This window comes from Nymphaea colorata, chromosome 11 (genome assembly GCF_008831285.2).
Source record: "Nymphaea colorata isolate Beijing-Zhang1983 chromosome 11, ASM883128v2, whole genome shotgun sequence".
NCBI lineage: Eukaryota > Viridiplantae > Streptophyta > Magnoliopsida > Nymphaeales > Nymphaeaceae > Nymphaea > Nymphaea colorata.
Window position 1 is genome coordinate 18749822 of NC_045148.1, and position 68756 is coordinate 18818577.

Here is a 68756-nt window from a genome sequence, read left to right on the forward strand (position 1 = left end):
AGAGAAACAAAGAAACTACTTCAAGACTCAGCTACCATTCAGCTTAGAGATGCCAATGGATCATATATTCGATCAAAATGCTTTGGAAAATTTTGGATATAGAAAATTTTTAACATCCAATTTACAAATCAAATTGAATCATTAGGATTTAAGAAATGACATCCAATCAGATTAGCTTTTGAACAAATATTTGCTCGGATGAAGTTCAGGTTTGAATTTGGATTCACTTTCAAATAGATACTCTACATCAGATTCAATTTCTAAGAGGCTAAATGGAGGACTAGAAGCTAAGCCAGGTTTGCAGAAGAGCTTATAGTCCTCTGTTGAAAGAGCATAGTCTTGGCATAAAGGATCTAAATGCATATTATGCAAAAGAGCGAAATTACTTTCCCAAGCACACAAGGCAAGAATTGTTTTGCAATTTAATCTGTATTGGAGTACTTCTTACTTGTCTTAATTAAGCTTAACCATGCACCTGATCTACTATATATGGTAAATTTAATAAAGATCAACTTCTGGACTCAGTGGCAGAAAAAAAAAGTAGGAGGAGCCATTGATCTTTTCTGCTACTCGGGCTTGTGCTATGCATTATGTATAGGAATGTTTAACGAGTCGAGCCAACTCGGGCTCAACTCGAACTCACTCGGTTAAGCTCAACTTGTAAGTTAAGTGGTGTTGGAGCTTAACTGATAACTGTAAACAAGTTGAGTTTGGTTGGATGAACTCAACTCAACTATCGCGATTACACTCGTTTAACAGTAATACTTATTTTTGTAATTTCAACCTCTTAAAATGGCTTAAATAAAATTGTAGAAATTTTAAGCATAAAATATATATTAAAGGACAAGCTTAAATGAGCCGAGCTCAAGCTTGGACTTGGTTAGGCAAGTCGAGCTCAAGCTGATCTCATAAAACTCAAGTCGTGCTCGAGTTGAACTCGAGCCGGGTTATATGTGAGTTGAGTCGAGTTTGATGTGGCCAAGCTTGAGCTCGAGTTCAGCTCTCTCGTTGTACATTCCTAGTTTTGTATATTTAAAAAAAAAAATTCAACCTCATGGGGAATCGCTTAGCTGATCAAGCTGGTAGTCTAGTGAAAACCCGATCATCAGTTCAATGACAATAACAACTCGAGTTGGACATGGTACCGAGTTAAAGGTGCATTGTCCTTATCTCTAAACCCCCCGACCAAGCCCTAGACTTCGGAAGCAGAGGGGTTCGGCCCTCCTCTAGAAGATTGGGTATATATCATGTGGGTCGATTTAATCATGGTTCATTAGGTTAAATATAAGTATATAATAAAAAATGGCTAAGTACTTGGATTAGTGTGTATATAGAACTGTATTTATAGTTATTAATCCACTAAAAAGAGAAAAAAAAATCCTTAAGACCCAGTTGACCTGTCAAATGTGGGAATTACTTGGAAAAGACTTTAATTAGCCATCCAATCAACCCCTATTGAAAATGAAATCTCACATGTATGATGAAAATCTCCAATTTATTAATCCTAATCCTTAAATATTTAACATGATAACAACTAATTTGGATGTTTAACAAAATTGAACGCTCTTTTAATATCAAAACTAATTTTAATTTGAGACAGCTATTATAGATATCGTCTTTATTGACCTTAATTATGTGCCATGTGAATAACATGTTATTCAACTTGGCTCCGCTTCATAGAGTAGTCACTAAATAGAAATATGTACATTTTAAGCTATGTCAAGATTAGGAAGCAATCGAATTTAATTTGGATCATGAAATACAGGAATTGGATCCAACTGGTTTTGATTCAGCCAACAGAAAAAGGAAGCAAAATGCCTAATAAAGTCCTCAGCTATAGTAATTTTCATCTTTCATTCTAGGATTATGTGTAATTCCTTGCTAGGGTACATAGTTTAAGGCTCATCTTAGTTTTTTTTTTTTATTTAAATATGGGTTTGAGTAACAATTATTATTCATTTTTATTTGGGTAATTCACTATACAGAAAAGATAATTTTTAATTGATTAAGGATCAGATGCAAAAAAAAAAATGACAAGATATATTCAATTAAAAAAATAAAAATTGTCCATGGCAATCGTTTATCATTTTTTTTTTACAGCTCAATCATAAGTAAGGAACCATCTAAAAACAACATGACATTAGAAAGTTAAAAAAAATAATAAAATAGTTTCTATACAAGTGAAGTAATTCTTATACCTTGAATTAAAATATTTCAAAGCAAATAAGCAACTAATTAATATGATAAGTCGTTTGTCTTAAAAACAATATGTTATGATTATTATATTTTTGTTTCAACGTGTAAATCAGCGGTCGCTTCTCTGTCTTTTCTATTTCCTGTTGTTCTTTTTTATTATTCCTGTTCATCGCTTTGTACTTGTTTTTTTCTTTTTCAGGCAACAGAGGAGATAGTGCACCTTACGACCGAATTCCTTAAAAAAAAAAAAAAAGTTAGACATGGGAAAATTTTAACTTTCCACTAAGAAATAAGATGAGATTCAGATTTAAAAAGTAACATCCAATTGGAATTAGTCTCAGTTTCAAATAAGCATCCAATCATATTCAGATTTTGATTTGAGTTCAGAATCGGTTTTAAATAATTATTATATGTTCAATATTCATATATTTTGAAAGTCAGCCCTTGACATATCAAAATGCAGTTTGAATTTGGATGTATATCTAAAAGTAGAGTTTTGATTAAGATTGTGAATTCAAAAATGGGATTGGATACGGTTATAGACTAATCCAAACATAATTATGGTTAAATTTATTGATTAAGTTATTTTCTTTTAATTAAATTATTCCAATATATTTAAAAAAAAAAGACTTTCAGAGTCAAGTAATTTGCAAATGACGTAACTCTGCTAGGAAAAGTACTTAGGCAAGCTACCAAGAATCCTAATAATAGGAATAGTGTATATTTGACTTAAATGTGAGTATCAAGGTTAAATGAAAATGAGAATATTTTTCCAAAAAAGGAGTCTAATCTTTGTTTATTGCTTAAGTAAATGACCATCTTCAAAATTTAAGTTTAGGTGCCTGGTTTTTTAAAGTAATCCCCAAATCCGAAGTTTAATTTACAGTTACAATACTTAAGCAAACTTACTTTTAGAGGTAGTTTCGCACCAATGACACTATGTGATTCTCCTTTCAACCTATTAAGTATTGAAACATATTCATAAAATACCATAACATAAACTTAACAAAATGTTCTTGCACCTAATTTTTGAAATAGATTCATAAAATGTTCTTGTAGAATGATATTCTATTAAATTAAGTATTAAATTAAAAAATTATCAAAAATTGACACGTGTATTTTTGTAGGGAGCGTAAGCTGATGCTATATGCAAAAAATTCTAAAAAGAAAAAAACAAATGACCAAAAGGATAAGATCAACACACAGGCAAGCAGGTGCAGTATGCCGTACAACTTTTTTTTTTATTATAATACAAAAATGTGAAAAGTTGACAGTTTTTCAACCACCAAATCAAGTTTTTTTTTTTTTTTAAATGTTTCGGGCACGTGTTACACCTGAAAGTTGTGTTTGTAGGTTTGAATTGAAAGCTGCATTAAAAAGTGTTTTGAGAGATACAGAAAAATTCATAAAAAACATTAAAATTCGAGTGTTTTGAGAGATAAAAAAAAATTTATAAAAAACATTAAATTTATGCTACATGTTAAAAACTATGAATTCTTGGTTTATCATTAATTTATTTTTAAAATAATTTAAAATACTTATTTTAAAATTAAAAAAGATAAAAAATATATATAAACATATGTTTTACTATCATTGTGCCTGGGTCAATAGCAAATCCCCATCCATCTTTTAAAAGGTTATAAAATAAGGTACCCAACTTTTTTTTTTCAAATTAGTGCTTCTTGATAAAAGAAAACATTAAAAATAAACATGCAAATGGGAAAATATCTCCTTTAAATAGAAGTTATCTCAAAAAATGCTTGTGGACGACAGCAAGGATGAAGTTACATTTTGCATCTTTTATATGCTTATTTTAGCATTTTTTTTTATTGAGAGGCAGCTGTTTGACAAATAAAGAATTTGGTGATGTGTTGCTTTTATTGTGCTTAACCAGCGACACAAAGACCCGTTAAAATAGGAAAATTTTATGTAGTAAATAGATAAAGAAGGAAATGATACTTTACCACAGTAAATAAATAATGAGTGGCGTGTTGTGGGGATTTGACGTTTGTCCTAACCTTCTATTTTCCTACGCTTAGTTTGGCATTATGTCAGTAAAAGACAAAAGAAGCAGATGGCCGTTGCTTTTCTAAAAGAAAAAACATGTTGCCTACGAAAAAGAGATAAATCACTACTACACACGCTAAAGATTTAAAATCTTTGCATATTTTGCAAGAAACTGTATATTTTGGTTTTGTATCATCATGAAATCATCCACATCATAATCCACATCATAATCTGTGGCTCTGAGATTTCCTTTTAACAAGTTAGTATACATATTAAGAGGTTGTTTGGCAACAGGAACATTTTATAAGTATCTTATGAATCTGCTTCAAAGATTGGGCTAGATACGTGGAACATTTGTTCTATAGTATTCCAACATTACTAAATCTATCCAAATTTGTTGCAGAAGATTCATAAGACACTCGTAAAGTGTCATTGCTGCCGAACAATCCTTAATGAAGGTTTTTTTATTCATTAATTTTTTAGAAAAAATAAAGAAAAACACCAATTTGCTTAATGAGCCGCAAAAAGTTGGGAAGGCAGAAAGAAATTTTAAGTGCATAAAAATTAATTCCTAAAAAGTCTAACTTTATCTTCTTGATTACTTATTATCATAGTCATGTACCTGAAGAAAATTCCTTATGCGGTGTTCTGTATGTGCTAACTCAGACAAGTGCACATGTTGTTGCCCAAGACCCAAAAAAGACGCAACTTCAATCGATAAATATAGCCAACTTCAGCATCAATGTGACCGTTCAACGAAAAAAAAAAAAAGGGAAGAATTTGTTCATTTTTTCCAGACAAGTCAAGGGTGACAGAAAACAAAAACGGTTTTCTGCCACAACCGGTTCACATATCCACCCACGGATTGAGATATAAATGGGACTCCAAAAGAATAACTTTAGGTAATAATCAATTTGGATTCCACCTACTAAAGAAATTTATGTTTGTCACGTAAGGTACGACCATGAAAAGAAAAATAAGTTTCAATTAATGTCGCGGAATATTTCTCTACTAGGAAATGTGGAGTAATGTACATAGTTTTAGTAAAGATGCGTGTAAAAATCTTCCCTGGTTGCTAACTTTAGAATTCTGATGAGATCTGCTGGTAAGTTACTAACTGGGGAGAAGAACAAGTTTCCACCACTTAATGATGTGATGTGCAGAAAAGAACTAAAAAGAAGCCCCATCAACTCAAAGAGAATATTCTAATTCTAATTGATATGTGTAGCTAGAAGATACAAGCAAAGAATCTCTTAATCAGCCACTTCTAAGATTGCTTGTGAGATCTCCAAAATTCTCCAAACAATTATATTGAAACGCCACTTGTGACAGATGTTAAGCTCCCTACCTCCATCCATCCGGGGAGTTCTCAAAACACCAAATCTCGAAACGATATATTTCCAATATGGTCGAAAGTTTCAGCTTCCAATATGCAAAAGGAAGATCGGGGTGCAAAAGAAGTAGACGTCCGCTTTCTCGGATGTTCACATACATATTCAAACATGAACGAAGAAAAGTAATCTGAATCCGATGCTTTAAATTTACAACTGAATATGAATCTGTCTTTCAAGCAGAAGCCGAACTGCATTACGAGAACATGTTAAGGACCAACGTTCAAAATGGATGAATATTAAATATAGGATATTTGTTTAGTCTAAATCACATCAAAATTTTAATATCAGTGTATATAGAAAGAAATGCATTGTGATAAGTTCGAATTTGAATTGACCCACATATGATGTGAACCTGTTGTATATTCAGACTGCATATTGGTTGTCGAATTTGTGCAGGTTCTAATACGTATATATATATATATATATATATATATATATATATATATATATATATATATATATATATATATATATATATGTGTGTGTGTGTGTGTGTGTGTGTGTGTGTGGCAATGGAAAAAAAATCATGGGTATAGATCCAAACTGTAATATGTTCAGATTTACATCGTGAACGAATTCATCGGCATGGGAAATAGGGCTAAATTAGCGTCACTAATAGCGGCTATTTTGTTCATTTCATCTTATCAGTAATGTCTATTTTTACGGACGCTTTTACATCTCATCAATGAATGCATCAGCGACATTTACTACACTGATGTTTTGTTTGGCGTCAATAGCAACGTCAAAAAATTTTTGCTGACATTTTTTTCGCATAAAAAAAGACTTCTATCTATGTTGTAATATGAATCCGATTGAAAGTCATTTCTTGGATCCAAGTCTGATCTAATTTTTTAAAACTTGGATGTTAAATTTTTTTCACGCCAGGTTTTTATGAAGCCACTAAGATGTCCAAAGCAAATTAGGATTTTTTTTTTCTTCATACCCGATTATTACGAAGTAATATTTTGCCGGATGTCGGATCAAAATTAGAGTTATTGACATTCCTACAAAGAATTTATATTAATTTGAGCCTTTTCATAATAGGAATCTACCAAAATTTTTTGGATCAACAACACGAGGCCTAAGCCAAATATGATCTTTCCTGCTGGATACCTCCAACATGGACACGGAACATGGACGGAACCAGAAACTTTTCATGAGGAGAGGGCCAAGGCCCCTGCCAGCCCCTGACCTCCAGCGATCCCCAGATACCCAAAGTTCGAATTACACCAGCACAATGGCATGTATATGATCAGAAACAAGAGAGAGAGAGACAAATAGAGAGAGAGAGAGAGAGACCCCATCCACTTAGCCACCTAGAGGCACCCCTTACCCTAAGCCAACAGCTCTCAAATACCATAAGGAGAATTTAAACTCAAATTCTCACAAAGAGAGAGATTGAACAAAATATTCTGCGTACTTGGAGTGAAGAACATTTTTCCTTCAAATGCAAAACTGAAGTCAACTTGGAAGCTTGTAAGAAGAAAATTAAGAAAAAGGATCTCATCCACCAATAGTATGCAGGAATTTAAAACGAAACAGGTTAAAACGGAAGAGATTGTAAGCATACTATAGAAAGAGGCTCGACAGAAATCTCTCAGGTTGGATGGAAGCACTTTCTGAGCTCATTTTCAAAGACCAATCTGATCATTTTAATTAGTAAGTGCACACTTTTCATCGAGGCAGTAATGGCGTAAAATTGGGGAAGATGCATTACTGTGTTGGCAAAGGAGTTGAGGGAAATTTACTGCATGGCGGTGTTTCATGAATCTACTTTAATATTTGGAATAAATTTATAAAACACTAACATGACGTTCTTTTAAGTCTTATGTATGGTAAGATTTCATGGACAAAATAAGAGGAAGCCGACATTGAAACATGAGCTCTTAGCAAATCGTCAGCTACATTGGGCAACGCCTTCAAGGTAATATACTTGTCCAATCTAATAATAGATGATGATGAAAGTTTTGGTTTCTACACTTCATGGTGGTCCGAATGAGAGGTTAACAAATCACTACCCAAGAAGAAGAAGAAAAAAAAGGCCTGAAAGCCTCTCATTCTCCCTACCTCTAGACTGCAAAGACATTAATAATAGTATTAGTACACCCTTAAGTTTAGGTATCGCATTCCACCACCTTAAAACATAGAGGCATAGTGCCCATATAAATTGAACGAGAGTCCTGAAATTTTATATGCTCTTACCCCAACCACCTAATGCTATGCTCCTTGACGTTTTGCTTCTAGACTTTCGAAAGTCACTTATCTAAAGTGGAAATTACAAACCAGTTTCAAGGAGTTGGATCCTCTAGACCGCTCTCTTTCTCTCTCTCTTCAGGAGCACCTTCTCATTGTGAGTTTGTGGCACGTCTTGTGCAAGGAAATGTTCACTTTGTTATTCGGCTATAGCGCCGTCCTTCGTCTACTACTGGGTGACTCTGCCACCCCGTCTATTTGCTCTCTCTCAATCCCTCTTATTATGTTTTATTGCGCTGCAAATTTATATATTTAATTCTTTTATTTTGGTTTTGGGGTTTGTTGTTAGGGGACTTCTTGTCCCCAAATTTTATTATATATACTTTCATTTTATCGGCTCTCTCTCTTTGTTTGAATTTCGTAATCCTAATTGTAGCACCTATTGATCTTGACAATGTTAATCCTACTACTACCATGGCCGCAGCACCTATTGATATTGATCTTGACAATGTTAATCCTACTACCATGGCCGCATAGTCACAAAGGTTGATTCTTGCATTCAAATGACCCTTTTACCTTTCGGCCTCCCAATTTTAAGAAGGCTCTGACGGTGAATTTATTGATATTAAACAGATGCTTCCTGACGACTGCCAAGATAAAGGCCCACGGATATTATTGCCTTTAAATTCACCTTACAACATGACTTACATTTAAAATCAAATAGGACAAGCTTTTGAAATAGTGGACATTAATAGTTTGGATTTATAAATAACTAAATTAGTTCTATGTCGCCATTAAGGACCCTATCGCCATGGCTTCTAAAGCCCGCGCATCCTGTAGTTATAACTGTTGTATATATAGATCAAATATCAAAATTTAAAAATGTGTAGATGCTTCATTTTGGAATACTTAAGAAGAGAATGAACTGAGCTGCTTGATTCCTTCTTCCTTCTACCTCCTGTTCTTGGAGTCTAAGATTGCTTTTAAGTTTTGAGTGGAATATGGTACACTTGTCAACTAAAGTGTTGTCATCTTACCGTTTAAGTCCAAATGAGTAAAGTTAAATGGAATCAAACTAAAAGCTGGACTTTCGTCAGTTTGCTAACTTGACGACCAGCTACACTACAACCCTTGAAGCTTTTTAAAAAACAACAATCACCCAAACATGCCTTAAGTGCCCTTTTAGTGTTAAAAGTGCTGCTACTTAAAAGGCTTTTTTTAATTTTTCTCATTTTTTTCTATTTTATATATATATATATATATATATATATTCACACACTTTGAAAGAGCTGAATGAACTGGAGTCTTTTTGTTTTATAGCACCATAAAAATCCACACGCTAACGGTTGATGGTGAAAGAACAAGTCAGCTAAAAAAACTGTAATTGGGAACTGCAAAGTGATCTTGTTCGTCCATTTTTGCCTTTTGTTCTTTTTTGGTGTCTCAAATCCCTCCATACATGTGCTGAACCTCCATTCTCTTGAAATGGAAGGGCAAAGGCCCCCACCAGCATCATACTTGTTCCTTCACAAGGTTGTTTTCTCAGCCACCGAGTGACATGATCACATGCATGCTATTCTCGTTTCTGTTGCTATTCTCTCCAATTCTTTCTATCCTGTCTTTTATGCAATATAACCAAAAAGAAAAAAAAAAAGTTTAGTTTGAAATTCCCAGTCCATATTTTGGGTTGCAATTCTTCTCAGGATACGATGGTTAATTAGCATAGCACATATTAATTGCATGAAATCATGGGTATTTATTCATATAAAATTTAAAATTAGTCTGTTACCTCTATGGCCAGATGTTTATTTTTTATGTTGTGTTGTTATAAGCCGTTACAAAGGATGCATTTGCCATCACAAATTTGAATGATGGAATGTACATTATGTGAGTGATACAAAATAAAAGACAATTGTTCGGTCATGGCAGATTTTAATTTTCCTATATATACATATATATATATACATGTGTGTATAAAAAAATGAGGGAATAGCACCGACATAGAGTGCCATCCAATTGAAAAATCGGACTCATTGCTCTTTGCAAACTTAAATTTTAGCAATGTTGTAAATATGAGTACACCTTAGCCTTAAGAGGATTTGGCACATTCACTCAAGGCAGCCTATTGCTAGCTTGAGCCACAACTTTACGATAATGTGGTGGGACCAATGTACTAGCTGATATGCATTGGGAATGTTGTATACTGAAAAGTATAAACACAATCCTAAAAGGTAGGAAGAATCATAACATCATAGAATCTTATAAAATATAGACACTGGTGAACCTTTGGTGGCCCTAGCCAACTGCTATATCAACTAAATTAACTTAGCACCAACTATAGTTTAACAAAATGAAAAAGGAAAATTTGCTTTATTTTTTTTGTAAAAAAAAAATAACCCATAAGAGACGATGTGTGTTGGCATTATTTTTTAAGTTTTAAACGCAAGTTTGATGACGAATATCTACTTCTGAAAATTTTATTTTAAGTTTTTTTTTTTTTTGAACGTTGAGACAAGGTTGGCAGTTTTTGGTGATGAGGAACCCGCAGTTGTCAGTGAGGGCATTCCATGGCCGACATGTGTCTTATAAAAAGATAATGAATCTGCCATAAGCTATTATTAGTATTAGTATTGGCATTATAATGAGGGTGGTTGGGTTTCCGAACCGTGGGAGTCACGTGGGACAAGATTCCCTCGCTGTAAAGTCCCCGCCCGACGACAAGCGCGAAAGCAAAGGCACCTCCTCAAGGACAATCCCTTTATTGCACCCACAGCGAATTCTGGAAAGCAGGAAAAGCCGCTCTGGTTTTGTCCCGCCATGATTCTTCGCAAACCCATCAAATCCCTGAATTCTTTTCACAGAACAACAACAATATATACATATATACAAGAGAGAGATGAAAGACGGGGGAACGGGACGCTGAGTATTTGTCTCTCTCTCTCGCCACTGCACATTGTTTTACTCGTCTTCATGCCCTCTGTGTTGTTCTTTAGCTACTCACTTGAGAGAGAGAGAGAGAGGACAGGGGTGGTAATGGGACCATCTAGAGATAGAAAGAGGAACCATTGTAGATAGCAGAGAGAAAGTGACAAAGTTGGGTCCATTTATATATATATATATATATATATGGAGAGAGAGAGAAAGAGAAAGGTGGGACAGTGGCCTTTAAAAGGGCAGTAGCTATCGAGGGTACGACCTGTCTCGATAACAAAGCTGGCCAACCGAAGCCGTGTTACGGTGGGCGCCGCAACTTTCAAAGGACGCGAGACCAGGATGACTACCAACCATGGTAGAGTGCAAAGGAATTCAGATTTCTTTCTTTTTTTTTGGACTACTTGCCTTCATCCAACTTCGATCATTCGGGTTTGACAAGAGAAGACCGAACCTGAATAGTTAGGTGGAGTTGCATTTTAAGATATTGCGTCTGAATCTAGTGGAGTTGCCCTCCCATCCTGAACTTGAGAACATTTGGTCAGTTGGATAGAGAAGGGACAGAAGAAGGTGCAACCAGTCACCTTACTTTGTAAGTCATCCGTGCTTGTGAAGGCACAAATGGAACTCAAATTCCTGGAGCAGGAGGGACACACTTGATATGTAGACTGTAGAGTGCAATCCGTTTTACCTAACTCGATCTTTAGTCCCATTTCTCCGCTGGTTGATCCGAGCTTGGCCCTTTTCCACCCTACTCTTGGGAACCTTATCCGCTTAACAGTCAAATGGTCATGAGAGTTGACATTAAAGTAAAGATCCAAGTGGGGTCCGAGCTGCTTGAACAAGTTCATCGGCATGGACCAACGGACCTTTGGCAATCTTCTCTGTCTAATTGATGAGAGAACATGTTCGGATTAGAAGCGGTGCCACTAAAGCACCCCATGAACTGTCAATCTCAATCGGCAATAGTACTAAGCCACGAACAGTGGACCTACTATGAGGTTGGTGCAACGGACAGAGCCGGAGCTAGTAGACAGTCAGTCTTTGTTTCGAATTATGAGGGCGCGGCAGCTTTCTGTGCTGCAAAGAGCATGGCACTAATATGCAAGTTCAAGAGAAAGGGTGGGGTTTCGGCCCTCTGCTTGCTTACCCAATTGACCTCTCAAACTATTTCCTCTTCAAAAAATGTCCTCTTACTCTTCACCTCTACATCCATCTTTTCTGGCAGCTTTAAGTCCTGCTGCATGTTATTGCGACTTGAAAGAACCTAGCTTTATTCGTTGATCAGATCAGGTTGGTGAGTTGCATCACGTCTGTATATTTTATCGGCCGCACTCTTTCTCTCCTCTTCTATTTATTAGGATGAGCTACCATTCACCATCTCCTTTTCTTTTTTATAACAGTCAGTTTGTGCACCTCGCTTGGTACCCTGCTTAAAACTTCTAATTGAAGGAGGTTAAGAATTCAATGTTGGAAGCGCACTGCTCAACAAAATTCCCAGAAAGCTCTAAACAATGCAACTTTGTCATCCAATAAATTGTGTGGCCAGACTCAAATGGTTTCTGAATCTTGTGCACAATCACCACATAATTGAAGGGGAAGAGCACGTAGTAAGTACTTGGTTAAACATCAACAGGAATTGGTGGCAGAACCAATCTTTTAACCTGATTAATTGATGAAGAAGGAAGAAGGTACTCGTCCTGGCTTTGGGACTTCAAACCTAAAACATGCTTCGGGAATATAAAGAATGAAAGCCAAAGGGCGCAAAAAGGACAGGTCTGACTGGAAATCGAGCAGTATCAAACCCGAGCCCAAATTGGCATTCAGGCTGAACCAGTAGCAGAGCCAGAAAAATTTTCTGGAAGGGCACTCATTCACAGATTTCTATATCCAAAGGGACATTACGTATATAATAGAACAAGATTTTGAAAATGTTAATATAAAAATAAAGAAACATTGAAGGCCAGCCCATGTGTGGCTCCGCCTCTGGGCTGAACCCATATGGTCTGTGTGGAACCAAATATGGTTTGTGAGTTTCGGGGCTGAGAACATCCACCCTGAATTCAAATTAAAATCTAAAATTTTCGATGTCAATACGTTTAAAGGAAAGATAGAAAGATTTACCCAGGCATGGGTGGGGTATGATCTATGTAGGTTTTGTAGAATATGGTTCTTGTTTTGACCTAAAAACCTAGGGCTAGTCCCAGTACTCAAAAGTATGGCTGGCCTCAAATCCACAAGTACGGTGCAAGTCCTGCCATTGACACCCTTGAATCTTTACGAGTAATGTATGCAGCAGGAACTTCACATTCAGACCTTTTTTTCAGGTTTAGATGCGTTTTTTACAACACCCAAAGAATTGATGGCATATAATAAGATATCAACTAAGGTAAAGCCTTTTTTTAATGAATAAATACAAAATAGTACTACACAACACGTCTGAGCACGCAATTTGAGATGTCTAATTCTATCTGTGACCTAAATTGTCAGATACCTACCAATTCAATGTTGGGATAACCACGACTTATTTTATCTTTTTTCTGCATTGAATATTTAACAGAGTTTTACCTAGAAATAGAGGGAGCTGGTCCAATTCTTTGGATTCAACTTGTGAAGATTGAGTCTCTCTCTAAATATATGTATGTGTTTGTGTGTGTGTGTGCTTCTTTTGCTGAAGAAACAGCTTTGACTAATGTTGGGAAATGTTTAATAACACTAAGACGTACGATGAATCTGCCAGTTGCTTGTAAGTCAATGATGAATTTGAAAAAAAAAAACGTCAACAAGACCAAATACTCAGTATTTTCAAACGTCAGCAGAATGAAGATAACACAGACTAATAATATGATTAGAACTTGTCATGGGTCATCTGATCGCAGGTGAAACTTATCCAGGACCGTTTCACTTGTATAGTTGATATTCTATATAGAGGTATGAGATTGAAAGTCTTTACTTATCGTCATTTGAGGTAAATTGGGATAAGGAAACAAGTTTAGGGTAATGTATTCATCGGTTAGATAGATCTTTAGACGTAGACAATTTTCTTGACCTTAACAGCATCCTTATGATGTCAGATTATTATCAAGACATTTAGAGTTTCTTAGATTGTATTCTGTCGACCTTTTCTTTGCACTGCTACAATTCTCTAATATACATGCCTATCTAGCTTTCCATGCAAAAAATCTTTATTGAGTTTTCCAAATTATGTGAAGCGCTACTATTGAAAGACAAGCATTTGATCTAGTGAATTGGATCAAGCAGGATACCTTGTGTCAAATCTACGCTTGGCTTGACCCGACTAACTCAATGTCCAGGAGGACTCAGACCCACTTTAAGTCAATTCCGATCTAGCATTAGAGTTCAGCTTATAATTCAAAGTTGTTGCTTCCTGCAGAAACATTCTGAAACAACAATTGAGAGCACAATGAAGTTGTGGACAAGGTTAATGAGAATTCAAGTAAAATATGGCTTGCCAGAGAGACTAAAGAAAAAGTTAGAATTCAAATAAAACTGTCTCCTGGTTGTCAACAGATTCAGTTTTGCTTGATTTGGGAGTATCTTGGTAGCCTCTTCTTCCTGAAAACAGTAAACAAAGACCAAGACAAGTAAAGCTTATCTGTCTTGTCTAATATACATATGGCAGTATTCGCCAAGGAACAAGCCTGCAGTATTCAACCCAGACTTCCTTATACTTCTGCCTGCACCTGGCTTCATCTCTTCTTTCCCTCCAAATCAGCAGAATTAGCAGATATATTGGATAAAAGTAAGGAACCACAGAACTGCAAGAAGTACAAGTGAAAACTAACAGTTATAACACACTTGCATTGTAATAAGGTACTGAAATATGGCATGTAGGATACCTAGCCCCACAAGGTAAACTGAATGATAAAGCTAGCAGCAAGTCCCCCAGGTAATTGCAGTGCCTGGCGATTCCCCTGCATCAAAAAAATAAATTCTATTTGCCACAAAGCTGTTCGGTATGTATAGATTACAAGAAAAGAATGCAAAGAAATAGAAGTATGCATGCTAATTAGGCAAACAGAGAAACCATACGAACATTGAATGTTGACAAAAGGATCACAAGTCACAACCTTTTACCATATTATTAAAAAAGATGAGATGTTTTTCGATTTATATTATTCTTTGAAAGCCGCACATGATTTCTGCACCCTTCACATGCAACTTCTCATGGACGACCATATTATTTATGTGGTGGACCTGAAGCTGGAGAGTATAACTCAAGAATCTTGGTTTTTTGCAAAAGACAAAGTGCCTTACTAGGCTATCTTCTCCAAGAACAGGCACGTGTTGCCGTTTGCTGACCAAAGAGAGAGAGAGAGAGAGCTCTAAGCATCTCATTCCAGCATCACCTTTGACATGAAAGTGTAAGGAAAAGTTCACTGCCAAATAAAGAATGCAAGTTGTTGAATATATGGCTTGGAGTCCAAGACAATTACCATTGTGGAATGCTGAATCATTTTGATGGTTCATGAGCTACAGAGTTTGACACAGTCATTTTGATGCATCGATCACCTACTAAACTCACTGTCTTCATGAACTGCCTATCTTTATCCCAATATAAACATTTGCTTTTGACTGACAACATTTTGAGATCAAATATGTTAGTCTTACCTTCGTCCACTCATATGTGATGTTTTTATTGATCAAAGTTTAGACTTTGCCTTGAAAGATAAGAACCAAGAGTTAAGCAAACCAAAACTTGAATTGATTATCAACTTTTTCTTGCATGATAGAACCACCTTCAGATCTATTCTAGATTTCTAGTATCTGTGTATGGCAGAAAGCAAGAACAATACCAATAGCCAGAAGCGAGCAACTTGCCACCAATAACTTTTGGAGGCTTCCCCCATATGTGAGCCTTTGGATCCTTTTTGAAAACATGCTTCTGCCCATTTGATCCCCTAAATACCTGATAACTGTAAAATCCATCACACCGTTCAGGAAAGCTAAATATATCAAAATGTGCAAAGTACATAGAAGCACATAATTGTACACAGATATTTTCAAAACAAGTAGATAACGCATGAAAATGGAGAGAGGCTATGACCCAATCACAAAAACCAAAGTGCTGGCAAGAGCTGCAGCCTTCGGCAGATCCACTTTGTTTTCCAAAAGCCACCAGCCCTATAGAATGGTGAAAATGCAGATCCGTTAAGTACATCAAGTGAAGGGAAAAAAAAAACATACTGTTGCAAGAGTAGCGGTTATGCAAGTGAACAAGAATTAAAGATCTAGAAGCAAAAATGTAACTTATGTAAGGCCGAACTCTCTGGTATATTCAACTGTGACAAATCTTTGTGACTCAATCAGCAAGGTTATAAATTACCAAGGGACAAGCGTGTTTCATATCTTTCCCAACACTAGCAAGGTTATAATTGCCCTCAACTAGCATTTTGTGTCAGTCTCGGGTGTGCACCTTGTTAAACCTAGCTAAACTCCACAAAGGCACTCAGTTGGTCATGACTGACTAGTTGACTTTTGCCTGGTCATCTATGCTTCATGAGCAAAGGCCAAGCTGTTAGTTTTCATTTAAGGAAGTGAGAAGAAAGGATAGATTCTCTGAAATACTCTCTCTCTCTTTTTGCTTCTCCTCTTCTTCCCAGAAATTGATTACACTGGGTTGTTTATTTTTTCTGCTTCTTGACTTGGTTACTGTTATGAATTCTTTCACTCCTAGCTTGCACGGCATAAGTCCTTCCCCAGCAAGGGCTTAGCAGCCTTTTTCCCACAACACAAACACAAGAGAACTAGGCACACTGAGATTCACCTCAAGAGAGGGCTTCCTTTTTTTCAATAAGGGAACAACTTACACTTAACCAACAACCTAGAAAGCAGAATGTACAAAAGGCATGGCACCTATCCTTAAATAGGTAGGCCCTCGAATGTCAAACTAACGAATCATGGGTGGCACCCATCTACCTACAATCAGGCAGTTGCCCCAAAATGTGCTGCGTTGGTGCCGTGTGCCTTGAACTGACAGTCAAGGCCACTCAAGGCTTACAGGCCTCCTGCACCAACAGTCCTAAATGTCCCTGTAAGGCTAAGTAATCTTACACATGTTCTTCAAATTGCTACAAGTTTACATCTCTTTCTCAGCTGTTTTCACCTTGGAGCTGGTCCCTCCACCTAACCAAAGACATGTGGTAGCAGCTTTACTATGACCCTTAAGCCAATAGTCCAAGATCTTCTCAATCTCCCTTCCACATTATACATTAATTTTGGAATCTGAGTCATCTGACTATACATTAATTTTGGGATCTGACCTAATTCATTTCTCTGGTAGTTATCTTATATCAGAAAGGTTTGCAGAAATAGAAAGTATATTTTATCCAATTTCAATTCAAAAATAAATTACATAGTCCCTACGCAGATAACATGAGGGTAAATATTTTTAAGAATATACTTGTAGAAACCAAATATGCAGATAATAAGGAAATCCCAGGAAGGTGATTGTATGCCTGTATACTGAAGGTGAATGGTATCCAAACTAGATCTCCAAAGACTAACATGAAGCCCAATCTTTCTGCAATGATGTCCCACCTACAAAAGATAATTATGTAAAACTATACCAAGTTAATAGTGCCAATGGAGAAACATGCCAATACACTGCAGAAACAGATGAAAATATATTAGAAAAGGAAAAGCTACAATGCTCTCTCTCTCTCTCTCTCAAACAAAGACATTAACACTTGGATGACTGTCAGCAGATGGCAGTTGCAAGTTGCCATGGCAACCACCAGCTGGATGAAAATGAGGATGAAGAGGATATCGCTCTCGCTCTCTCTCTCTCTCTCTCTCTCTCTCTCTCTCTACATATATATATATATATATATATATATACATAAAACAAAGACATGACATGCATCCACACTCAGATGCTGGTCAGCAGCTGGCAGTTGCAAATCACCATTGCTAACCACCAACTGCAAGATGAAAATGAAGGATTAAGAGGACAAAAGGGAAGAAGATAAGGGGGTGAAAGAACAGAAAAATAGAAGGGAAAAAGAAGTAGAAGATATGGAGAACACAGAGGACACCCCAATACCAGAATGCCCTCTGTTGACTAAACAAAATGGTCATTGAACAGCAGAAAACTGAGGCCAGTAAAGGAGGTATATTGATGTGTCAAACAAGTGACAGAAGACTGAGATATCTGTGCCAATCAGAACTATCATCTCTTGTAGCCGACTACTCTAGTCTTTAAAGTTTAACCACAATTTTATGCATATGTGCATCTGCATGTGATACGTGCCTGTTGCAATCGTAGGCATGAGCTATATCGACTTGATTTGCATATACAGGCAAACAAGATTTTGCTTGCACTCTTTCAGTTTTTAACACTTCATGCATCATGAGGATCAAGCTCTGGATCATGCTTTTCAGTTTAGCTTAGAGTATTATCAGTCACCACATTTTTGTGCACCGTGAACTGCAAAATTTTGAAAAACATGAAAAGTGCACTTGTAGGAATCACATGGTTCGGAACTCATGTCATACTAAAAGAGCATGTAAACAGAAATAGTTTAATTCACAAATACTGAAATAGTATGAAAAGGGAAACTTCTGCCAAATAGTTTGCATCTCCTAGAGTACCAAAAACTTTTTCATACACAAACACAACATACCGAAAGTAAGTGTGTTTTTGGCAATTGCAACAAAAATTTGAAGAGCATTGCAACTCAAATTAATATTGAAAGTTGTTCAGTCTTTCATAGAAACTTTATGAACATCACACCACAAATATTGTTTGTATAAAGATTATGTAGACCACATCAAGCACAGCCATGGACATTTTATGTTCTGTCAAAGAGCTATATGACATTAATTTCATACAATTACAGCCATAGAACAAAAGATATATAATAGTTTAGAGAAACAAAAACCATAACTTACGTGGAGGTCATGAACTCCTCATACCAGAAGTAATCCAAAACATACAACTGAAAAAGAAAAACAATCAAAAGTAAAAAATACATGCAAATATGGTACAATTCAATGAAGTTGACACTCAAGAAAATGAAGAATACCATGCTATATGTCTGGTAAAGGATCATTGGAAGGGATAATTTGCCATCTTTCACACTTTTTGCCAAAATAGACAGATTGATAAGAATCCATCCCATCATCCCAGCTCTAACAAAAAAGAATCTGCAAGCGACAAATAAGCTTTCGTATTTTGAGTGAGTTCTTCAAAAAAAGCAGACATTGTTGAAATATGTCATGGACTCATGATCAGAAAAAGTTTTAAGAACATGATGCAAGATCGATGCTTTAAGGGGCAAGCTTGCAGCATTCATGCTTATCCATTTGGACAATTTTGTAATACCAAGAAATACAATTGGATTTAAGTATTCTCTTGTTTATGGCAATTTTTTTCTCATGTATCTTCCAGAAAACTTTTTGTATTTTTCTGTTATAGCCATGTAAGAATTTTATACCATGTGTTTTTCAAATGGTTCAATGATCAGATGTGCCATCTCAACTTATAAAGAAAAAGACTTACCATGTAAAAGAAAAATCAGACAACTGTAAGTCCTGAATCTCATGTCCATAAATGAAATCTCTCCTATTTTCCAAAACAGTTTGGGACACACCTTTGTATAAAATCTTGACTAAGGACCATTTCCTTGCAACCTTGCAGAACTAGTTGTTTTGATGAATGTTATTCAAGGATGAAATTTTTATGAGGTTTAAGAAACAGCAAGGTTCATATATGACATATTTTTGTAGTGTTATTAACATACTCCAGCTAACCATATTTCAGTTGGATGTAACCATCAGGTAAACATACCTATGGCCTTTCCCTAATACTCTGCTACAAATGATAACAGGGAATGCAACGTTATTATATCAAGTGCCAAGAAAGAAGATACAAAGGTTCTACAGTTTTGGTTTCAGTCACAGACATTCGCAGACATTGCAATTTAACTTCTAATCAGATAATCCATGTCAATTGATAAAGACATTATGCTTTCAGATGTCATCAGGAAAAACTTCAAGGTCATAAAAGAAATTATGATGCAACACAAGAATGCTCGACGTACTTGAGGTCAACACCAAGGACGTCTGGATTTAACTGTACCCCGTACCACCTAAAACAATGAAATGCATTGCATGAGAGAGAAATTCCAAATGCTAGTCAAAATTCAGAATGGAATTTCATTTTTGAAAAGAAAAGGCTAAAGAACTTCAACCATGGACCAGGTTGAATATCAGCATGAAAAACTAATAATTGCATGAATTTAATCTACTTTTCTTTCTTTTTTTTTGCAGTCAATGTTGTCACAAGCACAAACAGTTTCAACTTTCAGGAGCTAAAAGACTTTAGACAACATAAGATGCCTCCTTGAAAAATACACTGATGGTCGTTGAGCCAATAATGGCAAAAATTTCACCTTGCATACAAGGAAATTATCATCATTTCACACTACGCTAGAAGTCTACTCTCCAAGGGTATGTACTTTATCATTCTTCTATATGAATGTAATATGAGTGCCGTTACCTTAATGCATGCTTTCTTCATTAGAGACATTGCTATAAATCTAAGGATTCTTATTGTGCCATCTGTAATTTAACCTTATAAGGATTAACATAACTAATTAAAGCTTATTCCATCAGCCATACATGTGAATAAGGCCAGACGTGATGGGAGGTCTTCTCCTTAGTGTTCTCAAGTTCTTCATTCTTGCTTCCTCACCCACTACATGAAGGTTTTGTAAAATGATTTGATCCAGCACAAATACCCACAACTCTGGCTAGTATCTAAGTGCTAGTTAAAGCCATAAAGGTCACTGAAAATTCGGTGCATATACATATCCATGGATCTCCACATGCAAGTACATGTTTGCTTGTGTCAGTCCGTCATATGTTACAAGAAGCAAGATGCTTAGCTGAAACCTTTTGTTAAAAATTTATTGGCAAGGTTAATTAATAAAAGTAATAAGATAATGAGACTTGATAAGTATATTTTCTTGTGAATTACCAGTCGTGAACAATATTTCCAGTAACATGTGCTTTTAAGGACGAGCTTTTATCTCCAGACCTGCAACCGATGGCATATAACATGAAGGACACCTGTGCTAAAAAAAGGGGAAGCGATAGTAAGATAAATTACATAATACATGCAAAGACAGAAAGGTTTGGCAGATATTGGTAAGTTAATAACTTAATATTTAACAACCATGTTATGCAATGTAGTACTTATATATATACATACACATTTGTATGTACACACATCATATATTCACATACAATTCAATAGATGTTCGTGTCTATGTAATATATCAATCATGGGGTTTTTACACAAAAGCTATTGCCTTATAAGGGATTTTGCAAGAACTTCCATCTTAAGGGCTTTGGCAGCTCATTATTTTGGTTCAGTTGGATCTTCATCAAACTCATCATGGTGAGACCATATACACAGTCTAAGAGAAGAGTAAACAGCTCGATTTGAATAAGCAGCGGACGTGGCTGGGGACAACACAAGACCAACTAAAATCTAGACATGAGCAAGTTGAAGAGAGATTTAACGGATGGCTTGTGGCTAGGTTCCAACCAAAATCTGCTGCATTAAGACCCAGCCAAATCTTTAGGAACAAAGAGAAGCCCTACAGAGGTAGCATGACTGACTACAATTAGCTTGGCTCTATATTTATAATGTGCATATCCTGGGCATGCAGGCATGTGCATGGGTTCGAGTCATCAGTTTGTACTGCTAAGATAAGGCCTAACTTGAAATATCAAGGCAAGGGCAATTTGTAACATAGGCCATAAGGTGAGATCAAGTTTTTGCAAATGAACTACCTTAACATATGAAGTTTTCAAGACATAGAATCCATGGCCCAGTCGACTAAGCAGTCACTGGTGTTCATTTCTTCTGCATTCCGAAGGATTGTTTACATGTTGTCAAGATGTTCAAAAGCCACTCCTCGTGCTACTGAAGTACATCTTTTCTAGAAGTCACTGACTCACTGTTGACACATGCAGTAAAATATGCAGGATATGAGTCATGGATAGCTTAGGTCCAAAGGTCAACTACAATAAAGCAGATCATAAAGTAGTTGATCTAGAAGGAAACTGGTATAGTTGGAATATGAGTTACAGGTGGTGGGCAAGTGCAACATGATAATACATGCCCACTAACTTAGGAAAAATACAATCGAACAACCAAACTTCAGAGAAAGAACTGGCCAAAAATTAAGTTGGCATGGAGGATGTCATTAGTTGTCTGAAATACTACTAACAAGTGAAAACATTTAAAAACAGAACTAATAATTTTAAAAACCAGGGATATTTATAGCATTGCTAATTAAGTGACAAGATTGTGATTTACATCTCATCCAACAAAGAAACTTCTAGTCATCCAGACAGGTATTGACATGCATGCACTAGAGTAACAAAGTTGCTTAAAAAATTGACAATTACATAAAGTGTTAAATTTTTCCCTTTTGTATGCCATCTCAATTAGCAAGTGTACAATTTAAATACAATTTACTCATTCTTCGTTTGGACCACAATAAGCTTAAAGGAAGGCACCATGGTACAGAAAGAAAAATCAGATACTTTCACGTAGATGCATGAATAAATACTAAAGTTAACTTACCAGTAAACTAAACAATAGAGTGGTTGAGAATAGTTGCGCTCCCAAGTCTGCTACGACCTGCACATCTTCCTTTTTTATCATTAAGACACAATAAATCCATGGGGAAACAACTATACTGTGTAATATTGAAATGCTAAATAATGGTAGCCTAATGAAATAAGATGGAACCTTCATCTTTATCAACCGTCTGCTTGTGAAGATAAAGGTGACAAGTAGCAAACAGAATCTATCATATGCTGGCAAAAGATTGGCATGTTGCTTTTTATAAATTTAGATGCCACCATGGGTTGCACATGGTAATGGAGCCACTAACATCCAGGATCTTGGATCAAATAAAAGATTTGAGTAACTATATTTTTCCTCTATCAATAAGGTCCAAGGATTCTTCAGAATAATGAGACAAGTAATTCAAGTCAACTTTTGGTCACATAAGTGGACAGAAACAGTGATAGTAGTAGGCATATGTAAGTCAAGATAATCCGCAAGGAAATCCAATTCTATCAAATCCAGAAGACTGTCTAAGCAGATGGTAACAAGGTTGACAATATTCTGCGGAATAGCAGTTTATGTATACCAAGACACAAACATGATTGACGAAGCAGATTATCATCCTAGATATCAGCAACTTGGTTTTATAGCTAAGGAGATGAGTTCAGTATATTGAGACGATCTAGATAAAAAATGCACATATGAAACTGGCTTAACAAAACTTTATTTCTAGTTTTTGCTAGTATGTTGCAGTCTGAGTTCATCTAACAATCTGTGCTTGATTTTGTTACTGGTCTTCTCTTTATTTGCAATTTACTCTGTTAAAATTTGGTTGAGAACTTTAGGGATCGATTCAGAAAGAGTATCTTAAGCCGATCTTTAATAAGTTACAAGCTTCCAAAATCAACTTCAGGAATTCGGCTAAACAAAGTTCACCAAGTGAGAATAATCGTGAAAAGCAGACATGCACATAATTTTTTCTTTATGACACACTCGACACAAGCGAGACCTGTCTATGTTTCTATGTAACCAGATTTACTCAAGTTGAGAGTAAAACAGTCACAAAGAACGGTTCATCGTGCAAATAAATGAATTGTTTAAGAACCTAACTTCGAGAAACTGCAAAAAATGAAGAAAACTTATGAATAAACAGTAAAAATTAAACCAATGGAAAGTATATATAAAGCTACAGCCACGATTGGAAACGTGTGAACATACCGTAGGTAACATCATGTTCATGCCAACACCGATCCCCGAAAGAGTAATAAGCAGCAAAAGTGAGAGAAGTCCTGCCATGAAAATAACAAGTTAAGTCCAACATGACCACTGAACAATTAGAATGAGCAAGTAAGAACAATAATAGTTCGTATCAAATACTAATAATGCATGTGCAGGCACATAAAAAGAACCATCAAGTGAAGCATTCCGTCGTCAGCTTCAACCAAAAGTTAAACCAAAATCCCTGTTTACAAAAACTCCGTGAACGAGATCTCCGCCGTTAAAGGAGAACATCCAAGTCCCAAGAAAAGGAAAATAGACGAATCAGGAGAAGATGAAGATGAAGAAGAACGTGAAACGAGAGAGTATAAGAAGCAGAAGAGCATTCTCCCGTTTTCACTCTTACCATTGCATCTATAGTGAAGGCGCGTTCCGTCCGATAAAACCGCTCCAGGGACGAGCTTTCCCGGAAGAATACTTCCGGCGATCACCAGATACCCGAAGTACGAAGTCAGCACAATGGCCTGTTTTGATTAGAAACAACGGAGGAACCATCGTTAGAGAATTTAGACTCAAACTTCACGAAATGAGAGCGAGATTGAGCAAAATTTCTTGCTCACCCCACTCCAAGATGGCAGGACCATGACCGAAGAGAGCGAAGAAAGCATCTCCTCTCCCTCTCCCCCACTTCTTTCCCTGTTTCCCTGTTCTTTGGATATGGCAGCCCACTGGCCTGCTCAATGTAAGCTCCGTCTGCTCACATCGGCTGGCGAGAGGTGAAGAGCATTCCGATACGGTTGATGGATGGAATCGGTTACCCTCCCGTCCACGTCCGTCCAGAAGAAACTGCCTGCCGTCCACGTGATTCCGTGATACTAAATTCGCCCACCTCGCAGAGAGAGAGAGAGAGAGAAACCTGGTGGAATTTGGAAATGACAGTTGATAATAGCACAGTGAAGCAAACTTCTTTATAGATAGTTGAACCAACTTGAACTTATATTTGACTCAAAATTTTTGCATGATTTGAAGGAAAAGAAAGATCTGATTCTTAATAAAGGAAGGGAAACTCCTCTCCCTCTCCCAGTTGATTTGAATATAAATATACTCAAAATCAACCGCATGTTGATTTTTTTAATGAGTTGGATCCTATTATTTGGCTAAAAGAAGTCTTCACCCATCCCTCAGGTCATCGAGCATATATTTTTCATGTGTTCGAGTGATGATACTTTTGTTATGATTCAACTTGCATATCAATACCTCTTTTTTTTAGAGTACAATGAATTGAAGTCGTGCAAACTCTAAATGATATTGGTCATCTACTAGCCTTCGCCTTGATCATTGCACCCATAATTGCTCCTAATTGTTGTAGTCCAAAGTTCAAATTGCATTTTATTGATTTCAACATGATAATGGTTTGTAGGCTTAGACAAGCCCAAATGTCAATTGATCTTGACTTCCTTGTTGAGGGGAGAAACTCATTTAAGTCACTTGGTAATTTGAGTAGGTTGGGATAATTTCAATGCCATTGTTTAGGTTGTTCTAATCAAATTTGATGATCTAGGTTTGTTTTCCATGTTTGATTTGATAAAGACGTGCTTCTTAATAGTAAAATATCAAGTTGGCTTTCACAATTGCAGAGAGATTTGAACTAGCGACTTGTTGTTTGTATAAATCCTTAACTCAACCGGTTGTGCTACATCCCTTGAAGTTGAATAGCTGATCATAACTAACTTATGAGGCCGAAATCCTCCAGCTTTTCTAAGCATCGGATGGCCGATGATGTGACAGCTCATATATATATGCACACACACACAAGCATGCATGTGCGCATGTGCGTGTTACATATTTTGTTGTTTTATATAATGTTCATTTAAATAGAACAGCCAACCCTCTTCCTTATAACTATATGAAGGATCCTATAGCCTGTAGGTTTAAGAAAAAAACCAGAAGTCAAATGCCTATATTGGTTCATCTCTAGTCCTCCAAATGTTGGTAAATTGAAAATTCTTGTTCAAAAACTCTCATAAGTTCAATTTAATATGTGCTTGTGCTCTCTATTTTTTTCAAACTCTATAAATTTGAGTTGTCTAGAATAGGTTATAAAGTCATATGTAAAAAATCAGTTCACTTGGAGCTCAACTATTTGAGCAGCTATCCCATCTCTCTCTCTCTCTCTTTCTCAATATATATATATATATATATATATATATATATATATATATATATATATATATAGTTAAATAGAGTCACAATAATAATGAGAAAAATGTATAAACTAATATTAGATGATAAAAATATCCATCACTTTTTTATCTTTATTTTTTTTTTAACCGTCCATCATAATGGTGCAGATTAGACAACTTTAAAATGTTAAAGTCAACATTCAATTTTCTCTTTCTACACACACACACATATATATATATATATATATATATATATATATATATATATATATATATATATATAGAGAGAGAGAGAGAGAGAGAGAGAGAAGTTATATGTCACCATGTGCATGATGTTACCATATAGCTAAAAATTAAAAATGTCACTAAAACACAGTCATGACATGACACTAGCTATTATAATGTTTTTTTCAATAATTCATAACATTTTCAATAGTAGATTTTTAATTTTTAGTCATCCCACAATATCCACACCCTCTGCCAACATGCACACACATATGAAGACATTGTAAAAGTTGAGTAAAATAGGAAAAAAAAGAAAAACAGGCCATTCATTTCACATGTTGAATATTCATCTAAGCCTCATTAGCACCAACTGGGGAATTAAATGGATCGAACTGATAACCTAATGAAGGTAAAACTCACAAGCAAGACCGAGGCCATTTTCTCAACTAATGGTAATCAGAAGAATATCTAAAAATGACAGCAATTATGAACCAACACAATTTAGTCCGAGTACAAAGGAAGCATCGAAGAAGTTAAACAGATGTGGTAATGTTCTAAAAAACATTCACAGTCTGACTTAGTTCAACAAAATATGCAATTTTATGGAAAAGAAAACGATACAGAAACAAACAGTGGAATGAAAACATTCCAATATATGTTTTAAGAATGTCAAGTTCTTGTTTGAATAAACTTTTTGCGATTATATCTTGTACTTGATTATTGAATTTTGGAACAAACATTCATAATCATATCATGTTTCTTGGAACAGAAACATGGAGTTCCTGAAACAAAGCGCTCTTCAAATATAATGTGTGGTGCGATCAAGAAGTCGCCCAAGCCTCTAAATTTATCAAGCATATTCATAGTTTCATACTGGCCCATGGGTATGAAATCAGTTCAAGGGTGGCCTTTCTTCTTTGTTTTCTCTAGTTAAACTCGTGAACACTTTACTAAAACTCAAACACGTTTGGGAACGGGATAAGCAATTGCTTTCGATAGTTTAAAACTAAGCATGGGGTGATTTGATTTCCAAAATTGGTCTTCCATCAGTTTAGTGCATCATAAATACATCCTCAAAGAAATAATTAAAAAATTTGCATTCAACAACGCGTTTGTAGTCCAACGGTTAGGATAATTGCCTTCCAAGCAATAGACCCGGGTTCGACTCCCGGCAAACGCAAGCTATTTGAAGTGCGCGTTGAAGTTTTTAGATTTCACAATCTTCATTCAGGATTGCATTTTTAGTTCAGCAAATAGCCGTACAATATATGATTTTTTTTTCTCAGCTGAGCGAGAGTAAATCGATAAAATGTGAATAACCCTTTATTTAAAAGAGTCTGGTTTTTTCAAACAGAAAAATGAATTTTTAATCCATTGCACTGGTTGCTATTTATAAAGCGCGGGGGTCGCTAGTTACTTGATAAATTTAAGCAGCATTTTTGTGATTTTTCAAACATTGAATATTTCTCCATAAATAGATCAAAAGTTAAACAGTTTCTTTACTGCGGCTCCTTCTGTTAATTATTTTAACAGCTAAGGGAAATCGTTACAAGTAAAAATGTGGCCAAATAAACAACCAGGTGCATATGCGAACCAGAAGAGAGGTGTGTAGCTGTGAGGAGCAAAACAGAATGCTGGCTGTGGGGTTCGAACCCACGCGCACTTGAGTGCAGAAGATCTTAAGTCTTCCCCCTTAACCACTCGGGCAAACCAGCTGCTTTTGTTAAGGACTCTCAGTTTAGATATAAGAGAGAACTTAGTTTCCACTGCCCCCTTCTCGAAGCCGCTGCCATCAAAACTCTCTATAAATATTGTCTAGCCCTAGTCCTGGCGATCGCGACTCTATTGTGCTAACTGCTGAGATTAGATAGAGGAAGAGGAGGAGGAGAATTGCGGGAACAGAAGGAGATCGAGGTAGTCCTGTTGAGCGGCAGCAATGGCGGAGCATCTGGCATCGATCTTCGGAACGGAGAAGGATAGGGTGAACTGCCCCTTCTACTTCAAGATTGGAGCTTGTCGGCACGGCGACCGATGCTCCCGTCTCCACACCAAGCCAAGCATCAGCCCAACCCTCCTCCTGTCCAACATGTACCAGAGGCCCGACATGGTCACTCCCGGCGTCGACCTCCAGGGCCAGGCCATGGACCCCCGCAAGATCCAGGAGCACTTTGAGGTCGCCCTCTGTTTCTCTTTCCCCCTTTCGCTTGCTCTCTTTTGATGTCCTTGATCAGATGACCATGCAAAAGGAAGAAAAAAAAACCAGTTTTTAACTTTTCCTCCGTTGGTTTTTGATCTGGCAGCGATCTTTTTTTGTTTCAATGGATTATTGATCCTCGGTCTTTTTGTATTCTTGCACTATTTCGTCCTACTTTTTGACGTTTTCTGTTTATTGTTAGGGGTAAGCCTGCAAGCTTATTATCTAATTCAGTTTTGTGGGTCTTTGATTGTGTCCAAAGCCGTGATTTGTGATAGAAGGTTTTGTTACTTTGAGAACAAAATCCCCCTGATTATGATAAGACGTTGTCAGTATAGTCACAAGCTGAGAATTTATCCTTTTAGTTTGAAATGTTTTTGTTCCATGGTTCCTTTACAATTTACAGTCATTCGAAGAAGGTGGTGCGTTTGAGGATTTCTTTCGTTTCTCAGATTCTTGTCTTAGACTCTATGTTGGTCTTTTGATTTAACTCGAAATAAAGTTTCTGCTGCCGAAATCTGTTTTATATATGGTGGAGTTTGGGTTTACTGATGAAAAGTGGATGATTTTTTGATCGTTACGAATTGCAGTAATGAAGATCTCCGGGATTCGATTTAATATTCAAATGAACCTCGTAATCGTGGGAGAGTAGGTTTAGCTATGGGCCTAGCAAAAGATAAATTGGGATAGGTTCCTATAGGATCATCCCTCCCCCTGTCAGCAACCCCATAAGAAAAGGGACGTGAAGTTAATAAGTGGAACTTCCTGATTTTGTTCTGGGAAAACCCCACAAGGATCTACTCTTACTCAAGCTCGTGATGAGGACCAAGGCTTATTGATTTCAACGGAGTCCCGGCCATTGAACTTTAGGCTTCTTTCAACTTAAGCCGTTAGTTGTCAAAATCCAGATTAGTCGGTTGAGTTGATTATCAACCTACCTGAGTTTCAAACGAATGACTAATTGGTGAGACTAGTCAGGTTATCAGCTAATCGTTGTTCAGATTAATACCTAACCTATAAGTATTTATAAGTGATTTTCCTTAAATGCCTTGTTGCCAGCCTGACTCTCATTCCGATGGTCTCTTCCCCAGCTGATGGTTATTTTTACTGCTAAGTGGTCTACTCCTAACAGTCAGGGTAAGTGATATTTTATGTCACAAATTTAATAATATATGTATAACAGTCATGGATTTGGTAATATATTTTCTAAGTTCTCTTTAATAGTTGAAGTATCTTTTTCCGATTCAAAGTTTTGGATTTCAAAATTTTTATTCTTTTCCGGTTCCTCCTTTTGGTTTTATAACACATAGGCATTTGAGGACTTCTATTAATAAGTTAAGGCCTTGTGCTGATAGCAAGAATCTTGATTTTCAATTTTTTGCTTTTTCCTTGTCGTTTTCATGAAACAGTTCCTCAGTTTAGTCTTTGTATTCGATGACCTTTTGGGCATGTTCCATGGTTTCAGTTGAACTGGGAGAATTGGTTAATGTAGCTTAGTATGTTGCTTTTGCAGCACATTTTTTGCTTAAGCTTATATGTGACAATTTTATCTTCCAGGATTTTTATGAGGATCTGTTTGAGGAACTTAGCAAGTATGGTGAGATTGAAAGTTTGAATGTATGTGACAATTTGGCCGATCACATGGTAATTCTCTCTGCCTTACTTTTATCATGATTCCTTGTGGTTCTGTATATAACGAAGATTTTAACTCTTGGTCAATAATGATCTACAGGTTGGGAATGTCTATGTTCAGTTTAGAGAGGAAGAACATGCAGCAAATGCACTCCAAAATCTGGCAGGCAGATTTTATGCAGGTGAATTATATTTGATCACTTGTGTGATATGGTCAATCCAGAATATGTGATTCTGTGCCTGTATAATATATACTGATTTTTGTTGCTAATGAGTTTCAGGACGTCCCATCATCGTTGATTTCTCTCCAGTGACAGATTTTCGTGAGGCTACTTGCAGGCAGTATGAAGAGAATACATGCAACAGAGGTGGATACTGTAATTTCATGCATTTGAAAAAGATTAGCAGGTGAGGCTGAATGGCATTATTGCCCCTACCCTTGCAATTATTATTAAACTGCATGTGAATTTTAAGTTGTGACTGAATGTGTTGTGATGACTTCTTGTAGGGATTTAAGGAGACAACTTTTTGGACGCTACCGGCGCAGGCGTAGTCACAGCCGCAGCAAAAGCCGCAGTCGTAGCCCACACAGGCATCGCAACTATGATGAACGACCTCATGGTGGTGGTCGTGGTTTTGGAAGAAGGTTTGATGATAGGGACTTCCAGTTTGAGGAGAGGGGTAGGAGAGGAAGGAGCCGCAGTCCTCGCAGGAGAGGTGGAAGGAGCAGGAGCCCTGGTGGGAGGAGGAACAGAAGCCCGGAGAGGGAAGGCAGTGCTGAGAGAAGGGCCAAAATTGAACAATGGAACAGGGAGCGGGAGCAAGCTGCAGCTGCCAGTGCTGCCAATAATAATGACATCAATAACAATGATACTGATGATGGCTATGCACAGAACGGTGGGCATTACCATGATCGGCAGCAGGGGGGATACGGCGGCTATTGAGGATGTGGTTTGTTCTTCATCCTTTTCCCTGGTTTGGCATACTCTGCGGTCAGAGTTGTGCATAGGGTTCCATTTTCAATGGATGGCCATTTAGTGATTTTAGCTTACAGTCCATTTTCCCCTGTGCAGGTGTGCAGGTTCACAGTTCTATGATAATGGGCTATAAAAGTTTTCTATTTTTTTTCTCCCCCTTTATTCCATTAAGAGGGTTGCATGCTGCATTCATTCTTCTTTCACCATCTAATTCTTCTTGGCCATGTCGCTTCTGAAAAGAAAAAAAAAAAAAAAACTCTTTACGTTACAGGGTCCATCAGGAAATCTATGACGCTAGTCATGCTACCAATTCAACCTGCATAAAACATTTTTGGCGCAGCTAAACTCTAGTGGCATTACCTGCATGTTGTCGCCTTCACATTGTCTTGGTTTTGGGTCGTCCAGGTTCTGGCATCCATCGCCTTTCCAGTTGCAATTTGTCTAGGATTTCATCCATCAAATAGCTTTTCCTTTCCGCGTTAGGAAGATGCAGGTTGGGTTGTTTCCTTTTTTGGAAAATTTCGCGCTTACAGTTTGTATGAGTTTTTGCAGGTTCAGGTATCCCTGCTAGTAAGGATCGGCTTCATTTTCATGCAGCTTTTTATGAAATTGTGTACAGGTTTGGGCGGACATAATTGTAACGATTGACAGCGATCCAGTCGAGAGGTGCATATGCTTGCCACTTGTGCTTCCGCAGCGTTGGTGTCTGAAGCTGAAGAAATGTTGGTTTCTCTTCCTTCGCTATTATTTTTCTTGGTGCATTGCAGGTTGTCTCTATTGTTTTTCTTTGTTAGGCTGGGACTTACCGTTATTTGAAAGACATTCATCCTTTAAAGAGATTTTATTGTACAAGTTGGGAACTTGATACATACTGTACACAATATCCATCCAGTGCTTAGCTTTGGTATTTCCTTCTTACACTTGGTAATGGGTTTTACAGTTTTTTACTGTACTTTGGTTAGAGCTAGCTTTCCATTAATTTGTTGATTTTAGATCTGCCTGTTTTCGCTGCGCTGCATAAACTTCTCCGTGCTTTCCCGAAATGCAATTTTATGGAAGATCTTGGTTCCAAATAATGATTCATGGGGGGCCGTGTAACATAGATCTCGGGTTAATCATCACTTCCTGAGGTAGCATATGGACAACTTGGCTTTTATGAGCGTTGATCGACGAGCCCGTTCGGCCGTTCCTCTCAGTTCTCTTGAACTACCTCAAAAGCCCTTAGAGTCTGCTCTTGTTTATTTTTGCCATCCTTTTCACCCTCTTGTGTCCTCCGTCATAATAACTTGATCAGAGTTTGGCAATATGCTTTCCGTGATATATTTTCGATCTTGGCCGAGCAAAATGTGTAGTCTAGTTTGAAATTTCTGTTGAAGTTGAAGTTGAAGTTGCTGAAGCAAATAGATTCGGGTTTGGCAATATCGTGTATTTCTGTGTTCGGAGCTCAAAGTTTATGAGAGGACTAGTTGAGTTGTTCATGGCAACCCGTATTTGTTAGAGGTAAACAATGCACGAAATTTTGTAAGGTTCACTTTTTTGAAGAGTAAGATGCGAAATTTCATTGAATGCAATTAATTCATTCATTTCCGCGTTGAATGAGAACTGTTTTTTCTTTTCTTCTTGGGATTTGGCCCACTTACGAACAACGGCCGTCACGTTTTCCGTCGCCATGTTGCTTGAATTTGGTGCTTTGTTATTTCATCTTACGTCAGATGCAAGCTGGAGCTGAGTCAAGGGCGCTGGCTCTGGATTTCTCAAATTGAATAGCCGAACGGGAAGAAGATAATCTTCAACTTTCCATATTTTTGAGCGCATTCAAACGAAAATAAAAGCATTTTCATTAAAGTAAAATGTCACATAGGACCGGATGAAACCGACGCTTTCTTGTTAAAAGGATTGGGAAAATTTGTGGGACATTTTTATTACACTAATCGCTAGATGGGTTCGTTGTATTTGGATCAAGCGATTTAAGTTCCAGATCCAGATCTTTTCATTTGACTGTGGAGCTATGAAATTTCATTCGACGCGAGGTCCGTGCTGACAATGTTCGAATAATGATGTACACATCTCATGCTTGCCAAGTGCCAAATAAGATTTGATAGATAAAACTGCATTGATCTCTAACTAGGTTGAAAGTGTGGATTCTGATTTAGATCCAATTTCAGATAGCCTATTTGGTTGAACTAAAACTTACTTTCAGAGTTCAAAAATGTAACACCATAAAAATTTAGTCTTGCATTGAAAATTGTAAATTGTGAGGGGCTTTAAAGGAGACCTCACAAGCTTAAATACGAAACTAAAATTTTGAGGTGTTACAATCTACCACTTTAAGGTGGGTGGGTGTGTGACCCTAGGTTCAAGTATTGAACCAACTCTAATGCTACTGTAACGAGCCGACCCACTTCTGAGTCCGAACCATAGTTTGGCAGACCCCAACCAACCTCCTAACAATTTCGGTTTCAATTCAAAAAATGATAAAAACTAGAACAACTATCTACAAGTCCTTAAATATCCTTCACAATATTTGGTACCTGGTATGGGGTCGAAAATCTTTCATGGCACGGTTATTGATAGAGTGAATAGATTTATCATTTCTTGAAATCTTTCTTCTCCAACCATTGAGAATGCAAGATGTGTGTGAAAGGTTTGGGTCAAGATCCCAATTTTTGAATGTACCAGCTGTCTAAAATGGTGCCAATAAGAAGAAACTAGGCTATCTTACTCAAAATAATCGAGATTGGTCATTGGCTGGCCTATTGAATTATCGGAAGCAAATGAAAAGGAACATCCAGTGGGATCAAAGGAATTAGCGGACTGATCACTAAATAGATACGATTCTGCATCCGCCAGACTAGCCCGTCCCCCATGCATCCAAAGGTAAGGAAAGAATAGTAAGATGTAGAGGTGAATGGTAGACGATTTCAAAATGGGCTCCTCCATTCATTAGATAGACAAAATCGTCAAGCTTTTGGGATCCGCTGCCGAACGCCAAATGGAGTCTAGTCGGGTAATTGGAGGTAAGGAACTGGGACGCGTTTCCTACTAGGGGGATGAGCTTTCTAATGCTTTGCTTCTTGGTTTTGTAGTGCTATATGAGAACCCTTCATTCCTAATGCCTAGCTGCTCTACACCAAAGTCGATCTTTTAAGCTGATTCAGATCATTCTGGTAGTGGTTGTTTCAAGACATCATCATCAATGACATGACACACTTAGCTTTGCAAGTGCTTTGTCGCTTCGCTTTGCAATTCTCGATTTCTTTTTAATAAGTAATTTTAAAAACTTGTTAATAATCAAATATCTATATTTGGACTTTAAAATATCAAATATGATCTCATGGATTTTTCAAGTATGTATGGGAGGTGAAAAAGGAGAGTGTTATATGCAAATGATTTAACATTATAAAAAAGGTCTTTTCAATAAAAGAAACATTATTATTGTTAAAGATAATGTGGCAACTTATAAGAGAACAACATCTATAAAAATAAGTATGCAACAAAAATAATAATAACATTGTTATCAATGGGGGTTGCCATCTACCTGAATTTGCAAAAAAAAAAATCAAGTTTCTTGACCATATTGTAAACTTAGAGTATGAATATCAAATCTAACAATATTGATGTTACACAAAGAAACTAACATTTTTGCTCCAAAAAAGAAATGTTTTTCAACTTGTAAGGGAATGATATCTATAAAAATAAAGAAACCAACAAAAATAATAATTGCATCGCTATCAACAAAGAGATTCAGCGACCCAAAGTTGTAAAAAAAATCAAAGAGATATCTAAGATTATTTTTAACAGAGAGTATAAATATCAAATCAAACACCATGATCCTTAAGGCCAATGGTGGCCTTCCGTGGTGGAAAACCACGTTAAATCTCATGCTTTCATTAGAAGACCTCTCCCAACTTTTCATGTGAGTTTCAGAAAGTTAACAATTTATGACCCTGATGAACTGATAGTATGATTATGATACCCTTATCCACCAGGATTAACAATAAGGAGGATGTTCCTACTCTCTATTAGTTTTCAGCATAATTTATTTAGACAAGTTTGTGAAACAAATTATTTCTGGTGTGGAGTACTGCCACAGAAACATGGTGGTTCACAGAGACCTCAAGCCTGAAAATATTCTCCTCGATTCAAAATGCAATGTAAAAATTGCTGACTTCGGCTTAAGCAATATTATACGAGACGGCCATTTCCTGAAGACCAGCAGTGGCAGTCCAAATTATGCAGCTCCTGAGGTAAGTGTTTGGTACTTAAATTCCATGATGAATGCATCTTCGTATGTGCAGCACCTCTGAGCATATTTGTTTTCCTCTTCTTATGTAGGTAACATCTGGAAAACTTTATGCTGGACCAGAAGTAGATGTTCGGAGCTGTGGTGGGATATATACATTGCCGAGCCATTTGTCAGTTGGCGCGAGGGACTTGATTCCAAGGATGCTTGTTGTTGATCCACTGAAACGGATAACAATTCCTGAGATTCGTCAACATCCATGGTTCCAAGCTCACCTTCCACGCTATTTGGCTGTTCCACCACCAGATACATTGCAACAGGCAAAGAAGGTACTCTATCTCAGCTTATTCTTTTGAGATTTTTTCTAATTACTTGTTCTTGATAGTGCATATTCGTGGACAAAACTCTGCTCCTCAACAATATAGGCCTCTTTAACTACATTCTTATAAAATTGCTGCAATTTTGTTTGTGCTGGTGATTGTAACCCAAAGTTGGCTAAGTAGGACCTTATTGTTTTGCTTCCTGAAGCTGCTGTTGTTTCAAAGAAAGGAAAGTTCCTCTTCAAATCTGGTTATGTCTGGTAGAAGACTAAGATACATTGATTTGGACTTATGTCTGAAATCATGATACTTGTTTTCCAAAAGAGGTTTTTTTTGCATTCTACACAAAATTCCAGAAGGCATTTCGCCAGTATTGTACCTTACACAGTGTATCATACGATATGTTGCATTATACACCATGGCACTATACAACCCTGATACTACTTACTAGGTGTAGCTAAACTTACCGTAAACCCCTGTCTCTAGCTTCGGTGTAGCTGTAGTTTATAGTTTTAATTTACTATTCTGCCTGATATCTTATGTTACAATTCAGGGTATATCTTATGTTATACCTTCACCACACAAAAATATGTGAATAGAAGTTTTTTTTTTCCTCTTGAACTGAAAGTCACTCAAATTTCTATGAACTGTACAATTGTGCATCTGGCTTGTTCCACTTGGAAGTTATTAAGCTGCTTCATGTTTGCAGATTGATGATGACATCTTGCAAGAGGTGGTTAACATGGGTTTTGACAGGAGCCAGTTGATTGAATCTCTCCGCAATAGAGCACAAAATGAGGTAACTCTGTTTTGAATGGGAGTTGACTGGTTCTCTATGCAGCAGCCTATGTACTTTTTACTGTTTAGTTTCTGCCCACATGGTTGATCTTGATAACTTTTTCAGGCAACTGTTGCATACTATTTGTTATTGGATAATCGATTCCGTGTATCAAGTGGGTACCTGGGAGAAGAGTTCCGGGAAACAATGGTAGGTTTCCTACTTATGCGACCATTAGTTTTATAATTTTATTTCCTCTTGCATGGTCTGAATGTGTGATTGATGTTAAGTTTTTGGAACTTGACCTGATGTACCATTCTTTGTCTTTGCAGTCCTGGGCACGTCCGCGTGAGATAATGACAGAAGTCCTAAAAGCTTTACAAGAGTTGAATGTTGGTGGGAAAAAGATTGGGCACTATAACATGAAACGCAGGTGGTCTCCTGGCTATCCTGGCCAGCCTGAAAACGTACTTAACCCTCACCACATCAGCAATATCCACAGTAATGGCCCAATAATTGAAAGTGATGCAGTGGACGCTGCTGCAGCAATGGTGGTGGAGTTTGAATCGCAGGTAATTGACTGGTGTTTGTGTCTGTGCATGGGTTTCATGAACCTTCATAATTTTATGTTTGCATGCAGTTGATGCAAGTATATCGATCTGCGAAAATTATCACTTGGTTACATAGATCCAATCTCCATAATCTTTCTGCTTGTTTATGTATATCATGTCTTTGACTCGAAGGGTATACCAAATGTAAATATCGAATCAAAGTCCTGCAACTTCAGTTGAAGTTGCTGAAGCAAAGAGACTCGATCACTACTGTGGTGTATTTCTGTGTTCGGAGCTCAAAGTTTATGAGATAGGACTGGTTGTTCATGGCAACCCGTATTTGTTAGAGGTAAACAATGCACGAAATTTTATAAGGTTCACTTTTTTTTTAAGAGTAGTAAGGTGCGAAATTTCATTTAATGCAATTGATTAATTCATTTCCGCGTTGAACGAGAACTGTTTTTCTTTCTTTTTTGGGATTTGGCCCACTTACGAACGCCGGCCGTCACGTTTTCCGTCGCCACGTTGCTTGAATTTAGGTGCTTTGTTATTTCATCTTACGTCAGAAGCAAGCTGGAGCTGAGTCAGGGGCACCGGCTCTGGATTTCTCAAATTGAACAACCGGACGGAAAGAAGATAATCTTCAACTTCCGATGTTTTTGAGCGCTTTCCGACGAAAATAAAAGCATTTTGATCAAACTAAAATCACATGGAACTGAATTGAAGAAATGTTCGCAATTACCCTATACTATAACACTGTAACAATACCATTGTAACAACTCGATCTATTTTCGGACTCGATTGGCAAACAGTTTGGATTTTAATCCTACAAACTAAAACACCTATCTATTTAATAACTTTGTTTTTTAATAACTTTGTTTTATAAGATCTTAAAAATCTTTCACAAAATTAATTTTTTGGAGTATTATAAAAATTGATTTCTTTTGATTGGCAAATGCATAAAACCGTTGGGAAAAATAAGATTTTTTGGTAAGTTTGTTTCAGAGACAGCTGAGTCAGATAAAGTGTTGTATGAACGGTGCCCACGGTTTTCTAGGGAATCTGATACTAACAACATAGAGGCGAGGCGACAGCCACTTTCAAGGGAGCTCTAGAAATTCCGAGCTTAAGCGAATCACCTCATCCCATTCAGCTGACTCAATTTCCAATAATTTAAAATTTTATTTTTGAAAAGGAGAAATGAAAATATATAAAATTTAAAATACAAATTAAAACTGACACGCAGAAGCGTCGATTTGATTTGAATAGATTGATTCAGGCTAATTACACCTAAAACTTTTTATTGGAGAAACTAATTTTATAATATATATGTCGAAAAAATATTTTAAATTATTGATTAATTAGTTTGAAATGGATCATTATAGACGCTTTACTTTAAGTGAATTTCTGTTGACGTTCATGCTTGGGATTTGATTTTCTAAATTAATCTTGATCTTAATTACTCTTTAAACATATTATTTATTATTTTCATTTCACTTGTGACAGTAAAAAGTTAATTAGTCTAACTCACTTAATTTACGTATAAAATGTTGAGACGAATACAAGCAAGTGGACTTTTGTAGTCTTTACCAAACCCAATAATATGGAGTCGGATCCGGGTCCGATATCGGGTGAACCCGAACCACTTACATTAAAACCGGCTTTGTCGGGGCTTCCACCACTTCGCACCCACATCGACCGGACCCTCCTCCCGACCTCTTCCCATTCCTTTGCCATCAACGGCCGGCCGGCGAAACTTTCTTCAGCGGCGAACGCAATCCGGCAGGTTTTTCCCTCTCTTTTTATCTCTACGCCTCTCCATCCCTGACGCGAAATCCGAGCGAGTACCCAATTTTCCCAATTCATTTTTTGTTCCCGAATGAATTTTAAGAAGAGGATTGAGGAGGTCCGCTGAAAAAGTAATCGCTTTCGTGCAGATCCGGGTTTGGTCGGAGGTGGGCATTCGGAGGGTGTCGACGAGTTTGGGGCGAGCGACAGCGAGGATTAAGGTACTGCGGCCAGCCTCCTGTCACTCGGATACTTTGGAAAAATTGACTCTTTTTCTTAATTTATGGGGTCCTATATGCCCCTTTTTTGAGGGCTTATCCTAGTCCTTTCAGGTTTTGCTAGTTATTCCATGCGAAATTTCAGCTTTTTGGATTTCCTCGGATGGGTACACGATAACGAATCTTCGTTAGATTGTGCGATTGAAGGGTTAACGAGGGTCACTGTATAATTAGGAGACTGATAGGGCGTGGATCTGCCCAAATTACATAGAAATCGACTTTTTTTCTGTACAAGCATGTTGGTTTGTGTATTCCCTTAATCATGATGTTTAGAACTCTTGACAATAATTGGTGCGACAATTCCTTTAATGAGGAATGTTTGCAAATGTTGGGATAAGCATCTGAAGGATTGCCCACAAGAGCATGTTATAGGAGCATCAATGGCCGGGATCCCCTCAGCATTTACGGACTTTTTATTATGCTTTTCTTCTTCCTTTTTCTTAGTTTTCTTTCTTGTTATGTGTTGGTCGCTGCGATTATGTGATTTCTATATATGGGTTTGTGGATTTCTTCGTTTGGCGTTGGACGGCTACTTTACATTTTTTTTTTTTTCCTTTCCAATATTTTTCTTTTTCTTGGTATATATGGATCATATGCGCTGGGCGGTTTAATTTTACCAGGTCGTATAAGTTTTAGTCAGAGATGTAAGAGACTTGAAGCCCCTTCCTTCCACCTTGTTTTGCTGCTTACTAGGAAGATCTTTTTGTTTTACGCGTTTGTTTGGAAGTTATCTTTTTATTTATATTTCTATTTTATTTTAATTTAATATCTCAATTAGATCGCAATAAACGACAATAATGCTCTTTTATACTGCTAAGGCCTCTTTTCCACTAGTTCTTTACGGTTCAAGCATTTAGCCATAGTTGCTCGAATAAATAGTCACACATTTTTCTTTACTTGTTAGGTAGACTGAATGAACACTATTAACTATTAAGTATTAACTGTGCTAAATTTCTTCTTGCTTAGTAAGGAGTTCATTTGGCTCTGCTTAGCTTCGATCTTGTCACAACAGGCAGTTGAGAGGGTCAGTCTAGTTCGCTGGAGCATTTTTTGCTTTGTCTAGTGGTTCTTAGTTGTTGACAAGTTCAGGTAGTTGCTTGTCACAGATACAGCAGATTTTGTAGGTCACAAAACAAGATATTCTTATAGACTTCTTGAACATTTAACTATTGGAAGATTGTAATGCTAGTCTTGCTTCATCAGTAAAATCTCTGTCTCATCTCCTCTACACTTAATGGTAATTTTTTATTGCTTGTCCAGTTATCTTGATGTTATCTGCTTTTGATCTCTGTGAAGTTTAAAGATTTTTTCAGATCTTCGCTGAATCTCTGATCCGTTAGTATTGCTGTACATTTAGATGGAAGGAGCAACTGGCAGAGCAGGTAGTGAAGTGTTCCTGTCAAACTACAAGCTTGGGAAGACACTTGGAATTGGTTCATTTGGTAAAGTGAAAATAGCAGAGCATGTTTTGACAGGGCACAAGGTCGCTATAAAAATTCTCAACCGTCGAAAGATAAAAAATATGGAAATGGAGGAGAAAGGTACATGTGGTCACAATCTTATCAGTTGTCTTGACATCTTAGTTAAGCTGAACACAATTCTTGTCATAGCATTGGTTCATTGAACTGTGTATGTTATTGGAATATGCAAAATTTTTGAAACTATTATTTTTTCTTTAGGGTAACTCATGTGAAAAATGTCTTAGAAGTAAATGTATAAATGCCTCCTCTTTTTTTTTTCTCTCTCTCTTTTTCTTTTTCAACAATTTGTTTACAAGCTCCACCTGCTGGTGTGTTGTATATATGGTGTTTGATCAATTTATGTTCTTTATGTTTATTTGACAAAATGAACTGAAGGATTCTCTAGCCTCATGGTATACCATTGTAAATGGATTGCAAGTTCTGCTTTTAATTTGCTGCACAAGTACTTCCGTGTGTTGTTATTTGCTTCCAACTGTTTTCTCTAACTTTGATAAGTTTGCATCCACCTTAAGACATGTGTTATTTGTTTATCTTTTTGTGAGTTCAATAGGCATACTTTTTATTTGTCTTCTGTTATTTTTGCATGCTTGTCTAAAATTTGTTGGATCTTGTTGCTGTTGCAGATATGCTACACAAATCTTGTTTTTTTTTTTCTTTTGGATATTTGTTTCCTGCCACTTGCTTTCTCATTTTTGCATTTAGGTTGTCTGGAGGGTTGTTATTCAGCATACCTTTGCAGTATCAGATGTCGCAAATGGACCTTTATGTCCTAGAATTTTTTATTTTCTCATACTATTATTTGTGTTTCATTTTCCGCTATTGATTTCACTTGAAGTTCTAAAAGATTGAATTGCTCTTAATGTCAATGTTATTCAAATTCCACTCCAATAGGTATGCTGATCTTTTTCCCTTATTTGTCTTGACATTCTATCCAGTGAGAAGGGAAATTAAAATTCTACGGCTGTTCATGCACCCTCATATCATACGCCTTTATGAAGTTATAGAGACACAGTCAGATATCTTTGTTGTTATGGAGTATGTGAAGTCTGGTGAGCTGTTTGATTATATTGTGGAGAAAGGTAGACTGCAAGAGGATGAAGGTCGTGCATTCTTTCAGCAGGTAATTTGCCAACCTTTTGATGCATGTGTTTCTCAATCACTAAGGTCAATGTCTTCTCAATTTTATTGGCAAATGAGATATATGTAAACTTAAGTGTTAAACCACATTCCTGATTCATGTGCTGGTCATTTTCGTGTGAACTTCAGAAAGTTAACAATCTGTGACCCTGATGAACTGATTGTATGATTATGATACCCTTATCCACCAGGATCAGCCTAGTGACATATTCATCCCTCACTTTCATCATGGCAACATCTTCTTCTGCTTTTAGCCATCATTCTCTTCTATTTTGCCCTTCAAGCGCATTGAACCTTCTGGCAGAAGTTGTACTGTGTACTGTCCCTCGAGTCCCCCCGGAAAGAAGATTGGAAACCCATAACTGCTGGCAAAAGGTATTTTAACAGGGAAAGAACATGGGACTGTGATGGATAGAAACTTAGAATTGAAACAAAAGATTGTTTCCAATTAAAGGAAAGATTGTGGTAGACATTACAATCACCACTGAATTCAAGCTCAATTAGGAACCTCTGTTGAAGAAAAAAAAAAGGATGGCTGATCTGGTTTTTTTGGGTAAAATGAACACAAATTGGAGACTGATAAATATGGTTAAATGTAAAAAAGATAAGATAGTATGGCCTTTTGCTGTTCTGTCTACTGCAGAAATAGTTTTAATGAAAAATAAATTTATTTCAAAACTTTATGAGCGGGTCTTGTCTACTTTCTGTAATATAAAGACAGTAGGGAGGATCTTCCTAGACCCTATTAGTTTTCAGCATAATTTATTCAGACAAGTTTGTGAAACAGATTATTTCTGGTGTGGAGTACTGCCACAGAAACATGGTGGTTCACAGAGACCTTAAGCCTGAAAATATTCTCCTCGATTCAAAATGCAATGTAAAAATTGCTGACTTTGGCTTAAGCAATATTATGCGAGACGGCCATTTCCTGAAGACCAGCTGTGGCAGTCCAAATTATGCAGCTCCTGAGGTAAGTGTTTTGTACTTAAATTCCATGATGAATGCATCTTCGTATGGTGCTGCAACTCTGAGCAATTTGTTTTCCTCTTCTTATGTAGGTAATATCTGGAAAACTTTATGCTGGACCAGAAGTAGATGTTTGGAGCTGTGGTGTAATATTGTATGCCCTGCTCTGTGGGTCCCTTCCCTTTGATGATGAAAACATCCCAAACCTTTTCAAGAAAATAAAAGTAATGTGATAATGGCATCCCAATTTTGCCCTCCACTTTCCTTAAAACCCTGCCATATATTGTGTTAATATTTCATCATGCTATTAGGGTGGGATATATACATTGCCGAGCCATTTGTCAGTTGGTGCGAGGGACTTGATTCCAAGGATGCTTGTTGTTGATCCAATGAAACGGATAACAATTCCTGAGATTCGTCAACATCCATGGTTCCAAGCTCACCTTCCACGCTATTTGGCTGTTCCACCACCAGATACATTGCAACAGGCAAAGAAGGTACTCTATCTCAGCTTATTCTTTTGAGATATTTTCTAATTACTTGTTCTTGATAATGCATATTGGTGGACAAAACTCTGTTCCTCAAAAATTTTAATTTACTATTCTGCCTGATATCTTATGTTACAATTCAGGGTATATCTTATGTTATACCTTCACCACACAAAAATATGTGAATAGAAGTTTTTTTTCCTCTTGAACTGAAAGTCACTCAAATTTCTATGAACTGTACAATTGTGCATTTGGCTTGTTCCACTTGGAAGTTATTAAGCTGCTTCATGTTTGCAGATTGATGATGACATCTTGCAAGAGGTGGTTAACATGGGTTTTGACAGGAGCCAGTTGATTGAATCTCTCCGCAATAGAGCACAAAATGAGGTAACTCTGTTTTGAATGGGAGTTGACTGGTTCTCTATGCAGCAGCCTATGTACTTTTTACTGTTTAGTTTCTGCCTACATGGTTGATCTTGATAACTTTTACAGGCAACTGTTGCATACTATTTGTTATTGGATAATCGATTCCGTGTATCAAGTGGGTACCTGGGAGCAGAGTTCCGGGAAACAATGGTAGGTTTCCTACTTATGCGACCGTTCGTTTTATAATTTTATTCCCTCTTGCATGGTCTGCTTCAAGGCTAGCATCATTGGTAATGTGAGGGTTTTGACTTGGCCTGACTTTTGGGGTCTTTTTCTTTTTTTCTTCCATAGAAAGTGCCATCTCTTTTGGAGCCAGGATGAGTTGCCCAAATATGTTAGCAATTCATAGTAAATGAGCATCTACCTCGTGGACTAGCATGCTTCGTATTTTATATAGCATCAATCCTTTATTTTGACCTTGACAGCATCTTATTATTTCATACTTTTGTCTTTTTCATCTTTTATGGGTGTTTCTTTTTGTACTTTTTTGACAGGAATGTGGATATGCTCGCATGCACCCGGATGCTGGTGCTATAAGTGCTGGTCATCGCTCACCTGGATACATGGACCACCATCAGGGTGGTTTGAGGTCTCAATTCTCTCCTGAGAGGAAGTGGGCTCTTGGCCTTCAGGTCTATAACGAGATGTTCTTGGAATCTGAATGTGTGATTGATGGTAACTTTTTGGAACTTGACCTAATGAACCATTCTTTGTCTTTGCAGTCCCGGGCACATCCGCGTGAGATAATGACAGAAGTCCTAAAGGCTTTACAAGAGTTGAATGTTGGTTGGAAAAAGATTGGGCACTATAACATGAAATGTAGGTGGTCTCCTGGCTATCCTAGCCAGCCTGAAAACATACTTAACCCTCACCACATCAGCAATATCTACAGTAATGGCCCAATAATTGAAAGTGATGCAGTTGACGCTGCTGCAGTAAATGTGGTGAAGTTTGAATTGCAGGTAATTGGCTGGTGTTTGTGTGTCTACGTGGGTTTCATGAACCATCATAATTTTATGTTTGCTTGCCGTTGGTGCAAGTATATCGATCTACAAAATTATCACTTAGTTACATAGATGCAATCTCCATAATCTTTCAGCATGTTTATGTATATCATGTCTTTGACTCGAAGGGTACACCAAATTTAAACATCGAATCTCTTAGTGCGGTGAACCTGATAAAATATTCTGACATTGTAATAAGTAATTTTGAACACGTGTGGTTATTTTTTACTTTTGATGGCTAGATTCATGTAAACAGGAGTTTGTAACCTCTCTTTTTCTCTCCTTACTGTTAAAGAGGGTCACCGGAGCACAAATAATTCAAATAGTATACTTGATCATAATTAACTTGTAAATATTTAATTGCCACAATTAGCATTGTTATTAAAATTGGAAAAAATCAGAAATTGATTCACATCGGCCAGGCTACTGATTTTGTTAATTCTGTTGAATCAGTTATGAATTGGCAAAAAAATTTTATTTCATTCATTTTTAAAAAGTGAAAAGAAAAATACTCTAAAATACTTAAAAATTGGAAAAGTGTGAAAAGTATTTAAACTTTAATAAGAAACTGAGTAGCGTATGAGGCGTACCTTTGAATCGGCTGGTAAATCGAATAGTTTGCACCAGTCAGACTTGATGTCTCGGTATATAGAAATGTTATCGTTATGTATAGATACCAGCAAACATGTGATGAATATTTGGCACTTTGATCTATGATGTTTAGCACAAGCTTTTTACCAGTATGTAGCGTTGCTGATGATATGTGGTGCTTGTTTTGCAGCTTTTTAAGACCCGCGAAGAGAAGTATCTCCTTGATCTGCAGAGAGTGCATGGTCCTCATTTCGCATTCCTTGATCTCTGTGCTGCCTTTCTGGCGCAGCTTCGTGTCCTATGACTTTACTATCTGACTTTTCGACTTGTATCCATCACTCAAGCTTCATATGTATATATTGTTCTCCCTTTCTTTTTCATTGCGGTTTAACAATCTGGTCCGTCGGCCCAAATGCAAGGCCAGGAATATTTTGCTAGGATGGCCTTTTAGCGGTCGCTCTGATGTGGCTGGTTCGAAGATATTTTCTTGTTACTGCCCGCCCATTGGTGCTGTAGTGAGCCAGATTTGATCTAATGATTGATGAAGAAATGCTCTTGCTTCATTGCTGCTGTAGTGAGCCAGATTTGATCTAGTGGTTGATGGAGAAATGCCATTGCTTCACCAGTGCTTCTTATGCCTTTCTGTGTGTGAGTTGTCTTATTGTCTAGTCGTCTAACCAGACAAGGCAAGAATCCAAGGGTCTACTACAAAGTCATAGTTGTCTAACCAGACAAGGCAAGAATCCAAGGATCTACTACAAAGTCTTAGTTGTCACGTTGGATGTGTTGCTGCTGAGCTTCAGCCTGATGAAGTTGTGCATGGTAATGCCAGATGAAGATGTCATTTTGTTTTTCTTTTTGACTCTAAGAAACTGCACGTGGGTTTACACGATTGCCCGCCGGTGTAAAATTGAGAAGCTTGTACTTTCACCCCAGGGTTCATGCCTGTACTGGCTTACGCTGGGAGGTAACATTTAGTTGAATGGTTCAGAACTTTTTTCATTGAAGTTTTCTTGTATATTGTGCGAGCATCTGGGTGCACCGGTTTGGCATGCAGCGTTCTTGGTTATCTTTTTCACCAACGGAATACCAAAGGTAAAATTGTCGACGAAGCCTCCTCCAAGTTCGAAACTTCAGGCTGGTTATTTCCGGTTGTGTATGGGTGCAAACTGCACCAGTAGCGGAGCCAGAGAGAGGCATTAAGAGTTCAACTTTAAAATTTGAACGAGACACTCATATGTAATTAAACAAAAATCTGATGATGTACCATTAAGAGTGCAAATTTAAACTTAAAGGGACGTTCATGTGTAATTAAATATAAATCTAATGATGTACCAATATAATATGCAGATATAGTGTTTTTTCGGGGCCGGTGTGAGCAATTGTACGTACCAGCCCATAGATAGCTGCCCACTGAACTACACGGGTATCTTTTGCAATATTAGTGTGCCTCTTAGCATTTTTGATTTGGCTTATTTTTTACTATTAAAAAATGAATTTTGTGGGTTAGTTTAAAACATAGCTGATTGGTTTGGTGGCACGAAAATGGTGCCTTTTGCATTCTGTCTAAAGTCAGCAAGGGACCAGACCAAGACTCAACAAACCCTTGTCGGCGGCCTAAGCCCAACATAGGCCTGTTCGTCAATTTTATACCCGTTAGTACCTGATTTGATGTCAACCCATTTTTGAAACGCGTAACATTTTATATTTTAATATAACGTGTCAATAGTTTTTAAGAGAGCTATCGAAGAAATATGAATAATTTCTAAGAGAAGCATCCGCATTGCGCCAAGAGTTTCTAACTGAGCCATATCGGCATGGAAAAGATTGGGATATAAATAAAACAAAACAAAAATATATGAAAATGTGAGTCGTATATATATAAGTGTCAAGTAGCTCCAAGACTGACCCATCATAAGCCGAATACCCAACTACTCGTTATGCACCTTTACTAGCAAATAAATTCTCTGTTTGTTAAGTAGATAGCCCTTGTTTCGTAGGCCGAATGCCAACTACTCGTTCCGCACCTTAAATTTGTGCCGCACACTTTGTGTTCCCCTGAATGCTAACCTGACGCTGACAAGATATAACGCTTGTAGTTCCCCAACCGGTTGAACTTGTTTTTTCCTAATGTCAAATTGCCAACTGAGTTAAGAGGGTTCTTTTGGGTGGAGCCACTCGGCTTTGATGGCGGAATCTTTTTCAACCCATTAGAGATGGGAACGTGGGGATATTATTTTTGTTGGCTGCCCTTCTTTGATTTACCAAGAAAGCATGTGGTGTCGTCTATAGGAATAGAATTGATTTCAAGTTTTGATCCAACCAGATTATAAACAAGCCATCGGAGAGTTCTCACTTGCATCAAGTTTTTCTGGAGACGTGTCCCGAAAAGGGCAAAGTCATTCTCTGGCCCAAGAAACTTGAACGTGTGAGCCGGCGTACCTGAACGGAAATATCAGAACAAAAACCCCCGAAGCCCATGCTGTGAACCGTCCGTCCAACCACAGGTCACAGCACAGTTGAAGCCATAACCCCGCTGGCCAAACTTTAACAGACTCCTCCTATTCATTTTAGGTGCAACCGTTACTTCGTGTCTAGCCACATCAACCAAGCCTCACAGACGGCCGCTAATTCTTAGTGAAGAGTTGTTGGCAGCAGACTTCGGAAACCGAACCAGAAAAATCTAAAAGAAATGCATGGCACATCGAACACCTCACACGTGCCACCACGAAGCGATACATGTGAACTTACATCCCAGCTTTTGCAAAACAAACACATAGGCCGTACCAAGCAACATCCACATTACAAGGATTGAAGAACATCGAGAAGTTGGGAGCAAAAGCAGGAAACAAAATTATGGATAAACCAGATAACATATGGATATATGTTATATCATATAACGAAAACCATACCGCTCAATCCGCTTCTCTGTCCCATCACGCCAAAAAAGAAACAAGTCTCACTCTTTCTAAGTTATTGAAAAGCACAACCTACACTACGATTTTTTTCTTATTTTCCAAAGCAAAATTTCGATCGAACTAACTCCTCCGGCGCGATCCCAACAACCACCAACCGGCATTTGTTGCTAGGGATGTGCTTAGTAAGGCTCCACAGGCATGCGGAACTTGGCCCCAGCGTAAACAGCTTCGGCTCCGAGTTCCTCTTCAATGCGGAGCAACTGTCAAAAATAAAAGCACAAGATAATTGAGGAATTCTTGATTAACCATAGAAAAATGTGAACGTATAGGTCACATCACAGGTGAAGCGTGGAGGTATGAAACCCAAGTAAAACAAGAAATAGGAAAGAAAAACAAAAACTGCCTTCAGGGTTCCTTAGATCATGAACCAAACTAGGAGGACGACCTAGCTAACTACAAGAGGTGAAAGGTTGAAGCTTGGGTTTAGTTATGAGAGACAAGCGGGGCCAATAATTACCTGGTTATATTTTGCCAGACGCTCTGACCTGCAAGGAGCTCCAGTCTTGATTTGACCCTGGTTTACACAGGACAAGAAGGAATCAGTGTAAACTGTCAAATAACTTGAAATATGCAGGAGTTTAGGACACAGAAAGGCATGGATTAGAACTTACCGTGGCCAAACCAACAGAGAGATCAGCAATGAAAGTGTCCTCCGTCTCACCGCTGCCATAGTACATTAGTCAGAAGAACAGATGTAGGCCACATAGAAAAGAAAAAAGGGAGGGCAGGGAATCCTTTTCACAGACCTGCGGTGGCTGGCCATAACTCCCCAGCCAGCTCTCTTGGACATCCTTACAGCTTCAATACTCTCAGTTACCGTTCCGATTTGGTTAACCTGAACCAAAGTGGGTACTCAGTGAATGAAGGCCCAATCAGATATTCGAATTCACTGCATTAATTACATCGGAGGTATTAACAGCGCCATTACCTTGAGGAGAAGAGCATTGCAAGCTTTCTCATTGATAGCCTTCTCAACTCTCTGCAAGTTAAAAGATCATGACATAAGGCACGTCAAAGAAGCAAGTTCATTCAAATTAACTGAAAGTCTGCGAGAGGTGTAATGGCCTACTGGGCAAAAAAAAAAAAACAAGTGCTAACCTTAGGGTTGGTCACAAGGAGATCATCCCCAACGATTTGAACCTTGGCTCCAATCTCAGATGTCATTTTTGCATAGTGTACCCAGTCATCCTGATCGAATGGATCCTCAATTGACACGATCGGATATTCAGTAGCGAATGACTTGTACAGTTCCTTCAATGCTTCTCCAGATATCTTCTGAGATCCATCATTGTTCTGGAGAAGGACAAGTTTTAGTTTAGAAATGAAATGCACAAACGCAAAACCAGAAACAGAAATAAGGTCTTCCCCGAGTTATAGCAACTCTAAGACGTAAGCAAAAGGCAAAAGGACACATAAAAGCACCGGACACAAAGTTTTTTTTGTTTTTTAGGAGGGGGGTGTGGGTGGCTGAAAGGATGTCCAAGCTCGGATTTGGGCTCCCGATCGTCGGTCATATATTCAACATGAAATTCACAGTCGAATTTAGAAAAATCAGTTGAGAAAAACAAGAGCAAATTCCCACCTCTGCTTTAAAGTTCAGATCGTAGGTCTTATCCTCACGATAAAATTCAGATGCGGCGACATCCATCCCAATCACAACCTAAGGATAAAAGATCACATCAGCATGGCTGCAATGCAAACCCAAAAGAATCGAGAGACATTTTATAGGCACATCAGAAGATACAGGCAAACTAGAAGACAGACCTTCCCAGTGTATCCAGCTTTGGCAATGGCAGTCTTGAGCAATTCAAGGCCTTCTTTGTTTTCCTGGAATTCAACCAATGACACGAGTCAGAAGACAAGGCACAAATAAAAAACCGGTTCCACGTCTGAACTAGGAAAAAAGAGAATGAGAGGGAACTTGCTCACCTGGATGTTAGGAGCAAAGCCACCTTCATCCCCGACATTAGTTGCATCTTGGCCATATTTCTTCTTTATGACGGACTGCAAGAATATACAACATTAGTTTGAAGGACATCTCAACCAGAACGGCGGAAAATCAAAGAATATGTCCAATATCACCTTCAAGTTGTGGTATACTTCAACACCCATCTTCATGGCCTCTTTGAAAGAGGACGCTCCAACAGGAAGGATCATAAATTCCTTGAACCACAAAACAATGCCACTAAGCAAAAGTAAAGGGAAACCCTTGAGAGAGAAGGAAAAAGACAGCAAGAATGAGAGACGTACTTGCATTGCAAGCTTGTTACCAGCGTGCGAACCACCATTGATGACATTAAAGGCAGGGACAGGCAATACAAGAGATTTGTTGCCAGCAAGGTTGGCAATGTGCTGCATTATAAGTCACAACAATAAGCTTCTGACTGCCAAGATTACAACATCAAGAAGGCTAATCTCAACAAAATGGTTATAATAATCAACTGCTGATGCAAGCAGGCTAACAAGAACATTTTAGGTATTCAAAGAATATGCAAGCTACAAAGGCTAACACATCTAAGGCTTCTCGTTCGCATTCTGACAGATGTGAAATATAACAAAAATAGGCTCCCGTTCAGGAAATCAGATTTAATGGCTAGCTAAATATGGTTCGTCAACAGATAGAACGGTTCCCGTAAACAATTCAGAACTATGTGTGAACAGATGAAGAAACTATAAAGTACCATCCGACCACCCACCAAAACTAGAGAAGCAACAATTCAAACAGTGGCTCCTAGTGAAAAAAGACAGAAAAAATTACAAAACTAGTCGTTTTTATTAACATATAAAACGGACCTAAACACACTAGGCCCCGTTTTTTACTGTTATCAAAGTTACCTTGTACAAGGGGATCTTCAACACACTAGCCCCAGCTTTGCAGACTGCGAGGGAAACGGCTAGTATGGCATTTGCACCAAGCTGAAAAAGTTAACAGTAAAATTCAGTTTAGTCCACAACTAAATTTCGCAGCTGCAACATAATGGAAACTTATCTCACTTTCTGTTTGCACCAGCCCCATTCATTTACTGTTCCATCAAGTTGCTGCACCATGAAGTTGTCAATGCCTGTCTGATCTGTAGGGTCCTGCAAATCCCAATTCAATATATATATATGTCAAAACCAGGAAACATAAAATGTAAAGACAATAAGTATAAAGACAGTAGCAAGGAACCTTTCCGACGAGAGCAGGTGCAATAATCGAGTTGACATTGTCAACAGCCTGCATTATAAAAGAATTTTTTTTAGCTTACAGCAAAAATAAAGTAACATAGGCAAAGAGGGAAAAAAAATTCACACTTATATAAAGCATTCGCACAAGCAAAATTTCAGAAAATAAAACAAAAAATAGGAATATGAAGCCATGATCTCCTAATGGACGCATTTGTCAGCAAGTTTTGACAAAGACTTTCGTCAAGCAGCCGTTCAATGCCGGAGATGGATACCTAGCAAGGAGAATTGTCGACGAGATAACTAACCTTCATGACACCTTTGCCGAGATAATCAGAACCTCCATCCCTAAGTTCAAGGGCTTCGTAGATACCTAAACGTTAAAAGTTACAGAACAATAGAAACGATACGATCATGTGAGAAAAGTTCCAAAACCATCCAAGGCCAGAGAACAACAGACGGCACAGACAAAAAGGTCACAGAAGGCATCGGAACAACAATAAAAACAGAGACCAATACAAGGGCATAGTTTCAGAACATTTAATTAACTTCATGTTTTCAGTAAAAATTACTCGATAAATAATATTTGATTCAGCGAGCGAAGAACTTTTAAAGCTCCGTTAGTACCTGTGGACGCCCCACTTGGGACTGCAGCTCTGGCAAATGTTCCATCACTGAGTAAACAATCCGCCTGAAATGTGCGACCAAAAGCCAAGTGACTCATTAAATATGGAAAAGAAATAGCATACCACAAACAACTGGCACAAGATGGAATCATCTCATCGTCTTCCCGAAGAGATAATGCTAAAAGGGGCACTTATGGGTAGCGACCATCTATCGCTCAAACGAGAGAGGAGAAAGACCGGTTTTCATTGGTAAGTTTCAGATGGGTAAACAACAGAAAGCCCTCCAGAATATCCATTTCATCATCCATTTAAAGAAATCATACGATGTCTCACGCATCTAATCACAATAACTAGCTAGCAACCGAACCCATATTGAGGCTAAACGTCCATTTTCCGGAAAATAAACTTTCGACTGAAAACAAAAACACACTGAAAAATCCCATATTGGTGACACCAAAGTAGAGGAGAACGAAAAAGATCAGGGTATCAGGGAGTGGAGTCGGATTCATAAGCTAAAGCTTCAACTTCCACCACCCATCAAATCTCACCCGGATCCGTTAACCAACCGATCTGCTCGACCATCTCGATTCAAACGGAAAAGGAAAACTATAACTCAACAAATAAAACCCAAGACAAAGAGCAGCATAGAAAAGGACCGGTACGACAGCCAAAATCCCAATCTCAATAGAGATGAGAAAAAGACAACCCAAAAAAAAAATCCAGAGAAAGCAAAAAAAAATAAAGACAGAGAAAAAGAAGGAAAACCCAACAGATCTTCGCCTAACCTACAGATCGTCTCGTCACCAGACCAACGATCCAAAAGACACAAATCCGGCGCCGGCGAAAGAGAGCAAGGAAGCAAGCAAGGCAGACAAACCTCGACCGTAGGATTGCCACGGCTGTCGAAGATCTGCCTAGCCTTGATGGAGACGATGTGGGGTGCCATGGAAACTTCTAGATCGAATGCCAAAGAGGGACAGAAGGGAAGCGGAAGGAGAAAGTCTTTCTCACAGAGCGCGAGCGCAGGCGAAACGAAGAGAGTGGGGTACTTATTTGTAGGGAGGAGGCCGCGGGGCTTCCCATGTGAAGCCCTATACGTGGCCGTCCGATGGAGTACGAGGACCGAAATCGGGGCAATCCATGCCGTTAAAAATGCTGCGCCACTTGTTTTTGAATATCGTTTTTTCCTTTTTTCTCTCCGTTCTTTTTCTGCAACAAACAATGGAATTTTGATATTTCCATGTGCTGCCGGCCCTTCCCTGGTCTCCCTTTCCTAATGACCTTCTTGCCCTCCACCGATCTGCCGCATCCCGGGGAAAAATATCTCAGCATTTTTTTATTATTTTGGTATCATTTTTTTTCATTTACAATGAATTCCGCCTTCATGTGGAAAGATATTAATGGTCTCTCTCGTTTCCTGTAAATTGTTTAGGGGGTTTTAATGGTGACCTGAAAAAGTTTGTGTTTGTTACTGTACCATTCCTCTTCGGTAGCAGACCTCCTTGGATTTTCTTTTTTCCCTCTTTTCTTTTGTATTCAATGGTGAATGGTGAAGGGGAAGAAGAAAGGCAATTTGATCTCCAATGGAAAATGAATTATGTTATCAGTTTGTGAACTTATGTGAAATGGGTAGTGAATAAAATGGCTAATAAGATTCTTTTGGCATTGATTGCAGCAAAATGGTGTATAAAAGAAACTTGTCGAGTTCTCGTCTCATTGATCTGGGAAGAAATCACTTGTTTCAAACTTAGGGGAAACGAGATTCATTTTAAAAGGACCTGTTCGATGCAAAACTGCAATACCACTTAAAAGTTAATGATTCTGAACAGCCGTCTGTTTTCCCCTTGAACTAAAAACCATATAGAAAATTGTGTAGTCGAAGCTCTGTCGTCCGCCGCGAGATTCATCCACCTGAAAAAGGCTGCCACACTTTTCCAGAAGAGTCCACAGAATTATTGAAAGCTGTTGAAATTGAAGACACATGGGAAGCTACTGTAGAGACACCACGTCTAAGGATCCCACTCTTCTTGTCATGACACTCTGGGAACCGTGAGCTCTTTGGGAACTTAAAAATCTAGGGAGTCGAATTTAGAGACTTCAAAGAAGCTGCTTCCGCAACCGGGCCTCTGAAAAATCAGCTTCCTTCATGTCTGCAAAGAAGAAGCTCGCCCTTGGGCTTCATGCATCTTTCTTTTTTTCTGTGTTTGTCAAAAGCGATGGCTGGTTTTACCATTGAAAATCTGCCATTTATTGTTTCTTATGGTTTCTTCCAGTGTTTAGACGTAAAGCAATCAACAGTATCACGTTTCTGTAAAACTTCTTTCAGCAGTAGAATCGGTATTCTCCAAGGTAAAGACATTTTCGTTTCTCATCGAATGGGCGCATGGTGGGGGCAGGGAGGATGAAGGTGCAGAGGACTATACTAGGTGCTCCACTGTTTTGAGCAATGTAGCGGTTATAATGGCTGTGGAAGATCTAGACAGAATATTCTTAGCGGATTCCCATTCGAACTGAGGTCTCGCTAGTAAGAGTCTCTCTCCTTAAATATCAGTCGGCTTAGACTTTTTGTTTTGGAGGTGCTGGTGTAAACTGTAAGATTTATCTTGTTTTGGAGGTGCTGGTGTAAACTGTAAGATTTATCTTGCTTTATCTTGCTAAGATTTGTCTTGCTTTGAAATGTTCAATCTCTCTCCCTCTCTCTCTACATGTATGGAGCCGTATCGGTTGATGTGAATCGTGCCGGTTCGGCCTATATCAATTGACGCCAACTTGTGTTAGGCTGACATGTTATCAACATGGCGTTAGAAATGATTTTACATTTCTAACTTTTCTGTGGCGGATAACCAAACTGGGTGGATTCATCCATGAGCAGGAAAGAAAAGATGATCTGAATTATTTTTTTCCTTCCCTTCAAGGTATTTGGTATACCAAAGTTTTGAAAGCTAATTCACACATACTTTGTGGATATAGATGAAGATGATCCCAGAATGTAAACCCCAAAGAACAAATAGACATTTAATGCCAACATAAACTATCAAATCTCTGTGGAGATATAAAAGAAAAACTAGAAACATGAGAAGCGGGGAGTAGGTAAGATCCCCTAACTTCCAAGCACGCCCCAGATGTGCATACCAATGATGAAGCACGACAAACAGTATAAGTTGCATCATCTGCTGCATCACCTTGGCAGGTCTTCCATGGCTACCCGTCAGTAAATGTATAGAAAACAAGGTTGGCTTCTAGTTAGGAATGAATATGAAAAAAAAAAAAAGAGAAAGAAGGATCGTGAAGGATGACGGAGAAGGTGGAAGGCCTGCATCACCTGTTCACGCTTCCAATATTGTATCATTTACGATAAAAGCAAAGTAAACGCCAAAGAATAGCAATAAAAAGGGGGTCCAAGTGTCGACTGTGGCAAGGAAGGGGCCTGGATTTGATACCTGCTGATGTACGCCCACGATGTGCTGAGGCACATTCTAATTAAAAAATAAAAAATTGATAAGTCCATCAGATTCTTCACACTTATTTCATACTATATGTATATATATAATTTATTTATATATAAAAAAGAATGGTAATTTTACATTTTCAAAGTCATCAACCATTTAATCAAGATTATCAAAATAATTGATATGTTTGTTTTAATATCAGTTTATACCATTTTTATCTTATTTTTCTCTCAACCGTCTATTGCTTATTTTTTCTATGTTTTCTTTTTAAAGAGAAAGATGTGCAACGATTATAATAAGTAATGGGTTCTGCTTCAAAATAAATCCTGGCATGAAAATCGGATTCAGAATAATTTGGTAGCACGCCGATTCGCTTAATGCGTCTCCCATCCGGATCAACCGATTCCAGCCGATTTTTGTTAAGACTGCAGAAGTTTATATCGCGTACTTTGTAAGCAAGAAGCTGTTTATGCACTCAAAATTCTTTAGGATATAACGTCATATATTATTATGAAAATTTCTTTATGAAAGACTGCACATGCTTGCTTTTTTTTTTTTTTTTGAAGTTGTTAGCAGTTGGGATTCTATAAAAAGCTTGATCTAGAAGGTCATATGTCAGTCCCTTCGTCTCTCATCTAAAATAAACGGCTTTGTTGAAGTTTTACAAGTAAATCTGATTTTTTTTTTAGTTGACTTGAAAATTTTGATCTTTGAAACGCATGCATTGACGTGTAGAATCCTATGTGTGCCAGATTCCAGTCACTCCATGATTGATTCATATCAAATCAACATTAACAAAGGTTGCATTTCTATGGTGAAATTTTATTAAAACAACGTAGGACATAGAGATCTGAAAACTCTCATACATGATTCTTTTCATAGTAAGTCTTAATACGCTGGATTTTGTCATATACAACTTGGTGATTACTTATCATCACTTTGCATTTCTTATTTCGCCGGAATACAAAAAATCATGAAAGTTCGATGTCTAGAGTAAATTTTATGGAGAAAAAAGAACAAACATAATTATTTTGACAACCTTTACAAAATACATCTCATTCTCATATATATATATATATATATATATATATATATATAGATAGATTGAACAAAGGTAGAGACGTGCCTTAAACGTCGTTATGCTTGGCGGGGATGGAATGGAAAGAGCGTGGATTGTTGACGTTTGCAACTCTCTGTTCAAAGTCATTTCATTTCCCTTTCTTTAACAAGCATCTGATTCCATGCACCAAAACAAGAAAATGGAAACCCCACAAGCTAAAAGTCGCTTTAGTTTAGTTGGTAGCTACCTTGTCTTTTCATCTAACCTCACTTTGATGAACAGAGTCGCCTTAGAAGAACACTGAAAGAGAGTTGTGGACTGCGATTTAGTGCAAGGAATTGTAAGACGAGTCGTATGGGAAGGCTTGGTGAGTCTCTTGGAGTGATTTCATTAAGGGCAAACAGGTTTAATTTCGGTCCTTGTTTAACATCAAAGTCTCTCGCGACAGCTTTTAAGGCATACCTATTATTTTCAACTCCGGCGGTGCCACAAGTTTCTGGCATGCATTCAAATTTTCAATTTTTTTAATGTAATTTTTTTTTTTCAATTTGTTGGAGTAGAGTTTTTTCAATTTTTGCATTAGAGATTTTTAAAAATTTGAAAACCATAAATTGAAAATGAAGCCTTCTCCCCTCCAATTTTAAATTCAACATAAGGAAGTAAAAAAAAGATTTTAAGTATAGATCTTAGATCTAACTTAGGTTCCTTAGTTCGATGACTATGAATGGATTTTACTATGAATGGTAAATCTATAGATTTTAAATCAGAAGTAATCAAACGTGTTGGAATGAATTATTTGGCTGTTGAAATATTTTGTGGGTATTTGATAAAGTTGTTTAAAAAATTAAGACAAATTTATAAAACATAAAACACCGTGTCCATCAGTCCATGTTTCTACTAAACATTGGCAAAACACTCGTTAGTTTTAAAGAGGCGGTGGTTTGGTTTCCCAGCGGCTCTCTCCACATTTGCGGGGATAATAATACGCATATCACTCGTTTTCTCTGCGCCGCCGCTCTCTCTTCACCGTCCATGTGGTGGTCTTCTATCTGATAAGCTAGGTAGCCAGGTGATACCTAGCTCGCTCGCTCTCTCTCTACTGTGAATCCATGGCGTCCCAAGCCACCGCTGCAGCTCTCTGCTTCACCAACAGAGTCGTAGTCCCCAAACTCCCTTCTTCTTCTTCTCTTCTGTCCCATTTTGTGAGCCGCTCCCCAACATTCCCAGCCACCGCCCTCCGCCTAAACCGCCGTCCTCCTAGGCCTCTTCATTCTACCACCCGAACCCTCTCCTTTTCTTCATCCTCCACCGCCATCTCTGCGACCATCTCCGTCGGCGACAAGCTGCCGGATGCCACATTGTCCTACTTCGACGGCAATGGCGATCTTCAGACCGTGACTGTGTCCGACTTGACCAACGGGAAGAAGGTGGTTTTCTTCGCCGTGCCCGGCGCGTTCACGCCCACCTGCTCCCAGAAGCACGTCCCGGGCTTCGTCGAGAAGTCCGGCGAGCTGAAGGCGAAGGGGGTCGACACCATCGCCTGCATCTCCGTGAACGATGCATTCGTGATGCAGGCGTGGAAGGCCGATCTGAAGGTGGGGGACGAGGTGCTATTCCTTTCGGACGGGAATGGGGAGTTCACCAGAGCTTTGGGGGTTACCCTGGATCTCAGCGATAAGCCGGTGGGTTTGGGGGTGCGGTCTAGGCGGTACGCTCTTCTGGCGGAGGATGGGGTCGTCAAGATACTGAATTTGGAAGAGGGTGGTGCCTTCTCGGTCAGTAGCGCGGAGGAGATTCTGAAAGCACTCTGAGAGATGAGGAGGCGTTGCTCAGGGTGTGGTATGAACTATGAACATAGCCACATGATGGCTTCTTCTTTTTCTTCTTCTTTTTTACCCAATAAAAGGATGCTACACTCTGTAGGATTTTAGCGGATGCTTTAATACCTCTTTTGTAGAGATGCCATCTTTTTGAAATTTCAGCATGAGTTGTTGGAGTAGAGATTACATAGTGTGGATGCGGTAACCAATAGCTTATAGCATGTGCATTTCGTCTTTGAAATGAGTTCGATGGTTTGTGAGGACTGTACCGTTGTTTTGGTCGGTTCTGGGACCCCGACCGGCCTCCCTTGAACAGAAAAAAAGAAGTTGTCCGCTTCTTTCCTCCATCTCTTCTTCTTCACCTGTTACTGCGCTTCGACTCCAGTCAGCAGTTCAATATGAAAGAATTCTTTATTTGGGAGGTAGAAAGAGGTTCCTACAGGGCAGGTTGCACAATCTTGGAAGAAACATCTCTCGAGTCTCTACCATCTCAACGAGAGGCTATCAACATCTTGAGCATGTCAGTCTATGCTCAATGAATGGACTTGAAGTGGAGCGAGCGATGTAGCTTCCCTTTTTTACTTACCTTGGAAATACATTTCTAACTGATACAATACCCACTGAAAAATAATTAGCAGTAGAAGAGGGGAAAAAAGAGAAAACTGAAGAATGAAATTAAATAAGAGAGGAAAATGGGCAGTGGTACAGCCGTATTTCTTCGCCGGGAAGCTCATCATCCCCAAGGACTGAAGTCAAACAGTTCCTTCCTTGACCATTGTGAGTACCATCCACAAGAGTTATAATCTTTTTATCTCTGGTTGTGCTTGTTGCAATTGTTATGTCAAAGTCCCTGTTTCTATGTTCAGCCATTTCTGCTCCCGGCAATTGTCTGCGAGGTATTGTGTGCGTTGTTTTATCTGTATCTAGTAATTATTTGCTGTGCGGTTGTGATGCAACACAACACTTTGTTAGCCTTGTTGGGCATTGAACTAATTATTTAAGCTTCTCTTGGTAACCTTGGAGCATTCTCTTTTGTTGTCTCCCCATCAAGGTTCTTCATGACCCACAGAATCGAACCAGAAGAATCTATAAATGCATCAAACAGCTTACAACATGGTTTATGAGTTCATTAATTCATGCATGTAATCTAGTTAAATTAAAATTAGAAACAATGACAAAATAAGTGAAAGGTGGAGCCTTCCACTTAAAATTTTAGACTGAATTGGGTCCCCCAAACACAATTCAAAAGGTATCCAGACGGTCTGGCGTGCCTGCATTTCAAAACTGCCGTACCAAAGCGGGTACTCCTGCCATTCTTATATACCCATGTTAGGTAGCTCATTCTTGGGGCCCTCATCATTCTTTTTAGAGCTGTTGTTTCTTTGGATATATTAGTTGTGATTAAGATAGTTAAAAGCTTTCTCTAGAACATGGCTAGTTGATCCTCTTAGTGTAGGGAACGTGCTTTTCTTATTCATCTTGCAGAGTTGATTCCATGTGGTAGCATGTCTCAGCTTATGGTAAAATGTTCTATGATTTAGAACACCCATCACACAGTATTAAGGAGATTTTGCCTCTCTTCTTTTAATGAACAAATACTGGTTATGAAGGCTGCCCATTCACATGTCCTGTTTCCAACATAGTTCTCTGCTCCACCTCAAGTGCTGGGACTGAAAAAGTGGACATGCCTACAGGATGACTCACATACGGTGTCGCATACACCCAGTACGAGCATCCTTTGTTGTGCTGCAACCTTTTTAATAAGAAAAGGTCTTGACAGATCGAGAATTGAAAGACAGTTTTGGCAGAACATGGTTTTCATGCTCGTAAGCTGAAAAGCTTGAGGAATATTTGAGATGTGAGAGTGCTTTATTATGCTGAAACTGTCAGAAGATCTCAACATTTCAACCAAGACATAGGTCCAGAGGGTGAATGCCATCTCTACTGCAAGGATGGATCAGCTGACGAGGGGTGATCCTCTCGGTGAAATACCTTAGAAAAAACCTATGCAATTTAAGGTCAGCCACACAGAAGTCTGATCAGTGATCCGTTCGGTTCTGTGCCTTTTTCTTCCAGATATTTGACAAAAGAAAGAGAGCTTAGATTCAGTCAGAGGTAGAGGATGGGCTTGAAGTCACAGCCTACAAACATTTCTCATTAACCTCTCCATTTAGAGAGGAATGAAACAAATGCACACATATGAACACTGAGGCTGAAGGAAGATGCTCAAAGTCTGTCCCACATATATTTGCCCAAGAAGTTCTATCAGAAGATAAGTAGAACTTTGATTTGCACCTGACCCCTTTGGAACCTTGCCTGCTTTCCTTGCAACTTTTTGCTAAAGAAAGGGCTCCTCAATAGAATGACTGGAGCTTCATATCTGATCTGGCTCATTTGTAATCTTTCAATTAAAAGATGCGCATGGCCTTCTAACACACCTCTGCCCAACCATCTATGCTAACTCACTCAGCCCTTGAAGCGACCTAATCTGCATTCACTGCTGCAAAGTAACAAATCTGTTGCCTGACAAAGCTCAGCTTAAAATGGATCAAGCATTGCCACCTTCAGTTTGCATTTTTCAGCTGTTTCAAATCCAATCTGGATACCAGTCCTCATGTCATGTCGCCCCTGATAATCGATCCCCAAGGCCTGAAATATTGTGAGGTCCATCTGCTTTAGCAGAGTACCAACGAAAGTTTCACTATATTTCAAACTGGGGATTGAACTTGTGCAGCGGGAACTCTGAAGATCAAGTAGATGAAGTCGGTAAAAGTTCAGAAGGTCAAAAGTTTCTTATCTTCTTCTATTCCTGCAACTTCCTCCAGTCTCCACTAAATTACCAGTTCATTTTCTGCAGTCAAATGGGATCATTTCGTATCAAGGATAGACTGATTCAGCGCTTTGACATTATAATGGATTCGATTCTTTCATAGACTGTCTTTAGATCTGTACCAAGTTGGGTTGCAGTTAGTACAAGAACAGACTGTGTATCTAAGGGGCAGTTTAGCAACGGCAACAATGTGTCACTATTCTATAGATCTATATGACCCAAAGTATCTGCCTGAATCTGCATGTGCTTGTAGATGAAGTTTGTACAACTCATTGAGTTGCTGCTCCAGCCATAAGCGACTGATTTCTGTGAATTCAGTGCTGTCTTCAAGTATCTTGGTTCCTGGCGACCAATACAAAGTTTTATCTGAACCGACCCAATCCACCAAGAGACAAAACCAATTTTCAGGCCATCAGATGCATACTTTGAGTCTCTTATCTTGTTGCAGATCTTGTGCAGACTTCGATCCGAAAAGCATGGTAGATGACCTCTAGGGCCTATTAGTACATGTTGGTCTAAACAAGGTCTTCCAGGAATGTGTTGCAGGAGAAGAGTAAAGGCAGAACACCATTCTTCTTCATTGGACCAGAACGTCTCTGGCTTATCTTAAGGTCAGCATAGGCAACCAATTGGCGAGCATTGGGTGCAGGCAGGGAGTAGGGAAGACGGTATAGCGGGTGAGGTGGTTTTTCTTTCATCACCTTCTGCAACTCTGACCTTTCAGTAGTTAGAACGAAGGTTTAATGGGGCATTGAGGGGAGGGGTGGAGTTCCTAGAAGAGGCATTTGGTAATAGGAAGATGGCCTTTTTCATGCATGTGTTTTAGAGACGCATTCACAAAGATCGTAGTGTTTTTTTTGTTACCAAATGCCTTGAACAGATGAAATATTTCTCTTGTAAAAATATTTGAAACTGCAGTAAATGATGTTTTTCCTTCACCGACAAAAAGAGATTCAATCCTAGACAGAAAACCAACCCCTTGATCGAAAACAGGAAAAGGAGAAAAGCAACCTCCTTATATGAACAAAATCAAAAAAATTTGAAGGTTACTTCTAAAAAACATTTAAAAAAAAAAACCCTTGCACTAAAAAGGACCTCCAAGAAAAGAGAAAACTGCCCCTCTGCCTGTTATCTCTAATTCATGAGGGAAACGTAGTAACAAAAACTATTCACTGGTACGTGTTTCTGCCAGTTGCCGGCTATGGCATGCTTCGATTTCAATAGTCATTTGCTGCCCCGATGCTATTATGCAAGCTATTCTATAATGGTGAAAGACCTCAACCAAACGAGACGACACATGGTACAGTTTGCCGTTTGTCAACTGGTTAAACTTTTTTTACCATTTTAAGTGAAAGCCTATAAAATAGAAATATATAACAAAATTTAGGGACAAGAAGTCTCCTAAGTACACAAGCAAACCGCAGAAACGAAATATAAGAAGAGAATATACAAGTTAATATCACAATAAAACGTAATAAGAGAAGTGGAGAGAGAGTGGATAGACGGAACAGCAGAGTCACCCAGCAGTAGACGAATGACGGCGCCGTAGCCGAATAGCAAAGTAAACATCTCCCTGCACAAGGCGTGCCACAGACTCCGACGATGAGAAGGTGTCCCTGAATACCCTGTTGTTGCGCTCTTTAGGTGAAAGGCCATCATACTCCACAAGAGTGGAGGTAAGATCTGCTATATAATTTTCAAAATTTTTATTAAGGACAGACGAAATTTTTGTAAGTATTTATATGGTAAGGGTGTCTGTGGCCCTTGCCAGCTCCGTGGCTCCACTGTCACCCTTATTGTTTCTGTCACACTCTTCATTAATGGTGCTTTTAATGTCCCGCACCATGTTTCCCCCGGCCACTCCAGCACTCATCAGACTCTCCCTCTGGGTTACCATCCCGTGTTTGGCTTAACTTTAAATTGCAGTGAGGTTGTACATTCTAATTAAGGATATTCATGGATCACATTTAAATTGGATTTATTCCGATTTATTAGTTGTTCACATACTCATATTAAAATTGTGATTTGGATGTGAATGACAGAAAGCCTACACCATTAGTGTTTGAATTTTAAATTCAAAAACCAAATCCGATTTTCAAATTCACATTTGAATTTGAATTTGAGTCTGATTTTTAAACACACCACTAAATCTGGACCACATTATTACATCTAAATCTGAATCTAAATCTAATCAAACATTTATTTGAAATTGAAGGTAAATTCAATTGAAACTTAATCTTAAATTAAATCCAAGTCTGACCTATTTCTTAGTCAGATATTAAATTTTTTCATCTCTCAACTTTTTTGAAGCAATTTGTTTTGATCTTCAATTCAATATATATATATATATATATATATATATATATATATATATATATATGTGCAGAACCACATGAAATGATCACTTGCGTCTTTTTTAATGCATATACTTTTCAATTTTCTTTGTTCTAATGTTTATTTAGGAGAAACCGCCTTCCATGTAAAACCTTCACATATCTAAGCTGTGTGTCGGCAGCTAGATAGCGAAATTGCATCCTTCCAAGCATTTCACTTTAAGAAGGTCATGTATGACAAATTGACGTATTTATATTGGAGCAAAGGACGCCCTTCATCTACTCTGATATAATATTTTAAAGATTTGAGATTCATGAATCTAAGAACATCCGGTCATACCTTCTCAACTTTCTCCACTGATTTTAGATCAAATATTTTTTAATAAAAGGAAATTTCCAAGCGTAAATCGTACGTCTAAGATTCTCAGTTTCACAAACCATAGATTTAGCATGTCGTATTATATCCGTGAATCCAAGATCGGAAGCAATCAAGCAAGCTCACAAGAAGCATAAAAATTCGGTGAGGGCATTAACGACGGTTTGTCGCCCGCTCCAGCCCCTTCCTTATGCCAACCACTTTGGGTCTTAATGAGCTAACTTTTGCGTACACTCAAAAAATATGTCGACGAATAAATGTCTCAAAGGCATAGCGTAGCTAATCAGGCAGGTGTTTGTAAAAGTGTCACCTCCTCATCGTTCAATTCTCGTGGGTGCCATATATGCAATGGATCATACGGGGTCAAGTGCTGGTACGAGTTGATCGGGCACTGTCGGCACATCAGGTCTGGACACAACCCTGGACTATAGAAGCCGCCGAGGTCGTGGGGGAGCTTCGGTTCTCGTTTGGGCAGCATGCGCTCGCCGAAAACCTTATAAGATATACAAAAGTGAAGGTAGGGAAACCTGCCCTTGATTAGGTGACATTGGTAATCATTTAATTGATTCCTAATTGATCTGATAATGTGCATCTCCCATACAGATTTTCTGATATATATATATATATATATATATATATATATATATATATATAGGACCTTTGCCATTTATGAATTTAAAGTTAGCCAATCTTCTAATATAATCCAACGATCGCCTAATTGACAAGACCTTGGAATGAAAGCCATGAAAGAACAAGAAAGAGGTCACCAACTTTTTAATTTGGGTCTAAAGTTGCTGAATTTCTAAAATGCTATCAAAATCGTCATTTGAATAGAATTGGCAAAATCAGCTGAACTGAATTCGAATACAGTTCGTCCATGAATCGGATGGCTAAATCATATTTCAGTAAAAAAAAGAAAAGAAAAGAAAATTAGATAAGATAGAAAAAGCCAAGAAAACCTTGTAAATATAAAAGCTTGACACCCAACTTTTTTCCCCTTCAATAGTGAGCTAAGTAGTAGGTTCATTACATGCCAATTTTTACAATATTTGCTAGCTTTTGGAAAGGTGTTTTGATGACATCAAAACAAAGTTTTTTTTTTTTTTAGTGAGTTTTGAAAAAATTGGTTTGTGTAATTGGGTGATACACTTCAAAACCTAGTTTTTGTGAATAATTCGCCCGCTTTTCACTTCCTTTTACAAAATCAGGTTTGATCAAAATCTATGTCACCATAGGGCGGGGTGCAGGTGCAGGTGCCGGAACGATATATTCCAAAGAATGTAGGTGCGGCGATGTGTTGAGGGTATTTTGTTATTATTATTATTTTTAATTTATTATTTATATAACAAAATAAGCATATTATTATAATTTAATTATTAATGTATATAACATACTTGAATAATTGTATTGCATAAGAAAATATCAAAACAACATATATTATATAAGTAATTTAGTACTCGGGTGTGAGTCGGAGCCACACTCATGTCCGGCGCACACCCGATTCGATGCGACAGTAAAATAGAAGAACCCGGTGACTTAGATCAAAATTAGGTTTTCCTCAAACCCAAATTTGATGGCAGCAAAACTATAACAGCCAAATCTCACACCAAGTTCGGGCCCTTGGTCTAATGGATCCAAACCCTTTTCCTAGTAATTTTTATTTTTTCACTAAAAAATTAGAAATCAAGACAATCAATCATTTAATAACATATTTTACAAGTGTTACAAGATTCATCACAAACCCATGTTGGATGTGATCTCCCAACTTTTTAAATGCAAAAATTACTACTTTTGAGGTTGTCCCATCAACTTGGATAATACTTATTATTGGCCATACTTCCAAGACTTTTTACTATTAAATTATCAAAATATGGTTGCAGAGGATCGCTTTTAAGCTGTTCATTTTTTTTGAAAAAAAAAAAAGATTTGTGGGTTTAGAGTATGTTCTTAGAATACAGATTTCGAGAATATCATCTTTACTTTTTTTAAAAAATAGTGTGATTGAATGTTGTTTGTTGGTTCGATAATTAAGTGATAAGCATCATGACAGCATATTTTATAAAACGAAAACATAATGTGTTTGGAGAACATATACTCCAAGAACACAGAATTCTTTTTATTAAAGGTTTTCTTAGAATTGTGTGTGAAGTTGTACCTTTCTACATATTGAAATGCTTTGGAGGTAGATCAGATCAGGACTTGAAATTTTAAAATCCTTATACCTGAATTCAACGTGTGCAAGACCTGCCTTTCAATTATAATCTGTTCGTCTCCATCACGCCTTGGGTCCATATCTATGAACTGAATCTGGGACTAATCGGGAACCTTGTTGATTTACTAGACTTGACTACATGGCTTCATTTCTTGCAATAATCAAACCTTGTTGACCCATTTGCATATATCCTTTCCTTTAGGTGGTCAGTTTTGTTAGGATTTCACGTCATTATAAAACATACATCTAAATAATTTGGTAGTGATCCGTTCCAAAAGATGTAGCATAGTTGGTCGAGCTATTGAAAGTCTGGTTGTTAATTTGATTATTGTGTGCACTATTCGGATGAACTAGTTTTTAATTTGATTCTCGTGAGCGCTATTCCTATAAACTGATTGTTTGTTTGATTCTCATGGGCGCTATTTTTATGAACTGCAAATAATAATAGACACTACTCTCAAGTTGAAGGGAATATCTATAAGTTCACCCAGGTCCTTGCGCAGCTTTGGACCCCAGAGGCAGAGGGAAGCGACTTCGACCTTTCACATGGACGAAGGGTTGCAATAAATAGTTAGTAAGAGATAAAATTAGGCACCCCATCACTGCCTTTCTATTATATCACAATGTTTTGTTTACATAAAATGATCAAGTTGAAGATTCACCGGCATCAATTAGGGGTTTTGATCCATGTGGAGGAAGGATTCTCCTTAATTGGTGGCATAAACATGATATTTCCCGTGCTTGATTTGGACAGAAAAGATTGGTCTTCCAATGAAAGGAAAGGCTTTGTTGGGCTTCAGTTTAGTTGTCTTGGGAAATTGAAGCAAGTTCATTTTCTAATGGGACCCGAAGTCCCCGCATGATTTTACTTTCAATTCCATTAGAAAAATCGCGTGTTTGTCGCACTTATTTGACTGGGGAAAACAATATTATAGATCAATTAGTCACAATCTAGTGCACATGGACCCGGTACACTTTAATACCTTTTTGTTTTCAAAATTGGTTTAGTTGAAACATCTGATTCAACATATATAAATAAGTAAATAATTATAAGATATATAAAATTGCTTTAGTTGAAACATCTAATTCAAAATTGGTTTAGCTACGAGGCACTGTTGTAAAAATTCTCATTTCTTTTAAAGGGGACAACATATATAAATAAGTAAATAATTATAAGACATCTATGTAAAATCAAATAAAAAATTTGTTTCTGGTGTGGGCACCTGCCCACGCAGGGCTATATGTAGTCATGCAACTGTAATCTGAATCTAAAATCTTATAAGCTTGATCTGATTACTAATTGGATTATATCAAATTGAGTAAAGAGTGAACCCGATCTGAAACCATGGGAATCATCACTGCTCCGGCCGTAGAAAGGGGCCTTAGAGTTCTTTCCACAAGCAAGCATAATTATTGGTCTACTTAAAGAGCGACTCATCGAATCTCCTTTCTCTCTCTGGTGCTTTACATATTATGGCATGCTTTATCTAAGAAACTATATCCAACAAAAAGTTCACCATGTGTGTGATTAATACGTCAAAGATAACCTTGTTTGGTAACTAAAAAGAGAAAAGAAAGAACAATGAATCCGAGTTCCCCAGTCCATTATTTTCTGCATCAAAGTAGTTCTACCGCTGCTCTCGAGATGTTTCAACTCTGAATTTTCTCTTCAACCAATTTGGCAAAACAAGAAGAAGAAGAATATCCACAGGTTCAAGATCCTATTCTCCTTAGGCTTCTTATGATCAGCCTTTTGTTTTTTATATAATAATGAGAAACTTCTTGTGGATTGTGGACCGTCAATGAGAGATGAGGTTAGGGGTGAACACCAGAAAAGTCAAGCCCAAGTTCAGTCAGCTTGAGGTCGGCTCGACTAATGGAACCTCGAACTCAACTCGGCAGTTACGTGTTGAGCTCGAGCTCGACTCGATTAAGGCCCGATAAACTCGTTTAAATAGCATTGGTATTCATCGTTACATGTTGAACTCAACTCGATTAAGTCTCGACAAACTTGTTTGAATAAAATTGACGTTCATCGTTACGTGTTGAGCTCGACTCGATTAAGGCTCGACAAACTCGTCAACTCGTTTGAATATATCGACTTGATTAGGGCTTGACAAACTCGATTAAGGCTCGAGTTCGACTCGGCAATTACGTGTTGAGCTCGAACTCGATTGTTTGAACAACCAGCTATCCTACGCCTTTCGGAGCAAGAAACATCTTGCTGAGTATATTCTTTACCAGCTTTGAGGAATATGCCGAGAAATTTTCATGTTGGCACAAATTTTTTTACAAAATCGTGGTCAAATATGATTCCAATATGGCTGCTAAAGCCAAGTTGGAGTATAGTAAGGCCATTCCATTATAACAAATAATGGCGCTTGAGGTGTCGGTGGCATTCATTTGGCCCAAAAGTTGGTCTTGAGAAAAATTCTCGACCAGCTGTTTTAATTAATTTTTTATTTCGGAACACGAGGAATTTTATTACGCACATGCAAGCCTTGGAGCTATTAAAAACCGGAAATTAAACGAAACTGGTCAGGCTGCTGATTCACAGATTCGGCTGAACTCGTTAGGAAATTACGAATATTTATTAAATAAAAGAAAATTGTGGAAAGAAATAAGAACCGGGACTTAAAATAATTTGAAAAAAATGAAACCAAATATTGCAATGACATGTGGTACTCTTTAAATCAGCCGACAAATATTTGAGTCGATCCGCCACCTATTCGGATCGAATCTTTCGGCCGAGGCTGATTTTGATAGCACGGCAGATCACTAAGAACTTACAAGGCAGCTCCAAATGCAAACAGGTTGGTAGTCTTTCTATTGTGATAAAAACTCAAATTATGTGCTTTCGTCATATTCAATTCTGCTTGCTACTGATATATATATATATATATATATATATATATATATATATATATATATATATATATCTGATGTTTGAAAAATTAAGACTACATGTTATTCCTTATTCATTTAACATTTAAGTATCTAGCGAATTAGAAAACATTAACAACTGAGTTTGTTCCTTTATCCATGTAACATTTATTCTCTAGACACATATATATATATATATTATGAGTTCATGG

The 68756-nt window shown here is 37.8% G+C and overlaps 6 protein-coding genes and 2 non-coding genes across 13 annotated transcripts; 5 read left to right on the top strand and 3 right to left on the bottom strand.

The window, feature by feature from the left end:
* Positions 1-14203: 14203 nt before the first annotated feature.
* LOC116263708 (delta(14)-sterol reductase) lies at positions 14204-24477 on the bottom strand. The gene is made up of 13 exons (XM_031643443.2): positions 24171-24477; positions 23957-24074; positions 23551-23621; positions 22345-22401; positions 20725-20816; positions 19787-19834; positions 18770-18890; positions 18636-18682; positions 17201-17282; positions 15790-15866; positions 15539-15658; positions 14582-14656; positions 14204-14500 (listed from the first exon to the last, which is right to left on the bottom strand). Exons 1-13 carry the CDS (start codon positions 24216-24218, stop codon positions 14347-14349), a joined length of 1110 nt encoding a protein of 369 aa, XP_031499303.1. The 5' UTR covers positions 24219-24477; the 3' UTR covers positions 14204-14346.
* A 2589-nt stretch (positions 24478-27066) lies between these two features.
* Positions 27067-27138, top strand: TRNAG-UCC (transfer RNA glycine (anticodon UCC)). The gene has a single exon. It is a non-coding gene; the product is annotated as a tRNA-Gly (tRNA).
* A 452-nt stretch (positions 27139-27590) lies between these two features.
* On the bottom strand, positions 27591-27673 carry TRNAL-UAA (transfer RNA leucine (anticodon UAA)). Its single transcript has one exon. It is a non-coding gene; the product is annotated as a tRNA-Leu (tRNA).
* A 105-nt stretch (positions 27674-27778) lies between these two features.
* On the top strand, positions 27779-31679 carry LOC116264506 (splicing factor U2af small subunit B-like). Of its 4 annotated transcripts, none has more exons than XR_007574633.1 (6): positions 27779-28131; positions 29710-29796; positions 29885-29966; positions 30066-30192; positions 30293-31254; positions 31381-31679. XR_007574633.1 is itself a non-coding variant. In XM_031644773.2 (6 exons), the coding sequence occupies exons 1-5, from the start codon at positions 27895-27897 to the stop codon at positions 30726-30728; spliced, it is 969 nt and encodes a 322-aa protein (XP_031500633.1). In that variant the 5' UTR covers positions 27779-27894; the 3' UTR covers positions 30729-30735; positions 30858-31679. The 4 variants fall into 4 exon arrangements, 3 of the variants coding, with proteins under 3 accessions (XP_031500633.1, XP_031500634.1, XP_049936437.1); XM_031644773.2 differs by having other exon boundaries at positions 30293-30735; positions 30858-31679; XM_031644774.2 differs by having other exon boundaries at positions 30293-30735.
* Positions 31680-33753: 2074 nt separating this feature from the next.
* On the top strand, positions 33754-37270 carry LOC116263629 (SNF1-related protein kinase catalytic subunit alpha KIN10-like). Its single transcript, XM_031643362.1, has 7 exons — positions 33754-33778; positions 34809-35008; positions 35097-35333; positions 36034-36123; positions 36229-36312; positions 36435-36674; positions 37220-37270. The coding sequence occupies exons 1-7, from the start codon at positions 33754-33756 to the stop codon at positions 37268-37270; spliced, it is 927 nt and encodes a 308-aa protein (XP_031499222.1).
* Positions 37271-38327: 1057 nt separating this feature from the next.
* On the top strand, positions 38328-45819 carry LOC116264393 (SNF1-related protein kinase catalytic subunit alpha KIN10). 3 transcript variants are annotated; one of them, XM_031644575.2, is made up of 12 exons: positions 38328-38439; positions 38591-38662; positions 40060-40260; positions 41136-41320; positions 42125-42307; positions 42396-42527; positions 42615-42800; positions 43089-43178; positions 43284-43367; positions 43712-43849; positions 43940-44179; positions 45003-45819. In XM_031644575.2, exons 3-12 carry the CDS (start codon positions 40077-40079, stop codon positions 45114-45116), a joined length of 1536 nt encoding a protein of 511 aa, XP_031500435.1. In that variant the 5' UTR covers positions 38328-38439; positions 38591-38662; positions 40060-40076; the 3' UTR covers positions 45117-45819. The 3 variants fall into 3 exon arrangements, with proteins under 3 accessions (XP_031500435.1, XP_031500434.1, XP_031500437.1); XM_031644574.2 differs by having other exon boundaries at positions 38334-38439; positions 40077-40260; XM_031644577.2 differs by lacking the exon at positions 38591-38662 and having other exon boundaries at positions 38340-38439; positions 40077-40260.
* A 1847-nt stretch (positions 45820-47666) lies between these two features.
* On the bottom strand, positions 47667-52618 carry LOC116264766 (enolase). Its single transcript, XM_031645147.2, has 17 exons — positions 52459-52618; positions 51583-51646; positions 51264-51328; positions 50960-51007; positions 50785-50871; positions 50626-50706; positions 50041-50142; positions 49873-49953; positions 49720-49794; positions 49555-49617; positions 49373-49450; positions 48889-49083; positions 48719-48769; positions 48537-48625; positions 48402-48453; positions 48248-48304; positions 47667-47990 (listed from the first exon to the last, which is right to left on the bottom strand). The coding sequence occupies exons 1-17, from the start codon at positions 52525-52527 to the stop codon at positions 47910-47912; spliced, it is 1338 nt and encodes a 445-aa protein (XP_031501007.1). The 5' UTR covers positions 52528-52618; the 3' UTR covers positions 47667-47909.
* Positions 52619-57048: 4430 nt separating this feature from the next.
* LOC116263784 (peroxiredoxin-2E-1, chloroplastic) lies at positions 57049-58091 on the top strand. The gene has a single exon (XM_031643564.2). The coding sequence runs from the start codon at positions 57200-57202 to the stop codon at positions 57899-57901; it is 702 nt and encodes a 233-aa protein (XP_031499424.1). The 5' UTR covers positions 57049-57199; the 3' UTR covers positions 57902-58091.
* Positions 58092-68756: the final 10665 nt, after the last annotated feature.

Bases quoted from the DNA above. Each gene is read 5' to 3' on its own strand.
- LOC116263708 (XM_031643443.2), bottom strand. From the start codon at position 24,218: ATGCTTTCTTCGCTCTCTTCGGTCATGGTCCTGCCATCTTGGAGTGGG. The intron at 18,683-18,769 runs GTATTCTTCATT...TTTCTTTTTCAG, and splicing joins TTTACCAGACATATAGCATG to TTGTATGTTTTGGATTACTT. The intron at 17,283-18,635 runs GTAAGTTATGGT...TATCTTTTGTAG, and splicing joins GAGGAGTTCATGACCTCCAC to GTGGGACATCATTGCAGAAA.
- LOC116264506 (XM_050080480.1), top strand. From the start codon at position 27,895: ATGGCGGAGCATCTGGCATCGATCTTCGGAACGGAGAAGGATAGGGTG. The intron at 29,797-29,884 runs GTAATTCTCTCT...AATGATCTACAG, and splicing joins ACAATTTGGCCGATCACATG to GTTGGGAATGTCTATGTTCA. The intron at 29,967-30,065 runs GTGAATTATATT...AATGAGTTTCAG, and splicing joins GGCAGGCAGATTTTATGCAG to GACGTCCCATCATCGTTGAT.
- LOC116263629 (XM_031643362.1), top strand. From the start codon at position 33,754: ATGGAGTCTAGTCGGGTAATTGGAG. The intron at 36,124-36,228 runs GTAACTCTGTTT...TAACTTTTTCAG, and splicing joins GCAATAGAGCACAAAATGAG to GCAACTGTTGCATACTATTT. The intron at 36,675-37,219 runs GTAATTGACTGG...ATCTTACGTCAG, and splicing joins TGGTGGAGTTTGAATCGCAG to AAGCAAGCTGGAGCTGAGTC.
- LOC116264393 (XM_031644575.2), top strand. From the start codon at position 40,077: ATGGAAGGAGCAACTGGCAGAGCAGGTAGTGAAGTGTTCCTGTCAAAC. The intron at 42,528-42,614 runs GTAATGTGATAA...TCATGCTATTAG, and splicing joins ACCTTTTCAAGAAAATAAAA to GGTGGGATATATACATTGCC. The intron at 44,180-45,002 runs GTAATTGGCTGG...CTTGTTTTGCAG, and splicing joins TGGTGAAGTTTGAATTGCAG to CTTTTTAAGACCCGCGAAGA.
- LOC116264766 (XM_031645147.2), bottom strand. From the start codon at position 52,527: ATGGCACCCCACATCGTCTCCATCAAGGCTAGGCAGATCTTCGACAGC. The intron at 48,626-48,718 runs GTAATGGCGCTG...ACTTTGGTTCAG, and splicing joins GCAATGCTCTTCTCCTCAAG to GTTAACCAAATCGGAACGGT. The intron at 48,454-48,536 runs GTCTGTGAAAAG...GTACTATGGCAG, and splicing joins GTTATGGCCAGCCACCGCAG to CGGTGAGACGGAGGACACTT.
- LOC116263784 (XM_031643564.2), top strand. From the start codon at position 57,200: ATGGCGTCCCAAGCCACCGCTGCAGCTCTCTGCTTCACCAACAGAGTC.